The sequence below is a fragment of the Bos taurus genome, chromosome 18, assembly GCF_002263795.3.
Source record: "Bos taurus isolate L1 Dominette 01449 registration number 42190680 breed Hereford chromosome 18, ARS-UCD2.0, whole genome shotgun sequence".
Lineage (NCBI taxonomy): Eukaryota > Metazoa > Chordata > Mammalia > Artiodactyla > Bovidae > Bos > Bos taurus.
The window spans coordinates 45,499,458-45,567,275 of record NC_037345.1 but is presented as its reverse complement, the minus strand read 5'-3'; the positions used below and the strand labels follow the sequence as shown (position 1 = coordinate 45,567,275).

Below are 67,818 nucleotides of genomic sequence, written 5' to 3'. Positions count from 1 at the left end.
TGCTCTCTGAATGCCATGTGCAGAGTGACTTGTGGGGAGTCTATGGAGAAGGCTAGGGTATGGGCCAGGAGTTGGGTAGCAGTGGTGTTGGGGGTTCATGGGGGTTCTAGAGTTGTGAGAGAAGTGTAGTCTTAAGAGTGATATCCATGTGGGGAGGAAGTGTTAACTGGTGACTCCAGGGCCCTAGTGTTGGGGATCAAGGAAGAAGACTGAGTTATGTTCTCAGTGACACCAGGAGATGGGGTTGTACTCATCATGTTTTTTTATTTTCTGTATTCATGAGGCTTTGATGTCTTAGAGGCCTTGCTGATTCTGGAGAGACTACCCCTCCTAGAGCTAGCTAGTTCCTAGAGGCAGTAAACAAGTTACCTGTGAGCAACTCCTTGATATGCACACCAACAGTCTAAGTCCATACCCCCACCTCCTTTTATCAGGCTCCTGCAGCCTGAGACACTATCCCCCTGTCCTCAGTGGCCCCAGGGCCAAGTGCTGGACAACTAGACACCACTTAGCCCACTCCCTCCTGCAAAAACCACAGTGGTCTCTGGTCTGTTTTCTCCTCACTCTTTCTGCCTCTTGACCAACCCTGGTGCCTCCCCATGTGGCCCTGCATGGCTTGCCATGCTCCTTCCTCTTGGGAACTGTAAGTCATAAACTTCTCTCTCAAAGAAAGTTTTCTCCATGTCTGTCATTTTACCACACCTGATTAAAACAAACCCCAGGTAACATCTTAAAATACCCTGCCTATCAGGCCCAGAGCTTTGTTGCTGTCTGTCTGCCTGCCTGTCTGTCTCTACTGTGGGTTAACAGTCACTGGTATATGAGTTGAGAGTGAGCACGAGTGTCTGGTAGCTCCTCTGAATTGGGAAGTTGGGAAAGAGGTTGAGCATGGGATGGATGTGTGGGAGGATGGACTGTGACCTGCTGCTCATGGAATCAATTGCTCCCACACAAAGGGCTGTGTGACCTTTGAGGATAGTGCCGTTTCATTTTCCCTGGGGGCAGTGGGGATAGCTTGATAAGGCTGAGAATCCTGTACTGTGAAGTGGTGCTGGACAACTCTGCACTTAACAGCTTCACTGTGTGAAACCTTCACATCTACCCTGGTGACCTGAGCTGGTTTCTGCCTGTCCCCTTCTCCCACAGCTGGAGCATGGGCACCTCCTCCTTTTCTGGCATATGTGCCAGTATTCCAGGGGTGAGCCTATGTACTACTTTAAGCAGTCCAATCCTCTGTCAGCCCCAAAACTGCCATCCTGAAGTCCTGCAGATAAGGGGCCAAGAGTCATTAGTCTTGAGATCAACCCAATGGATCCCATTCCCTCCTCAGATGGTTGTTCAGTTCTGGAACAGTTATGTAATTTGGGTTCTGCCCCCCTTTTCAGTGGATATTTCCTGGGTTCTGACTGTGACAGTAATTATAGGCATTGACATAGATACTGCTTGGCTGGGACCACTAGATTGTTCCCACAAGACATTCCTCATAGAGATTTGTTTGTTTTGTTTTGTTTCATTTAGATTTTCTTTCCTGTAGTCTGTGGTAGAGTAGTTCACAGGGGCAATTTCACCTCCCATGTCTTTCCCTTAGAACTCGCCACATCTTCTAGGTCCCCAACTGCAGTCAAGGGAAGAGCTCTGTGTGCCTGAGCAGAGCAGACATTACTACCACTGTGAGAAGAGGTTCTCAGAGGGGGTTCAGCCTTGCTAAGTGGGACCTGGGGGACAGCATAACATCAGGACTAAGTTCACATCACTCCAGAACTCTGTCCCCTGTTCACCATTGTTTGTGCTCCAACGCTGATGGCCATACCTCTTCTATATCATTCCTTCTCCATTCTTGAAACTTGGCCACTTGTTACTTCTATGCTGGGCTGTGGATGCTTGGTTGCAGTCTCCACGTCTCACTCTCTCCACTACTTACTCCTCAGGACTCTCCAACATCAGCCTACGATTAATGTGTTGTATGTATGATAAACCTAGACAGCTTATTAAAAAGCAGAGATATCACATCACTTTTCCAACAGAGGTCTGTATAGTCAAGGCTATAGTTTTTCCAATAGTCATGTATGGAGGTGACAGTTGGAGCGTAAAGAAGGCTGAGCGCACAAAAAATAATGCTTTTGAACTGTGGTGTTGGAGAAGACTCTTGAGAGTCCCTTGCACTGCAAGGAGATCAAACCAGTAAAGGAAATTAAATATTCATTAGAAGGACTGATGCTAAAGCAGAAGCTCCAATACTTCAGCCACCTGATGGGAAGAAGTGGAAAAGACCTCTTTTGCTGGGAAACACTGAAGACAAAAGGAGAAGAGGGCAGCAGAGGATGAGATGGCTAGATAGCATCACTGACTCAGTGGACATGAATTTGAGCAAACTCCAGGAGATAGTGGAGGACAGAGGAGCCTAGCATGCTTCAGTCCATGGGGGTGCAAAGAGTAGGACATGATTTACCAACTGAAGAATGATGCACATTTCTATTAATAGTCCTTGAATACCAGCAACTCAGCTCTAATCAGATTTTTCTGGGCTTGGACACATTGTTCTGCACAGGGTTTGTGTGTTACCAGCTGCCAAGATCCTGCTAAAAAAACATTCACAGAGAAGTAAGTTAAGACCCTGCCTTTCCATCCACTTCCATGCTCCATCCTCAGATCCTTTACTTTGGTGAGGATGTGGCACTGTTAAAGCTGAACTCTAGATTCTATGACCTCTAGAGGCTGACTAGTGCCCAGCATCCCTTCCTTACTCTGACCTCAATGCCTTCATCTTCCCAACAACCCCATGCAGTCATTCTTGGGTCAGGCATACATTTGTGATGGGCTGTTTCCTCCCATCAAAGTTAACAAGAATTTCTCCAGCCTTTTCTCAGCTTTCAGTGTTTTGGCATGGAGTGGAGAGTGAGGAGTGTCTGAACACAGTAGGAGTGTCGCATGTTAGGAATCCCACTCAGCAGACCTACCTCTGTATATGCATGACCTACTCTTGAAAAACATTTTGCACCTGGCTGGATACAAAAGCACACACCCAGGGCAGAGACCACACACTGGTCTGATAAGTGGAGAGTGTTCTGATTTAGTGCCAACCCTCACCAGCAACAGATGCAGCAGAATGTCAAGAAGTCCATCAGAGGACTTCCCTGGTGGCACGCTGGATAAGAATCTGCCTGCCAATGCAGGGAACATGGGTTTGATCCCTGGTCTGGGAAGATTCCACACGCTGCGGAGCAGCTAAGCCCATGCACTACAACTATTGAGCATGTGCTCTAGAGTCTGCATGCTGCAACTACTGCAGCCCATGTGCCTAGAGCCTGCGCTCTGCAATAAGAGAAGCCACCACAATGAGAAGCCTGGGCACCACAACTAGAGAGTAGCCCCGCTCACTGCAACTAGAGAAAATCCACGCTCAGCAACAAAGACCCAGTACAGCCAAAAACAGTAAGTAAATAAACAAGAATACTTTTAAAAAAGAAGTCCACCAGAAGGGAGAGGGCAAAGCCTCCCTTTTAAAGAACTACACAGACAACACATCAGGGAAGTTGTTCAGATGCAGGAAGGTTGGGAAGGACTGCTTGGTCATGTCAGGCTTTCTCCAGCATCAAGTCATTCACAGGGGAATGACCTGCTGGAGGGGAGGAGAGCAGCCTTACAGCAGCACCAGGTGTGTTGCAGCTTTTCCTGCTGTGCAAAGGCATTACAAGTGAAGTGAATTTGGAAAAGCCTTCAGCTACAATTTTACACTTGGTCAGTACTAGAGAATCTGTATTGGATAAAGGACTTATGAGGGGGATAGTGAGGGGAATTCTTTATACAGACCTCCACTCTTATTGTGCATCAAAAAGTTGACACTGAAGAGTTGAGAAATGAGTGCCGTGAAAGTGGAGAAGCAAACCTTACATTTCAGAAGTAAACTCTTCTTTGTCTTGACGCATAATCCTTTTCATAAATAGCTGGATTCGATTTGCTAAAATCTACTGGGATTTCTGCATGTATGCTCATAAGGGATGTTGATATGCATTTTTCTTGTAATGCCTCAGTCTGGTTGTGGTATCAAATAATGCTAAGTTCTCATAATATATTGAGTAAACATTCCCTACTCTTCCAGTTTTTGGAAAAGTTTCTGTAGTATTGATATTACTTCTTCCTTAAGTGTTTGGTAAAATTCACAGTGAAGCCATTTAAGCCTGCAATTTGCTTTGTAAGAATGTTTCTAAATAGAAACTTAATTTCTATAATAGAAATGGGGCTAAATAGGTTAACTATTATTATTAACTGAGCTTTCATGGTTTGTGTGTGTGTGTGTGTTTTTAATTGTCCATTTCCCTAAAGTTTTTCAATTAATGCCATAAAGGAAAGTTCTCTATATTCCCACATTAACATTTAATATACATACAATCTGTAGTGCTATCTATTATATTGTTCTTGACTTCATAATTTGTGTATTCTCTATTTCTTGATAAAATTTGGCTAGAGCTTAATCATATTTTATTTATCTTAAGGCTTTTGGGTTCAGTGATTTTCCCTACTTTTTTGATTTGTTTCATTGGTTTCCATCTTCATGTTTATTATATCCTTTTCCTGGTTTCTCTGTGTTTCTCTTCTTTTTCTGATTTTGTAATATGAAGACTAAGATCCATGATTTAAGACCTTTCATTTTTTTAAAAAAATGTGTTAATGTTATACATTACTCTTTCAGTTCAGTTCAGTTGCTCAGTCATGTCCGACTCTTTGCGACCCCATGAATCGCAGCACACCAGGCCTCCCTGTCCATCACAAACTCCCGGAGTTCACCCAGACTCATGTCCATCGAGTCAGTGATACCATCCAGCCATCTCATCCTCTGTCGTCCCCTTCCCTCCTGCCCCCAATCTCTCCCAGCATCAGAGTCTTTTCCAATGAGTCAACTCTTTGCATGAGGTGGTCAAAGTACTGGAGCTTCAGCTTTAGCATCATTCCCTCCAAAGAACACCCAGGGCTGATCTCCTTCAGAATGGACTGGTTGGATCTCCTTGCAGTCCAAGGGACTCTCAAGAGTCTTCTCCAACACCACAGTTCAAAAGCATCAATTCTTCAGCGCTCAGCTTTCTTCACAGCCCAACTCTCACATCCATACATGACCACTGGAAAAACCATAGCCTTGACCAGACGGACCTTTGTTGGCAAAGTAATGTCTCTGCTTTTGAATATGTTATCTAGGTTGGTCATAACTTTCCTTCCAAGGAGTAAGCGTCTTTTAATTTCATGGCTGCAGTCACTATCTGCAGTGATTTTGGAGCCCAGGAAAATAAAGTCTGACACTGTTTCCACTGTTTCCCCATCTATTTCCCATGAAGTGATGGACAGATGCCATGATCTTCGTTTTCTGAATGTTGAGCTTTAAGCCAACTTTTTCCCTCTCCTCTTTCACTTTCATCAAGAGGCTTTTTAGTTCCTCTTCACTTTCTGCCATAAGGGTGGTGTCATCTGCATATCTGAGGTTATTGAGATTTCTCCCGGCAATCTTGATTCCAGCTTGTGCTTCTTCCAGCCCAGCATTTCTCATGATGTACTCTGCATATAAGTTAAATAAGCAGGGTGACAATATACAGCCTTGACGTACTCCTTTTCCTATTTGGAACCTGTTGTTCCATGTTCCAGTCTGTTGTTCCATGTCCAGTTCTAACTGTTGCTTCCTGATCTGCATACAAATTTCTCAAGAGTCAGGTCAGGTGGTCTGGTATTCCCATCTCTTTCAGAATTTTCCACAGTTTATTATGATCCACACAGTCAAAGGCTTTGGCATAGTCAATAAAGCAGAAATAGATGTTTTTCTGGAATTCTCTTGCCTTTTCCATGATCCAGCAGATGTTGGCAATTTGGTTTCTGGTTCCTCTGCCTTTTCTAAAACCAGCTTGAACATCTGGAAGTTCACGGTTCACATATTGCTGAAGCCTGGCTTGGAGAAATTTGAGCATTACTTTACTAGCATGTGAGATGAGTGCAATTGTGTGGTAGTTTGAGCATTCTTTGGCACTGCCTTTCTTTGGGATTAGAATGAAAACTGACCTTTTCCAGTCTTGTGGCCACTGCTGAGTTTTCCAAATTTGCTGGCATATTGAGTGCAGCACTTTCACAGCATCATCTTTCAGGATTTGAAATAGCTCAACTGCAATTCCATCATCTCCACTAGCTTTGTTTGTAGTGATGCTTTTAAGGCCCACTTGACTTCACATTCTAGGATATCTGGCTCTAGGTGAGTGATCACACCATTGTGATTATCTGGGTCTTGAAGATCTTTTTTGTACAGGTCTTCTGTGTATTCTTGCCACCTCTTCTTAATATCTTCTGCTTCTGTTAGGTCCTTTCTATCCTTTATCGAGCCCATCTTTACATGAAATGTTCCCTTGGTATCTCTAATTTTCTTGACGAGATCCCTAGTCTTTCCCATTCTGTTGTTTTCCTCTATTTCTTTGCACTCATCACTGAGGAAGGCTTTCTTATCTCTTCTTGCTATTCTTTGGAACTCTGCATTCAGATGCTTATATCTTTCCTTTTCTCCTTTGCTTTTCACTTCTCTTCTTTTCACAGCTATTTGTAAGGCCTCCCCAGACAGCCATTTTGCTTTTTTGCATTTCTTTTCCATGGAGATGGTCTTGATCCCTGTCTCCTATACAATGTCATGAATCCTTTAAATACTGTTTTATCTGCCTCTGACAAATTTTGATATGTTGCGTCTTCATTTCCACTCAGTTCAAAATACTTTCACAGGACAAATGTCTTTAAAATGGATGAAGTCTCAATTTTCAGCCTTTTCCCTCTTGTGCTGTGTGATTATATCTAAGGATGCTTCATCTAGGCTTCACCATTTTCTCTATTTCTTTATAAACCTTTCATAGTTTTCCAAGTTGATCCACATTGTAGAATTCTTTGTATTATTCCTTTTTATAGCTGAATAATATTCCATTGTATGTTTATAGCACAATTTGTTTATCCATCCATTGATAAAAATTTTAATTGTTTCCACCTTTTGTTTATCAAGAATAGTGTTGCTATTAACATTATGTGCAAGTATTTGTTGAAATACTTGTTTTCAATTCTCTAAAGTATCTACACAGCTGTGGAATCATATGCCATGTGATAGTTCTACACCTAACTTTTTGAGGAACCACCAAACTTTTTTCACAGAAGCAGATCCATTTTATATTCCCACCATCAATGTACTGATTTTTGAATGTTGTTATTGTTTCCTGAAACTTTTCTGAGTACATGTAGTTTTTCTGGTAGATTCTATAATACTTTCTGTATTTAGAATTGAAAGGTTGTTGCTGAACCACGAAAGATGCCGGGATTCTTGGCCTCTGGAAAAGAAATTCAATCTGGGGCCAGAGACAAGGCTTGATCGCTCAGAGCTTTTGTGTAATAAAGCTTTATTAAAGTATAAAGGGGATAGAGAAAGCTTCTGACATAGACATCAGAAGGGGGCAGAAAGAATACTCACCTACTAGTCTTTCGCTGGATGTTATATAGTTACTGCTGCTAAGTCGCTTCAGTTGTGTCCGACTCTGTGCAACCCCATAGATGGCAGCCTACCAGGTTCCCCCGTCCCTGGGATTCTCCAGGCAAGAACACTGGAGTGGGTTGCCATTTCCTTCTCCAATGCGTGAAAGTGAAAAGTGAAAGTGAAGTCTCTCAGTCGTGTCTGACTCTTAGAGACCCCATGGACTGCAGCCTACCAGACTCCTCTGTCCATGAGATTTTCCAGGCAAGGGTACTGGAATGGGGTGCCATTGCCTTCTTACTAGCAGTCTGTTAATGAAAGAAAGGAATGTCTTAAAACTCAGAGAATGGCATCAGGCCCCTCACCCACAAGATATATTTTGGGATAATCTTGGCACCAGGCAATAAGTCATCCTGGGCCGTAAAACATTGACTTGAATCTTGTATAAAAGCAGATTACCATATAAATAGTTTCATTTACAGAGATTAGGAGAACAATGTCTGAGTATAACAAACTGGTTTGTCAAGTCAGTTCTGAGCCTAAATCTGAGCTTTTAGGCTGAACGGACTTGAAGACAGAGTCTGAGGTAAATGCATAGTACATTAACATAGCTTAAGACAAACATTTCCATAAGAAAAATATATTGGTTCACTCAAAATTTGAGAAAAGTTAAGTTCAGGTGGAACCAGGTGTCATTATGGCAACACAGTATTTTAAGAGAAACCTCTTTTAAAATTTGTATAGAGAAGGGAAAAAATATATCACTAGTTTGTTTCTTCCTGCTGCTTAAGAGAGAGATTTAAAAAAATGTCTGACACTTGCAGCCTATTTCCTCCGTTTGGAGACCCCTGGCCTTCCTACCTGTTATCGTCTCAGAAGCATGTCATCTGTGAATAGAGGCAGTTTTACTTTTTCCTTTGCAAATGTAATGCTTTTTCTTTCTTCTTCTTTTTGCCTCTGGCTGAAACTTCTAGTACAGTGTGGAATGGTAGTGGTTAGAGCAAGTATTCTTGTTTTGTTCCTGATATTGCAGGGAAAGCTTTCAATCTTTCATTATCAAGTATAATTTTAACAGTGGCTTTTTCAAGAATGCCGTTTATCACACTGAGAAAAATGCTCTCTATTTCTAGTTTTATGAATGTTTTATTACTATTATTGTTATTATAAAAGTGTGTTGGACTTTATCAAATGCATTTTCTTTGTCAACTGAGATTATCATGTCTTTTTTCTCTTAATTTTATTAATGTGTTCTATTACTTGATTTTCTTATATTGAACCATTCTTGCATTCCTGGGATAAATCCACGATTACATATAATCCTTTAAAAAATTGAAATGATGGAGGAATGGTTTCCTAATATTTTGTTGAAGATTTTTCTATCTGTAAGTGTTAGGGATATTGATCTGTTATTTCCTGATAATATCACTTTTCAGTGTCCTTTTTGGTAAAAGTAGGACACTGAGCATTAAGGTATAAGGCCAGGAAGGACAGCAGAGTAAACAGAAGCTGGTATCATGCAGACCCCAGCTGGATGGAATAGTTCCATCAGGTTCAAGGTGTGGAAGCAGCATTTCTGATGAAGGAACTAGATGTGCCGAAAACCCAAGTTGAAAAGAACTTGATCTACTGAAGAAATCAAGTGAAGTCAATGTGACTGAAAATGACAACAAAAGCTCTCAAGTACTTATCATTTTGGGCTTCCCAGGTGGCACTAATGACAAAGAACCCTCCTGCCAATGCAGGTAGATGTAAGAGACACAGGTTCAACCCCTGGGTGGGGAAGATTCCCTGGAGGAGAGCATGGCAACCCACACCAATATTCTTGTTTGGAGAATCCTATGGACAGAGGAGTCTGGCAAGCTATGGGTCCATAAGGGTCTCAAAGAGTTAGACATGACTGAAGCAATTTAGCACACATTTATTATTATGTCCCAGGTCTAGTGCTAAGCACTTTTTAGTTATCTCTTCTGACATAGGTAATTTTGTCTCATTCACTGGAGAGTCCGGTTCTCAACTGTGTTGGAGCATTAAAACCTCTTGCAGGGCTTAGGCACAGGTACGTGGGCCTCACTCAAGAGTATGTGATTCAGTAGCTCTGAAGTGGGGCCTGATGATATGTAACAAATTCCAGGTAATGCTGATGTGGTCTATGAATTGGAAACCACGGATTAGGGGAATCTTCACTTTTCATCATAAATCCTGGCTCAGAGAGGTGAAATGCTGGGCAGGAGTACATTGCATAAGGTCAAGGAATAGGGCATGTATCAGAGCCCTTTAACGGGGGGTGGGCATTGCCTGAAGGGCCAAGGAAATCAGTGTGCCTTGCCTTCAAGAGGAAGCGAGGCTGTGCCCTCCTTTGGAACCTTGTTCAGTGGCTCAGTCATGTCTGACTCTTTGTGACCCCATGGATTGCAGCATGCCAGGCTTCCCTGTCCTTCACCATCTCCCAGAGTTTGCTCAAACTCATGTCCGTGGAGTTGGTGATGACATCCCACCATTTTGTTCTCTGTCAACCCCTTCTCCTCCTGCCTTCAATCTTTCCTAGCATCAGGGTCTTTTCCAATGAGTTGGCTCTCCCCATCAGTGGCCAAAGTCCTGAAGCTTCAGCTTCAGCATCTGTCCTTCCAATGAATATTCAGGGTTGATTTGATCTCTTTGCAGTCCAAAGGACTCTCAAGAGTCTTCGGCAACACCACAGTTCAAAAGCATCAATTCTTTGGTGCTTGGCCTTCTTTATGGTCCAATGCTCACATCCCATACATGACTACTGGAAAAAACATAGCTTTGACTATAGGGACCTTTGTTGGCAAAATGATATCTCTACTTTTTATATACGCTGTCTAGATTTGGAGATGGAGAAGGAAATGGCACCCAACTCCAGTATTCTTGCCTGGAAAATCCCATGGACCGAGGAGCATGGTAGGCTACAGTCCGTGGGGTCGCTAAGAGTCGGACACGACTGAGCGACTTCACTTTCACTCTTCACTTTCATGCAGTGGAGAAGGAAATGGAAACCCACTCCAGTGTTCTTGCCTTGAGAATCCCAGGGACGGGGAAGCCTGGTTGGGCTGCTGTCTATGGGGTCGCACAGAGTCGGACACAACTGAAGCGACTTAGCAGCAGCAGCAGCAGCAGCTTTGGAGAAAGAAATGGCAACCCACTCCAGTGTTCTTGCCTGGAGAATCCCAAGGACTGGGGAGCCTGGCGGATTGCTCTCTGTGGGGTCTCATAGAGTCGGACACGACTGAAGTGACTTAGCAGCAGCAGCAGCAGCAGCAGCAGGTTTGTCTTAATTTTTCTTTCAAGGAGCAAGTGTTATTTAATTTCATGGCTGCAGTTACCACCCGCAGTGATTTTGGAGCCCGAGAAAATAAAGTCTGTCACTGCTTCCTCTCTTTCCCCTTCTATTTGCCATGAAGTGATAGGACCAGATGCCATGGAACCTTAAAACACAGTTTCCATAGAAAACCGGAAGTGAGCTCCTTGGTTCACCAGGATGAAGTCAGAAACTACATTACCCAGAAGGCAGTGTCTCCAATGACGGCCTTGGGCGCTGAGCCAATGACGTAAAGCGGAGGCGGGCGCTGGTGGCAGCTTGGGCGGGACTTCTTGGTCTAGTATTAGGATGTCGTTTACAAGCGGTCTGTCTAGCTTTATGGGTTTCCTTCCCTGGAACATTAAACATTGACCGCTCCACGGAAAAAGGTCTTCTGTACCGAGCAAAGAGCCGTGAGGAGACAAGAACCCACCACCACACTTTTGTGTGAACAGTGACCCCGCTTGGAACGGGTTGTCAGCCGAGCATTCGAGCTCCGAGCCCTCCGTCCCCACAGCTCCCAGAGGCGGCTCCCTGGGCCTTATACGCATTCCACACCGCGGACATTCAGGTCCCAGATACTTCCGTGCAGGGCTGGCCTCAGGTCGGCTGAGCCCGCTCTACCTGCTTTTGTCACCGCTTCCCGCCGTCCCGCTCTGCCCACGGGTCCCATGGCGGCGCCGGCGCTGGTGAGTGGAGGGTGCCCAAGTGCGCTGGGGTCGCGGTCCGCATAGTGCCACTCTGTGATATTGGGAATCCCGGGCCTCTCCACCTTTCCGTCTTAATACGCTCGGATCTGGAGGTTCGGTGAGAATGGGGTGTGGGAACGACAGTGCTCATCAGTTCCAACCCAGGGTTCTGAATCCAGGCCAAGTGTTGTAAAGAGAGGCACCCATAATTGGCTCTAAGCTTATGGATTCACGGCCCTTGGCCTCTATTCCCTCGGGTCTAAAATTGAAGTGTTAACAACTTTTGTCTCTTGGTCGGAGGAACTGGAGAGGATATGCTTGTGACATGTGTCCTTGAGTGCTCAGCACAACCCAGAGAGCATCACTCTGGATATTGTTTCCGGGGAAGGACTCTCCTGGTCCTGCTGTTACCTCAGGCTTACCCCAGGTGGAGTTTGACCCTCAGACATCCCTGCCTCCGGCCTCAGCGCAGCTGTGAACTGGGAGACAGAGGAGACAGCCTGGAGAGCAGAAGTGGGGTGGGAGCAGTGTTTCTGGAATTGGCTGCTCCTCTAATTGGAGAAGGCAATGGCACCCCACTCCAGTACTTCTGCCTGGAAAATCCCATGGACGGAGGAGCCTGGTAGGCTGCAGTCCCTGGGGTCGCTGAGAGTCAGACAGAACTGAGCGACTTCACTTTCACTTTTCACTTTCATGCATTGGAGAAGGAAATGGCAACCCACTCCAGTGTTCTTGCCTGGAGAATCCCAGGGACGGCGGAGCCTGGTGGGCTGCCGTCTATGGGGTCACACAGAGTCGGACACGACTGAAGTGACTTAGCAGCAGCAGCATCAGCAGCTAATAGGAGTAGAAGTTCCCTGGACAGAGCAGAAGACAAGCCTCTCACCGAATTTCTCTTTGTAGGTACCATCTGGGTACAAGTCCATTGGCTTGCCACTGACGGTATCCATTTCCCCAACACATTTACTTATATTTCAAAAGTGAATCCATTACAATTTTCATTAATGACAGTGCATAGGAATGTTGTGTCTCAAGGGATGTAAACACATGGACAGGCCCTAAGTTATTCTTCGGCACACCACTTTGTTTGCTGTCGACAAAGCTCTGATCACCTTCAGAACTTTGCTTGTTTATCCATTTTTCCTGGCTTGCTCCCTAATTCATTCCAGCCTTATTCCACATCTGCTCGGAGAGGTTTTCCTGATTGCCCCATCTAAAGTCTCCTGTAATCTCTGTAGTCATCTTATTTTTCTTCATTTCGGAGCCCCTAAGGCCATATGACTTTATCTTGCTTATTTATTTAGTTCCTTGTCAGGTATGTGGGAGTTCCTGTCCCCAGGCTTAGAAGAATGCAGGACCTGTACCAAGTGTTCAGTAAGTGGTTGATGAATGAAAGATTCTACCTTCTGGAGCTGCCATGATACCTAGATCAAATCTAAATCCCCTATCATGGCTGGACCACAGGGACCTGGGTTCAAATCTTTTCCTTTCTCATTAGACATGTTACTCTGGGCAGCTTGACTTTGAGCCCCCATTTGCTGATTGTGAAATGGAGACAGTGATGGTGTTTACCTTATGGGCTGTGAGACGAATAATGAAACTCACAAATACACATTAAGCACTGACAAGTGCTGGGCACTGCACTTGTTTGCTTTATGAACATTTTCACTTTAATCTCTGCAAGAACCTGGTGAAGTTGGAACTATTGTTGTATTGATGTGGAAATTGAGGCTCGAAGAAATTAGCATGTTTTGGTTCAAAAGGTTGGATTTAAATCCCAAGAAGTCTAGGTACAGACCTAGATACTTTTAGTTGCTTTAACACAGCATCTGAAGCCCTGAGGTGCAGGCATAGAGGGCAGACCAGTGAGGCTCAGCTGCCACTGCTCTTAACCTTGCTTGGATTACAGCAACGGACTCACAGTCCACACAAGATTACTTTTGTTTTGCATCAGTCTCCAGTGGATTCCCATATAGGTGGCTTTTCTCTCTCACACTATTTGTATTCCGTCTACAGCACTATCTACCTCCCTCTTAAACCCAGCACAGAGCTGGGTTCTCAGGAGATACTCAGGGATTCAGGCCTTGGGTCTCTCTGAGTTTCTGTCACTAACCAAGCAGTAGGCTCTAATTTAATAGCTATACAGTCACCCCACCATCTCTGTTTGACTTTGCAGGCATTGATATCATTTGAAGATGTGGCCATAACCTTCACTGGGGAGGAATGGAGACATCTAGACCTGGCCCAGAGGACCTTGTACCAGGAGGTGATGCTGGAGACTTGTGGCCTCCTGGTCTCACTGGGTAAGGCTTTACCTCACATGTGGTACCGAGCCTCTTTCATTCCACCCTCTCTCTGAGCATGATCAGTTAAGAAGACCTAAGGAACCTGCCTTTGCTTCTCCCTCCAGCCTCAGCCTGTTCTGGTCTGACCGCCTTATGATTATTTTTATCATTTTAGTAGTAACCCTTTCACTTAGCCCCAGTGAACTAATATCTTTAAAGTGTGTAGAATAGAACTGGGAACTTAGAAAGTGTCATATAGGTATTTGTTATGTATAATAAATATACAAAATTATACAAATTACATATAAATATAATCATATACAAATTGTACAATAAAATTATACAAAATAATAAATCCCAAATGTTCTTCCATCTAAAGCTTAGTTGGCCACTTTATCCAGAAATGGTTACCTCTAACTGGGCTTTCCCTGCCTCGTGTCCATATAGTCTCTCCCAGGAGATCAGTCTTGTGAAGTAATTACAGTGTTTTGTGACAATTGTGAATAGTAATTGAAAGGAGGCATCTGGGGAATAGTATTCCAAGTGGAGGGACAAACATAAGCCAACTCCCTGAGTGGGCAGGGAGCTCAGGTCCAGCAGAGACAAAGAAGATCTGGTTCACCTTTTCCCCTGCCTCCTCACTGACCTTGGTGCCAGATATAGAGCAGACCTCAGTGAACATTTGCTAAGTGACAGCTGGGTGCACTCTGGCTTGCAGTACAGGATTTTCTAATCAGAGTTTCTGTGGTCCTGCTGCCTAAGTCATTGACTTCTCTTCAGAATCCTCCTATCTTTAAACCTTCACATTTGGCAAAATATATTTGGCTGTAATGTGCCAGAAAACCATATCATACAAGTTTCACCCTGAAAAAAGTTTATTACTTCACCTAATGAGAAGCCCTGTGGTGGTGCTGGCTCCTGGGTTCGTACCTCCCAATCCAATTCTCTGTTTGTCTGCTTTCTCTCTTTGGTCCAGGTCATCGGGCCAGCATCCCTGAAGTGGCCACAGGATGGTGTAGCAACAAATAGGGTTGCAAGTCCCCACATTCAGCCCTATCTTCCCAAACTGGATTTTTCTTCAGAATGGGTAGCAGTTTTAGGTCATGGCCTTCCTCAGACAACTGACTATCAGTTGATTTAGTCTAGTGTTTTCAGCCATCCTTGGGCACCAGAATCACCTGGTGAGGTTTGAAAACAACCAGTACTGTCTTTATGCCCAGAGATTTGGTTTAATTTGTTCTGTGTTTAGAACCAGGTGTGTCTAAGTAGTTCTGAAGCATGGGAAGGTTGAATCTTGCTAATTTAATTAGGGAAAGACTTCTGGAAGGAGGTGTCCCCTTTGGGGTTTCATAGTGGTATGTTCAAGGTGTTCACTCCTGTATACGTGAGATTTTCCCTTTTGTCTCTACCTGTATACCCATGCCCCATTTATTTCTCCATGTACAGGGCATCCTGTTCCCAAAGCAGAGCTGATTCACCTACTGGAGTATGGGCCAGAACTGTGGACAGTAAAGAGAGGCCTCTCCAGAAACACCTGTACAGGTGAGTGGCATGGCAGCTGGCAGACTGCTGGGGAGTGACTGGCATTCTGCCAGTCAGCCCCATTGAGTGGGCAGTGCTCCTTTCCATGGGCAGTTTCTTTCTGTGGATTTCTGGGGGTCTTGGGTGATCATGGAGTCCTTTTAACTGTGTTTCCTCTGTCTTCCCAATCCCATCACACTCTTTGCCTTTACTGGGGTTGAAATGTGCTATCCTGAGTAAGAGACAGGCTCTATACTTGGCCATTCAGAAGCATCAGGACCCTGGGGAAGTTGCATGATCTTCCTGTGCCTTTGACATACAAGTTAGGCTAAGTGGATGCTGCCTGCTGTAAGAGATAAACTCCAAAATCTTGGTGGCTCAGCAAAACTTGTTTTTCTCATTTGTGCCATGGTATAATGTATTCTTGCCTGGAGAATCGCAGGGACAGGGGAGCCTGGTGGGCTGCTGTCTATGGGATCGCACAGAGTCGGACACGACTGAAGCGACTTAGCAGCAGCAGAGAGTTCTGAACAAGAGTCTGTTTGATGTCTGACTGTTGGCAACTTTCAGCTCCCATGTCCACCTTTCCTTTCTGCCCTACCTGTGGGCAAACTGATTTTTAAAAAAGTCTACACCTTCCTTGGCACCTACATGGCATTCCAAGATGCAATCCCAGGCCCACCCTGTCACCACAGTAAAAACCAGGACCACTCACTCCCATTTTCTCAGACCACACAAGCCACTTTGTCCCTGCCTGGGTTCTACCCTACCTAATAGAAAATAAACTACCACAGAAAATAAAAAGAAAGATGAATAAAAGTAAAAGCTGGACTGTAGAGAAATAAACTTTTGCCAAGACTGAAAAAACAAAGATGCATATAAAAATAAAAAATGATATAAAGGAAAATAACTTAATGAACAGCAGTGCTGTGTTTTAAAAATTAATATAGTATATTTGATAATTTAGCTAGAGTGGATAAATACCTAGAAAAGTAGGAAAATCCCAAATTGGGGCAAGAAAAGTAGACAACTTGAATAAAGAAGTAGCCATCAAAGACATTAAAGCAGTTTTCAAAGATCTCTTCTTCAAAAAAAGCCTCAGGCCCAGATGGTTTTATCTTGCCTTTTGCCAAATATTCAAAGAACAAATAATCCCTACTGTAGGAGAGAATAAAAAGATAAGCTGCTCAACCTCACTGTCAAATGGATAACGATAATACATGGGGAAAAAAGGGCATTTCTATATAAGCACATCCTAATACTAAATCTAACAGTATTAAAAGAAATAGTACATCATGAATACTGTGTGTTTAATCCAAAAATGTAAGGTTATTTTCACACCTGAAGCTCACTGTAGGTGTTATGACATCAGTGGACTGAAAAGATGAGAAATTATCTTCCTTCATCAATGACTTACTGAACGCCTCTCTGTGCTGGTTGCCATTCTGTGAAGTGTGCGGATAGCTTCTTGAATCTGTGAATTAGGCCAACACATCACAGACTGACGGCAGACTGTGTTCTACAGCAGAAAATCTAAATACAAAGAACATGTGACTACATGTTGTACAAAGACTTAAGTTCAATGGGAATGGGAGGGTTGGGGAGGTGAAGGGGGGAAATTGAATTCATAGTAGAAATGCTGTGTCAGAGGATGTACAGGTTTGTAAGGCATCCAATATATACATATTGCCACATCAACCTCAATAAAGGTGTAATTTTAACTTTATCATGTTTTCAAGCTGTAAAACTGTTTTTATAGTGAAATCAGAAATTGTTCCACTGAGAGTCTGTAATATCTCTTGGTTCCCTTTCTGTGTTTAGATGGCAAAGGCATATAAAGTCATGAAAGACTGTGTACAATATGATATATACCTGATGTCTTATTTTAATAGTTATCAATTGAAATTGAAACTCCTACCCAGATATCTTTAGTCGATGAAGCATCAGGTGAGGTACTAAATATTAAATATCATATTTCTAAAAATTATTATGCTTTCACTTTTCACCTTCATGCATTGGAGAAGGAAATGGCAACCCACTCCAGTGTTCTTGCCTGGAGAATCCCAGGGACGGGGGAGCCTGGTGGCTGCCATCTATGGGTCACACAGAGTCGGATACGACTGAAGTGACTTAGCATAGCATAGCATAGCGTAATGTGGTCAGGATTCCCAAGTGACACAGTTGTAAAGAATCTGTGTGCCAATGCAGAAGACACATGAGATGTGGGTTTGATCCCCAGGTTGGGAAGATCCCCTGGAGTAGGAAATGACAGCCTGTTCCAGTATTCTTGCCTGGAAAATTCCATGGGCAGAAGAGCCTGGTGGAGTATAGTTCATAGGGTTGCAAAGAGTCAGACATGATTGAGCGACTGAGCACATACACACATAATGTGAGTCTGTAGGCAAATTCTGTACCACATATCTATTTAGGGACCAGGGGTATTCTGTTGTCAGTATGTGGCTGTAAGATTGCCCTGACATCATCCAACTGGCCAAAAGGAATAGGAGAGAAGGGGAGTAGTCATACCCACTTGCTCACATAGTCACTTCCATTCACCTTCCATTGCCTGACCCAAAGTAAGTGACTTAACAATATTCATGTATTATTACTCATAATGAATAGTGACTAATGGTATCTCAAACTACCTTCTGGATTCAGAAAAGAGTCATTTATTTTTCTGCAGATTACTATCTCCAACTCTAATTTGCATCTCACTCTTTTTCACCTCTATTCAATCATTTATCTGTACTGTACATCCCTGCAGGCATCCATGCTTCCATTTGTAAATGAGATATTCAGAAGCAGTCCCTAGCCTTGTCATCCTCTTGCTCGCCTGTCTTGTAAAATCTTAAGAGGGTGTTTGCCTTTGTCAGCCCCACATCAAATGTGTGGCTAGCACCAATGTAGATTTGTGATCGCTCCCCTCAGGTTGCTCAGCCAGCCAGTGAGTATCTCTGGCCAGCCCCTCCTCAGTCCACTGAGTCTGTCTCAAATCTTCACCCCTTTCTGCAGTTCTACATCTTCACTTGGAGGTTTCAAAGGCACTTCATACTCATCATGCCTAAGAAGGATCTCAAGATCTTGCCCACTCCTCTCATCTCTCCATTTCAGTCAATGGTCTTGCTGTTCAAGAAGTTGAGAAAACCAAAAACAAACTTGAACAACACCTCAATCTTCATCATGCCCATGAGGCAGCCATTCCTGAATCTTGATCATATTTCATCATATGTTTCTCCTGAATCTGTCACCTCCACCAGTTCCATGAGTTCCATCATTATCACCCTAGCCCAGGCTGCAATCATCTTTTGCCTCATGATGCTAACATAGGCCCCCCATGATCAGCTCTATGTCTCACATCCACTCCCCTGTCCACTTTTACCTTATTCCAAACATCACCACCTCCCCAGTCATTGAGATCTCAACATATGACCCAGTTCATTCAGAAAATAAAGGCGGTTCCCTTGTTTTTCTTGCTTTTTAATCCTTACTGACTTATCCCTGCAGCTTCCTTCTCACCTCTACAGAAGAGTTCTCATCCCTGGCCATGGGTAATCCCCCTAGCAGAGTCTAGGTCATACCTTCACCTACCTTCTCAGGTGTCTTAGTTATCTATTGCCAGATCGCAATGAGTGAGTAAAAATCACTCATTTAATATTAAAATATCACTCACTTATTATCTCATCTGTGGATCAGAAATCTAGGCACAGCTTAGCTTGATACCCTGCAAAGCTGTAGTTGTAGACAGTTTACAACACATCAGCTTACTTCTTCCGATCAAGTAATTTTGTAAGAGATTCCAGCAAGAGAGGTTCCACACATATACTTTATCTGTTACATCTTACATTCTACTGCCTTTGTTATATTCTAGTCTTTAGAAGTAAATTTTGCTAGGATTCAGCATGCGTGCGTGCTAAGTTACTTCAGTTGTGTCCAGCTCTTTGTGACCCCATGGATTATAGCCCACCAGGCCCCTCTGTCCATGGGATTTTCCAGGCAAAAATATTGGAGCAGGTTGCCATTTCCTTCTCCAGGGGATCTTCCTGACTCAGGACTGAATCCATGTTTCTTATGTCTTCTGTATTGGTAGGCGGGTTCATTACCACTAGTGCCACCTGGGAAGCCCAGGATTCAGGCAGAGGGTATCAAAACTTCGGGAACACCATGAGGAAGGGATTATGGGAAACCATACAGGAGTCTGCCCACTGCATCAGAGAACATGCTGCTTCATTTATTTCCTCCCTCTTCTATATCTCCATCTTCTCTCTGCTCAATAGAAAAAACATGCTGAAGTTTCTTGCAATTGTGGGAAACATTAAAAAAAAAAAAATGCTCTTGGCTCTCCAACAACATCCAAAAGTTGTTGACTCTATTTCAGCTGAACAACCAAGCTTTTTAGAGGACTTTTCTCATTCTCAGAAGAGACATTTACACAGACCTCTCCTTTACTAGTCAATATTTCCTTGAATTTTTGTACTGAGGTGTAATTTATACATAGTGAATGTATAAATCTTAAAGGTCCATCATTATGAAATTTTACATATATATAAACCAGCGTGTCCACTGCAAGTGTCAAGAACTGCAGTATTTCCAGCACCTCTCAGGCTTTTTGTGCTTCCCTCCTTGTTAATATCCCCTTCTACAAAATTAACCAGTATTTAGACTCTGTCACCATAGATTTAGGTTTTTTTTAAAAAATATTCATTTATTTATTTATTTGGCTGCACCAGGTCTTAGTTGCGGTATGTGGACTCTTTTAGTTATGCCATGCAAACTCTTAGTTGCAGCATAGGGGGTCTAGTCCCCTGACCAGGTGTTGAACCCAGGCCCCGTGCATTGCAAGCTTGGAGTCTTAGCTACAGACCACCAAGGAAGTCCCATAGATTAGTTTTGAAGGTTTATAAATGGAACCCCACAGTGCACAATATGGCCCTGCCTGTCTTCTTTTGATAATCATGGCTCTGGAATTTATCCATGTGGTTGCTTTTATTTGGAGTTAGTTTCTCACTGTGCAATAGCTCAGTGAATTAATAGATTACACATAACCTGTGTTCCTGTTGATGGACATTTGACTTTTCAGAATATTATGGAGAATGCTGCTATGAATATTCTTAGCCATATTTTTTGTTGCCTATAAGCACACATTTCTGTTGGGAGTATACATATGAGTAGACTGGCTGGATCATGGTGTAGTTATATGATTAGCTTTAAAAGAAACTACCAGTCAGTTTCAGAGTGACTGCACCATGTCACATTCCCACCAGCTATATGTAAGATCCCTCATTGCTTCACATTCTTGTGAGCGATTGGTATCTGCCTCTTTACTCTTTGAGGCCCAGTAGTGGTATTTCTCAGCACTGGAGTACTAAAAAAATGTTCTCACAGGTTATTGCTGACATTCTGATTAACCAATGTAGCAACTATAATAATGATAAGAGATAGTGGTCTACAATTTACAGAACATTTGCCATGTGCTTTTTCTCATGTCACCTTGTTATGAACTAAACACCTGTGTCCTCCCAAAATCCGTATGTTGAATCCCTAGTGCCCCAGTGTGATGATCCTGGCCCTTTGGGTGGTGATTGGGTTTAGATGAGGTCATGAGAATGGAGCACTCATGATGGGATTAGTGTTCGTATACGAAGACAGGGACCACAGCCTTTCCTTAGTGTGGTGTGTGATGGTGGGGAAGAGAGGGAGAAGTCTTTGGTGTCTCTTATAAGGATCTGATCCTCTCAGGTCCCTACTTTTTTGACCTCACTTAACCTTAATTATTTCTGTAAAGGCCAGGCCCTACCTCCAAATACATTGGCAGTTAGGGCTTCAATACATGAATTTTGGGGAACACAAAAATTCAGTCCATCACAGAATTTGTCTTTTGAATAAATAAAGAGCTGTTCAGATAGTCTGTTTTTTCTTGTGTCAGTTTTGGTAATTTGAGTCTTTTAAGGAATTTATCTACTTCATCTAATTATTCTATCCATTACTTTTTAAGATTGTTTCATCTCAAAATGGTACATTTTATGTTATGTTTATTTTACCACAATTAAAAATTGCTAAAAAATAAGTTTAAGATACATACATATCATTTTTATAATGCCATGAAAAACTGACATTCTCAAAAAAAATTGTTTCATTGTACTCCTGTGTATATTTTGCTTTTTTATTTGAACATTATAAAAGTATCTGTTTATGTTATCTTATAGGATTTGTACTTTTCTTTCAATAGTACATTACTGAGATTCATGATGCATGTAACTATAGTTCGGTTTCCCTGATGGCTCAGCAGTAAAGAACCTGCTTGCCAGTGCAGGAGACACAGGTTTGGAAGATCCCTTGCCTGGGTCAGGAAGATCCTCTGGAGAAGGAAACGGCAATCCACTCCAGTATTCTTAGCTGGGAAATCCCACGGACAGAAGAGCCGGGCGGGCTACGGTCCATGGTGTTGCAAAGAGGCAAGACACAGCTTAGTAACTGAGCATGCACACAGCTATAGTTCACTCATTTTTTTTCTCCAATAGTCGTTTATATAACACCATGTATTCATCCATTTTCATGGAAATTTTCTTGTTTCTTATTTTTTGTACCCATACACAGTGGAGCCATGAAAATTCACATGTGTGTATTCTCACAAACAAGTGTAGGAATTTCTCTTAGAATATGCCTAGGACTGGAATTTGGGAATTATAAATTAAACAAAAGGAGAACTTTACTAGATGATGCCCTGTTGTGTTCTAACATGATTATTTATACCCACTTACACTTCACTTCCTCTGTATGAACAATTCCATGGATCTCCAACACTTGAAAGGTGTTTTCAATCAGATGAATATAAAATAGTCTCTCGTTGTGGTCTTAATTTGCCCATGAGTACCTCTTCATATGTTGATTAGTCAATACATAGCTTCTGTGAAATGTCAGTTCATAGCATGGTTCAGTTTTCATTTTGGGTGTGAAGTGTTGAAGTCTTCAGCTGTAATTGTAATTTTGGGTATTTCTCCTTTCAGCTCAGTTTTTAGTTTGTATGTTTTGAGGCTCTGATATTTGGTACATACAGATTTAGGGTTATTATGTCTTCCTGGTGGCTTGATCTTTTTGTCATTATATAATGTCCCTTTTGGTCCCATTTTCTTTGTTCTGTCATCTATGTTATCTGGTGTTAATGTAGGTCTGATGTTAACATAGCCATTTTTCTTGGATTGACTTTTAAAACATTAGTCATGTTGATTGGTCTTTTATAGTGAATGCTTCTGTATCTTGTTTTTGAATTCTTCCTTTTCCCCAAGATCTAAAAGATAGTCATTGTCACTATTTACTAAATGTTTTTAATCTTTAGCTTCTGACAATAAGTCTTAATCAATCTGGAATTAATTTTTTGCTTTGTGCAAGGTAGAAATACAACTTCATTTTCCTTCATTGTGGCAAATGATTTTTCTACATCCATTTATTAAATAGTCTTTTCTTATTCCCACTAGCCTCTCTGCTACTTCTGTCATATATCAAAATTGTGTGAATCCTCATGTGTTGAGCAAATTCCAAAAACACATTTCAGAGCTCCTAACTCTGTTTTTACCTTTGACACTTTGACAGCTTATGTTATATCTAGGCTGCATCACACTACTTTGTTATATATGATTTCATTATCATCCTGATTCCTCAAAGAGCAAGTCCTTTTGCTTTATTCTTCTTCAGAGATATCCTGGTCTCTGTTCTTTTATATAAATTCCACAATCAGCTTGCCCGTAACCATGAAAAACCCTATTGGGATTTATCCCAAGTTGTATTAAATTTATAATGAATTTGAGTGAAATTGGAAACTTTATATTATGAATCTCTTTTCAAATAAATCTTTATTGATGTGATATGTTTTCTAGTTATCTAAATGTTATCCATTTCAGTCTGTTCACTGAGTCTTTACTCAGGTATAGTAGACTGAATATGTCCACCCAATTGCTTATCTCTGACTCCCCACAACTTCTGCACAGTCCAGAATCCTAAGATTTTGTTTCTCCTCTGTTTCTGCCTCCCTCTCCACCATCCTGTCATTCTTTTCTTTTTGCCTGGCATTCAGCATTCTCTTAAGGCCCTGACCCTTTGAACTTTCAGTTGTCTAATACAGTTTTTCTCCTAATTCCTCTGTCAGGGAATTCCTACTCACCTTTGGAAATAAACTTATGTAGCACCTTGTCCTTGTAGCCTCCACTGACCTCTTTCTGTCTGCCATCTGGGCCAAGTTAGGTTCACCTTCTCTGTGCTGTTATAGCAGCATGAGATATTGGAACACAGTCATTATCATTATTCTGCCCACCCTTCCCCACTCTGGACAGTGAGGTGGAGTCTCCACTACAGATTTTCTGTTCCCTGCTGCCGCTTTTCTCCTTGGGTTACCTTTTAAAGATGTCAAGAGCCCAAGGATTAGTAAAGAAAGAGATTTTAAACTAGGGTTTAAGAGATGTAAAAATGCTGTAGATGGTAGAAGCTTTATTTTCATCTTCATTCTTCCACTAAAGTGGTCACTTATTTTGTTCTGTGTTGACATCACTAATAGGCACTTTTGTCATATTGGATTTCCTTCAGGTGAAAAAGCAAACCCCAAGACCACAGAGCTTACTGCTTCTCAGCTGGCCCTCACTGAGGAAGCCCCTTTTGAGGAACAAGTGACACATGGCACCTCAAGGGATTCCTGGCTGGGGCAAGCAAGGTATCAGGAAAAACTGTCAGAAATGCAAGAAGGGAACTGGAGGCCAGGAGCAGACCCCTACAAGGAGACATGCCTGAGGAAGTTGAGCCATAAACATGATGACTTTGAGACAGGTGATAGTCTTTGTTTAGGGATTTTACAGGAGCAAGTCAGTATACAAGATGCTCTGCATGAATGTGATTCCCAAGAACCAGGAAGAGACCTGGTTGTTGATGCAAGGAATAACCTCTATAAGTGCAAGGAATGTGGAAAAGATTTTAGCAAGAATTGGGCCCTTACTCGGCATCAACAGATTCACGCTGGAGTGAAGCCTTATGAATGCAGTGAATGTGGGAAAGCCTCTCGTTATATGGCAGACTTCATTCGACATATGAGGTTTCATACTGGGGAAAAGCCGTACAAGTGTATTGAGTGTGGGAAGGCCTTCAAACGCAGGTCTTACCTCACAGAGCACCAGCGTATTCATAGTGGAGATAAACCCTATGAGTGCAAAGAATGTGGTAAAGCTTTCACCCATCGCTCCTCTTTCACCCAGCATAATATGACTCACACTAGAGAAAAGCCCTTTTTGTGCAAGGAATGTGGGAAAGCCTTTTACTACAGCTCCTCCTTTACTCAACACATGAGGATTCACACTGGAAAGAAACTCTATGAGTGCAGCAAATGTGGAAAGGCCTTCACTCGCCAGTCCACTTTTATCCAGCATAATATGACCCACACGGGAGAAAAACCCTTTTTGTGCAAAGAATGTGGAAAAGCTTTCTGCCTCAACTCATCCTTCACTCAACATATGAGGATTCACACTGGAGAGAAACCCTATGAGTGCAGTGAGTGTGGAAAAGCCTTTACTCATAGATCTACTTTCATCCGGCATAAGAGGGCACATACTGGAGAGAAGCCCTTTGAGTGCAAAGAATGTGGGAAAGCATTTTGTGACAGCTCTTCCTTAATTCAACACGTGAGGATTCACACTGGTGAGAGACCCTATGAATGCAGTGAATGTGGAAAGGCCTTTACACACCATTATATTTTTATCAGACACAATAGGACCCATAGTGGGAAAAAACCTTTGGAGTGTAAAGAATGTACAAAAGCCTTTTACTATAGCTCTTCCTTTACTCGACACATGAGGATTCACACCGGGGAAAAGCCTTATGTATGCAGAGAATGTGGAAAGGCCTTCACCCAGTCTGCAAATTTTGTTCGGCATAATAGGATCCACACTGGAGAAAAGCCCTATGAGTGCAAAGAACGCGAGAAGGCCTTTTGTGACAACTTTGCCTTAACTCAACATGTGAGAACTCACACTGGAGAGAAACCCTTTGAATGTGGTGAATGTGGAAAGGCCTTCAGCCACAGTTCATCCTTCACTCACCATCAAAAGATTCACACCAGAGTTTAGAAGATGGAGGAAGGCCTTGTACAAGTTTGCTCACTTCAGGCAATTTAGGTGAACTCATACAGGTGAAGTACCTTTCCTTTTGAATATAACTATTCAGGGGTCTTTTGGCCAGAGAAATATCTTACTCAGTGTCAGAAGAGAAACACTAATTATCATCTCTGTGAAAGCTTTCTATGGCAGGTCATCTGAAGGGTCATACTAGAAATTGACACTGGCTACAGCTTTACACTACATCTGAGAATCCATAAGGGAGACTCAGTGGTTGTCATGCATTTGGGGAAAATGTCAGTAACAGTTCTTCCTATGTTTATTATAAATCCATCTCAAGAGCATTTAACGAGATGTAGAAGAGAGGAAAGAGAAATGCATGTGTGTCTTTTTTTCAATCTCCCTGCCGAGCTTATGACAATTTGTCATTTGTATAGCGGCAGGGGAGGGGCTGAAAGGGGAGAGATCTAAGGCCTCATCCCCTTTATGTATTTTTTTATATTCACAGTCAGGAGAGTTGGACCATTGGGATGTTAGCTCTGCTAACGTTTATTGAAAGTTATTTGTTACAAAACATTGACATGTAACATGTCAATGTCATGTCTACCATTGAGCATAAGGCCTGAGTCTTGAAATACATATACATACATCATATGCAATCAGTTCTTGTTATTCACGGTAGTTATAGTCTATAGTTCAGTTCAGTTCAGTCGGTCAGTCGTGTCCGACTCTGTGCGACCCCATGAATTGCAGCACGCCAGGCCTCCCTGTCCCATCACCAACTCCCGGAGTTCATTCAAACTCACGTCCATCGAGTCCGTGATGCCATCCAGCCATCTCATCCTCTGTCGTCCCCTTCTCCTCCTGCCCCCAATCCCTCCCAGCATCAGAGTCTTTTCCAATGAGTCAACTCTTCACATGAGGTGGCCAAAGTACTGGAGTTTCAGCTTTAGCATCATTCCTTCCAAAGAAATCCCAGGGCTGATCTCCTTCAGAATGGACTTCTTCAACACCACAGTTCAAAAGCATCAATTCTTCGGTGCACAGCTTTCTTCACAGTCCAAATCTCACATCCATACATGACTACTAGAAAAACCATAGCCTTGACTAGACGGACATTTGTTGGCAAAGTAATGTCTCTGCTTTTTAATATGCTATCTAGGTTGGTCATAACTTTCCTTCCAAGGAGTAAGCGTCTTTTAATTTCGTGGCTGCAATCACCATCTGCCGTGATTTTGGAGCCCAGAAAAATAAATTCTGATACTGTTTCCACTGTTTCCCCATCTATTTCCCATGAAGTGATGGGACCAGATGCCATGATCTTCGTTTTCTGAATGTTGAGCTTTAAGCCAACTTTTTCACTCTCCTCTTTCACTTTCATCAAGAGGCTTTTTAGTTCCTCTTCACTTTCTGCCATAAGGGTGGTGTCATCTGCATTTCTGAGGTTATTGATATTTCTCCTCTATAAGTTCACCATAAACACTGAATTAGTGAATACTGAACCATTGCATCTAGTGGCAATACAGATTTAGGTGCCTGTGAGCATCTGTTCACATTTTCGTCAACCGATCAATACATAATCCTCTATGGAATTTTTTTTTTTTCTGTTTTAGAACACCTTATTTAATAAATGTTTCTGAGAAGTTACATCCAATATTTCATTGTATTAAAAATACTTCAATGACATCATTTTTGTATATTCTGTTGTTACTGTACTGCTTTTACTCTTTTCACTCCAACATACACAAACAATACATATATGCAGTACTCTTATACAGTAAACACATAAACACTGTATAGTATACTATGTTGTACAGTAGATCATGCAAATAAAGTTCTAGAAAAAAAGATTTGGAGAAGGCAATGGCACCCTACTCCAGTACTCTTGCCTGGAAAATCCCATGGATGGAGGAGCCTGGAAGGCTGTAGTCCATGGGGTTGCTGACTGAGCGACTTCACTTTCACACATTGGAGAAGGAAATGGCAACCCACTCCAGTGTTCTTGCCTGGAGAATCCCAGGGATGGGGAAGCCTGGTGGGCTGCCATCTATGGGGTTGTACAGAGTCGGACATGACTGAAGTAACTTAGCAGTAGCAGAAAAAAAGATTAAACTTAATTAAATATTAACATTAAGACTCTAATTTTGATAGAACTGCAGGATGTGTGATAGGGCAGTGCACTGAAGTGGGTAAATCTCTTGACCTTGGATTGACCCAGGACAACCAAAGGAGAGGACGATGCTTTGTTTTGCCTTCTCTTCCAGGTCTTAGTTGGTGGTTTCTACTTACTTCTCTGCCAAAGTTTCTTCCACATCTTCCATCATATCATTTGAAGTCTTTTTTACTTATATGCTTTGTGATATGCATTATGTGTTTGACACTGTCCTTTATATTTTCTGTAATACCTTTAAGTCTGAAAAATTTCAGGCAGTCTAGCCAAACATTTTCCCAACAGTTAATGATAGTAGTCTGCTTATTAATTATCCCAGGTTGTGCCAACACAGTGACAGTGCATATACTGACAGACACCCAGTAGTCCATCCTCGTGGTTTCTTTGTTGGTGTTGAGAGTTTTGCTATAAAGCTCCCTTAGGTTGTGCTTTTATTATGCTCTGATTGAATGGTTGGATAACATAGAATTTAGGGGCATGAAAAGAACATCTAGGTTGGAGTGGGCATTTTCAACTTCTTCATGGCAATGGATTGGGGCATTATCCAAAATTAATTAAACCTTGGAGGCAAGGTTTTTGCACTGGAAATAGCATTCAGTTTCTTGGATGAGCAGTTGTGGAACAAGTCCCATAATGTTTCTGCTATCACTCAAACTTTTTTATTCCACCTACAATGGACTGTCATATGGTTCAGATTTTTCTTTTCAAGTCTGGACATGGGGCTCTTGACAACACTAGGGGTTTTGTACTTAGTTGCCCTTGGCATTCACACAATAGCACAATTGTGTGTAATACTTGAATAATTCAAAGTCAGGCTTTGAAAGCCATTTGCATTATATAGCTTCATTTGCCAACAGCCTTGTAAGCAAGCCTGTCTCATTAGCATTTAAATCTGTTCTTCTATATAGCATTTATTATTTGTTGACATTTTAGTGATAGCCACTGTGACAGGTGTGAGATGTTACCACATTGTATTTTTCATTTGCATTTCTCTAATAATTAGCAGTGAAGTGAAGTGAAAGTCACTCAGTCATGTCAGACTCTTTACTACCCCATGGACTATACAGTCCATGGAATTCTCTAGGCCAGAATACTGGAGTGGGTAGACTTTCCCTTTTCCAGTGGATCTTCCCAACCCAGGGATCAAACCCAGGTCTCCCTCATTGCAGATGGATTCTTTACCAGCTGGGCCACAAGGGAAGCCCAATAATTAGCAGTGATGAGCATCTTTTTGTGTTTTGTGCCTGTTTAAAAAAATTTTTTTTATTAGGGTATAATTGCTTCATCTGTGCCTTGTTTTAAGTGATTGATTTTTCTTCTCATTTTAGGTTATATTTTCCTGCTTCTGTGTGTCACTGTTTATTTTTAATTGGATGTCAGACATTGTGATTTGGAAATATTTTTGTATTTCTGTAAGTATTTTAGTAGGGACACTGACATTCTTACCAAAAAAGTTACATAAATTGACAACTCTGGCAATGCCTATGAAAGGTGAAATCCTCAGAAGGGCCATCAAGATCTCTCTTATTTCTCTGCATTTTGGTGCCTGTGGGTCTGTCCTCATACATGTCTCCTAGGTGTTCAAGTGATCACTGTGATCAGCTTTTATGTTTTAATAAAATGAAACTTTATCAAGGTTACCTTATCTGTACAATTACAAATAATAATCTCTATCCTTCCTTCTTCTACTTCTGTTGGTCTGATATGTGGAAGTATAACTGGATTGCCTGTAGCACCAAGCTGTCAGTTCTGTCTTTAACCAGGTACTACCTGGGAGTCTACATCTGGCCTAGGGGTGTGGGTTAAGGCTCCCCAAAGGGTTTTTTATGTTTGTTTGTTTGTTTTAATATGAATCAGTTTCCACCATGGGAAATCTGTGCAGTTTTACACAGATTCTGAAATCTCTGGTTCTGGGCTCCTGTGGAGAAACTGGAAGACCTTGCAGTACAAGCTGGATGCCTGCAACACTAACTCCTGGAGGTGGAATCCACTCTTCAGTGTACCATAGCCATGCCCAGCATTTGTTCCCTTTTTAATGACCCGTCTGTCCCCGGGGCATTGGGAGGGTGCCCGTTTGTTCTTAGGAAATCCAAACCCCTATTATATCCAGAAAGATATCTTAGGCTCCATTTCCTCCCCTCTCTGTTGTGAATGCTCTCCCAGCCATCCTAAACTAGCTCTACCCAACAGACCTTCTTTCCCTCCCTAAAGCCCGGTCTGTCCAGTTATCAGGACTTTGTTCAGATATTCCTCTCTGCCAGGTCCTGAGAATTTTTTTTCTCATAGATTTCCAGGTGATGCTGAAGTTGCTGGTCAAGGGGCCACATATTGTAAACTACTGATCCATTCACTTATTTAAAAATTCAGATATTCTCTGAACATTTCTGGTGTCTATGTCTTGAGTCTTATTTTATTGCCTTAATTCCCATAATATTTACAACCAGGAAATGGGTTGTAATTTTCCATATCAATTACAAAATTTAAACCATTACATAATATAACAAACTAAGGTCAACAAATGATTGTAAACTTAATTATTTTCTCATATAAATACTAATTATTGAGTAATCCCTGTATGAGACTATTATTCTTACAAAGAAAAATTTAAAGGAGAAATAAAATTATAAACAATGAAGCAATTCTTTACAAATTGGAACCTGCCACCCTTCCAGAAAGTTAGATTTTTCTCAATGTAATCTGTGAGCACTTAGAAACTTTGTGTAATTTCCATTAACTTGTCTACTAGTGGGCCCTAATAGAGATAGGTTAGCTCAGTTCCAAAAGTATCTCTTTTGGAGATAAAAGCTAGCAGTTATGGTTTGTGGCAGTCTGAAAATCACCCTGAAATATACATGATCTTACATGGGATTTAGATAATTTGCTTAGGATTCTCCTTGTTGCCATACTTCTGTTAGAATCAAAGACGTAGCATCTAATTTCACAAGAATAAGAAAGGCTAACTATGTATTATATATTGGGGTTTTTTCTTTCATTTTTTATTGCAGGATATAATAAATTTTTATGATTTTTAACCATTTTAAAATATACAATTTAATAGTATTAAGTACATTCACAAGGTTGTACATCCACTAGCACTATCCATTTCCAGAAGCTTTTCATCATCCCAAACAATAACTCTATCAATTAAACAGTAACTCCCACCTTGCCCTAAGTCCTTGGTAACCTATTTCTACTTTATTTCTCTATGAATTTGCCTATTCTAGGTATCTCATATAAATGGAATCATACAATATTTGCCTTTTTTGTGTACGGCTTAATCTCATTTAGCATAATGTTTCCAAGGTGCATCTATTGTAGACTGTTTAGAATTCCATTCCTTTGAAGGTTGAAAAATATTTCATTATATGTACATGCCATATTTTGTTTATTCATTAATCTATTAATGAAAATTTGGGTTGTTTTCTGCCTTTATGGCTATTGCAGATAATACTGGTATAAACATCTGTGAATGATTATCTGAATCCTTAGCAATTGAGTCCTGCTTTCAAGTATTTTGAATATATATTTGGGATTGACAGAAAATATTCTATATATAACTTTTTGAGGAACCACCATAGTTTTTCCCATGATGGTTTTACCATTTTACATTCCCATAAGCAATGCAATGGGTTTCAATTTCTCCACAACCTCACCAACACTTGTTTGCCTCCCGTGCCCTTTTTTCTACTATAGCCATCCTGGTAGTGGTTTTGTATTCAATCTTAGTCAAAAAGCCAAGAAGCAATTTATTATGGGTTTCATTTGCACTTCCCTAATGACTAATTCGGAGAAGGCAATGGCAAACCACTCCAGTACTCTTGCCTGGCAGATCCCATGGATGGAGGAGCCTGGTAGTCTGCAGTCCATGGGGTTGCTAGGAGTAAAAGGACACGACTGAGTGACTTCACTTTGACTTTTCACTTTCATGCACTGGAGAAGGAAATGGCAACCCACTCCAGTGTTCTTGCCTGGAGAATCCCAGGGACAGGGGAGCCTGGTGGGCTGCCATCTATGGGGTTGCACAGAGTTGGACACGACTGAAGCGACTTAGCAGCAGCAGCAGCAATGATTAATTATGCCAACCATTTTTCCATGGTTAGTCGTTTATATATATATTTTGGAGAAGTGTCTGTCACTAGTATTCTGAGTATGTCTGCATCCATATTCACAAGGGATGTTGGTCTATAGTTTTTTGTTTCTGTTTTTTTCCTTGTAGTGTCTTTGTCTGATTTTGGTGTCAGGGCAATTCTGGCACCATAGAATGAAATAGTATTTCCTCTTCTGCAGTTTATTCAAAGATTGTCTTTTCCCCTTGAATGGTCTTATCATCTGTGTTGAAAATTGACTGTATATATGAGGTTTTATTTCTGGGCTGTCTCTTCTATTTCTTTGGTCTGTATGTCTGTCCTTATGTTAGTGCCAGACTTTTTTTTTCATGTGTACTGAGTTATCACTTCTTTTTATTTATTTATTTTTGGTTGCTCTGGGTCTTCATTGCTGTGCATGGGCTTTCTCTAGTTGTGGTGAGTTGGGGCTACTCTACATTACTCTGCACAGGCTTCTCATTGTGGTGATTCCTCTTGTTGTGAAGCACAGGCTCTAGGGCACGCAGGTCTCAGTAGTTGTGGCTCACGTGAGTTCAGTAGTTGCGGCTTGTGGGCTGTAGAATGTGGACTGTAGAGTGTGGGCTCAGCAGTTGTGGTTGCAGGGGCTTAGTTTCTCTGTGTCATGTGGAATCTTCCCAGACCAGGGATCCAACCAGTGTCCCTGCATTGACAGGCAGATTTCCTATCCACTGTATCACCAGGGAATTCTGTTAAGTTTTGAAGGTTTTTTTTTTTTTAATATAAATTTATTTATTTTAATTGGAGGCTAATTACTTTACAATATTGTATTGGTTTTGCCATACATCAACATGAATTCGCCACGGGTATACATGTTTTTAAAGGATTGTTTTTAATTATTTGGGGCCCTTTGAAATTCCATATGAATTTGGGAATTCTTTCCCATTTCTGCAAAAATGGGCTTTTGATAAAAATTGCATTAAATCTGTGTTATCTTTTGGGTAATATTGATATCTTAACAATGTTAAGACTTCCTATTTTATTTTGAACATGAGACATCTTTCCATTTATGTAGGTCTTTATTTTCATTCAACTATTTTTTTTTTTCCCAGCATTCAAATCTTTTACCTTCTTGGTTAGAGTTATTACTAAGTATCTTATTCTTGTAGGTATGGTTGTAAAATACAAGGAGCTTCCTAATTTTCTTTTGGGGTTGTTCATTGCTGTTCTATAAATACACTAATGATTCTGGGGTGTTAGTTTTCCCTGCAACTTTGTTGAATTCATTTATTAGCTTTATTAGTCATTGTGAATTCTTTGGGATTTTTAATGTATAGGATCATGTCATCTGCAAAAAGAAAAAAAAGAGAGAGAGAGATCATTTTACAACTTCCTTTCCACTTTAGATGACTTTTTTTCCCCCTTGTCTTATAGCTCTGGGTAGAACTTCAAGTACAATGCTTAATAGTAACTGTGAAAGCAGGTATCCTTCCTTGTGTTTTTCTGGTCTTAGGGGGAAAGCTTTCAGTCTTTCACCTTTGAGTATGATTTTAGCTGTAGGTTTTTCACAAATAACTTTATCATGTTGAGGAAATTTTCCTCTATTTTGAGTTTTCTGAGCATTTTCATCATGAAAAGTTATTGGGTTTTCCAGATGTCTTCTCTACATAAATCATGATGAGTAAGTGGTTTTTTCCCATTCATTTTATTAATGGGAAGGATTACATTGATTAATTTTCTTATGTTGAACCACCCTTGCATTGCTGAGGTAAATTCCATTTGCTTATGGTGAGTAAACCTTTTAATATGCTGTTGGATTTAATTTGCTAATATTTTGTTGAGGATTTTTGCATCTGTATTCATAAAGGACATTCATCTGTAATTATCTTTCCCTGTGATGTCTTTATCTGTCTTTGGTATCAGAATAATACTGGCCTCATAGAACAAGTTAAGGAGGGTTTCCCTTCTTCAGTTCTTTTGTTTTGTTTTGTTTTTGTTTTTTGAAGTTTAAGAAGGACTGGTGTTAATTCTTCATTTAAATCTTGGTAGAATTCACTGGTGTAGCAGTCTGGTTCAAAGCTTTCTTTGTCAGGATGTTTTTGATTATGATTCAATCTCTTTACTTCTTATAGGTCTGTGGAAATCTTGTATTTCTTCTTGAGTCAGTTTAATTTCTTTTGCAAGGAATTTTTCCATTTTTTCATATTTATCTAATATGTTGGTATATAATTGTTCATATTTTGTCCTATAATTCTTTTTTATCTCTGTAAGGTTGGTGGTAATATCTCCATTTTCATTTCTGATTTTAGTTATTTGTATTTTCTGTCAGTTTTGGTAAAGGTTTATCAATTTTGTTGAACTTTTCAAAGAGCCAGTATTTGGTTTTGTTGATTTTCTCTTTTGTTTTTCTACTTTCTATTTGGTTTATCTCCACCCTATTTTTTGTTATTTTCTTCCTTCTGTAGCTTTTGGTTTCAGTTCAGTTCAGTCGCTCAGTCGTGTCCGACTCTTTGTGACCCCATGAATTGCAGCATGCCAGGCCTCCCTGTCCATCACCAACTCCCGGAGTTCACCCAGACTTACGTCCATCGAGTAGGTGATGCCATCCAGCCATCTCATCCTCTGTCATCCCCTTCTCCTCCTGCCCCCAATCCTTCCCAGAATCAGAGTCTTTTCCAATGAGTCAACTCTTCGCATGAGGTGGCCAAAGTTTGTCTTTTTTATAGTTCCTGAAGGCAGAAGTTAGGTTATTGATTTTTGATTGCTTTTTTATGTAGGCGATTACTGCTACAAATTTCCCTCCTAGCACTGTTTTTGCTCTGTACCTTAAATGTTGGTATGTTGTGTTTTCATTTTCATTAGTCTTTAAGTATTTTCTGATTTAATTTCTGCTTTCTTCTTTGACCCATGGATTGTTGTCTTAGTGCACTCAAACTGCTGTACAAAATACAAAAGATTGGGTAGCTTATAAGCAAATTTATTTTTCACAGTTCTTGATGCTGAAAGCCTGAGATCAGGGTGCCCGGATTGTCAGCCTCTCTTTCTGGTTGCAGACTTCTCAATGAGTCCTTTAGTGGCAAAATGGGCTAGACAGTTGTTGTTCCATCGCTGCATTGTTGCAGCACGCCAAGCTTCCCTGTCTTTCACTAACTCCTGGAGTTTGCTCAAATTCATGTCCATTAAGTTGGTGATGCCATCCAATCATCTCATCTGCTGCCCCCTTCTCCTCCTGGCTTCAATCTTTTGCAGCATCTGGGTCTTTTCTAGTGAGTCAGCTCTATGCATCAGGTGGCCAAAGAATTGGAACTTCAGCTTCAGCATCAGTCCTTCCAATGAATATTCAAGGTTGATTTCCTTTAGGACTGACTGATTTGATATCCTTGCTGTCCAAGGGACTCTAAAGAGTCTTTTCCAGCACCCCAGTTTGAAAGTATCAATTCTTTAGTGCTCAGCCTTCTGTACGGTCCAACTCTCATATCCATACATGACTACTGGAAAAACCATAGCTTTGATTATACAGACTTTTGTTGGCAAAGTAACATCTTTGCTTTTTAATACACTATGTTTGTCATAGCTTATCTTCCAAGGAGCAAACATTTTTTAATTTCATGGCTGCAGTCACCATCTGCAGTGATTTTGGAGTCTAAGAAAATAAAGTCTGTCACTGTTTCCATTGTTTCCCCATCTATTTGTCATGGAGTAATGGGACTGGATACCATGATCTTAGTTTTTTTAATGTTGAGTTTTAAGCCAGCTTTTTCTCTCTCTCATTTTCATTGGGCTTCTGTGGTGGCTCAGACAGTAAAGAATTTGTCTGCAATGCAGGAGGCCCAGGTTTGATCCCTGGGTTGGGAAGATCCCCTGGAGAAGGAAACGGCAACCCAATCCAGTATTCTTGCCTGGAAAATTCCATGGACAGAGGATTCTGGTGGAGTACAGTCCATGGGGTTGCAAAGAGTTGGACACGACTGGGTGACTAACACACTTCACTTTCATCAAGAGGCTCTTTAGTTCCTCTTCACTTTCTGCCATTAGGGTGGTGTTGTCTGCATATCTGAGGTTATTGATATTTCTCCCAGGAATCTTGATTCTAGCTTGTGCTTCATCCAGCCCAGCATTTCACATGATGTACTCTGTATATAAGTTAAATAAGTAGAGTGACAATATGCAGCCTTGACATACACTTTTCCCAATTTTGAATGAGTTTATTGTTGCTTCTAATTGTGCTTCTTGACCTGCTTACAGATTTCTCAGGAGGCAGGTAAGGTGGTCTGGTATTCCTGTCTCTTAAAGAATTTTCTTCAGTCTGTTGTGATCTACATAGTCACAACAAACTGAATGAAGCAGAAGTAGATGTTTTTCTGGAATTTTCTTGCTTTTTCTATGATGCAACAGATGTTGGCAATTTGATCTCTGGTTCCTCTGCCTTTTCTAAATCCAGCTTGTACATCTGGAAGTTCTCGGTTCACATACCATTGAAGCGTAGCTTGAAGGATTTTGAGCATTGCCTTGCTAGCATGTGAAATGAGTGCAACTGTGTGGTAAGTGTGAACATTCTTTGGCATTGCCCTTCTTTGGATTGGAATTAAGAAACCTTTTCCAGTCCTGTGGCCACTGATGACTTTTCCAAATTTGCTGGCATATTGAGTGCAGCACTTTAACAGCATCATCTTTTAGGATTTGAAATAGCTCAGCTGGAATTCCATCACCTCCACTAGCTTTGTTCTTAGTGATGCTTCCTAAGGCCCACTTGACTTCACATTCCAGGATGTCTGCCTCTAGGTGAGTGATCACATCATCATGGTTATCTGGGTCATTAAGACCCTTTTTTGTACAGTTCTTCAGTGTACTCTTGCCACCTCTTCTTAATATCTTCTGTAAGATCTCATTTATAAGAGAACTAATCTGATTCATGAGGGTTCCACCCCTCTGACCTAAGCACCTCCCCAAAGCCCCACCTCCTAACACCATCCAATTGGCTAGTAGGATTTCATCATATGAATTTTCAGGACATAGCAGTTGTTTAAGAGTGTGCACTTTAATTTCCATTTGTGATTTTTCCAGTTTTCCTTATTCATTTCTAATTTCATCCTGTTGCAGTCACTTAAGTTACTTTGTGTGATGATACAATAATTTAGGGAGAATGTTTCATGTTCATTTGAGAAGAATGTATATTTTGCAGTTTTCAGGTAGAGTGTCACTTCTCTGTTAGATTTTTAAAATTGATTTGTTCAAGTCCTCTGTTTCTTTACTTATCTTCTGTGTGGTTGATCGATCCATTACTGAAAGTAGGGTATTGAAATCTCCCACTCTCTGTCTTTTGACTGGTGAGTTTAATCCATTTACATTTAATTACTGGATCGGAGGAACTTCTGTCAATTTGTTCATCATTTTCAAATGCCTTATAACTTCTTTACCCCTCATTTTCTTCATTATTGTCTGAGGAATTGTTGTCAGACACTACAATGAACTTTGTAAGGTAGACATTAGTCTCTCTGGCTGGAATATATTGGAGACATTCTAGGCTGAATGAATCAAAGGGAATACTTGGTTAAGGGAATATTTTTTTGTTCAAGGAGGCATGAGAAGATCTGTGTGATTGCCAGAAGAATTTTGGTCTTCTGAGACACAATACTGCCAAGGAGGTAACTGCATGCCTTTCACTAGATCTACAAATTCAGCCTATGTTCCTGAGATGTGTGACTCTGGGATATTTGCTAATACTGCCTGAGTCTCAGGTTGCTGACTGTGTCATAAAAATGATTATAATATTTATATAATAGTCTGTGGGAGGATTAATAAAAGTAAGAAAAACACACTGAATGACTTACATGTGCCAGGCACTCCATTGTTTGCTTTATGCGTAAATTCTCAAAACCATCTGATAAAATGGAAACTATTTCTGTTTGGGTGCAGAAGTCAAAACTTGAGAAGTAAATTTCCTTAGATTAATGGAAAGCAAGTGCCAGTATCAATAGGCTGATTCAAACTTGGAAATTTGGGTCTAGAACTGGGAAATTTAATTGCTTGAATGCTGCAAAGTCCTTAGCATACAGTGCAGGTATACAGTGCACCATACATAGCCATGAAACTAACCACTGCTGATAACAATGTTGTTTGTTGCCATTATATTTTTTCCTGGTTAATCTCTAATGCCAGAGCTTACTTTCTGTGTCTCTCAAGCCACACAACTTTGTCATTGTCTTTCATCAGTGAAATCATAGACATTTCTTTTCTCTGACATAATTGCATCCTGTTTAAAAGACAGTGTGTGACTCTTCTTTGGTGTCAAACACAAAGCTAGCCTCCCACAAAGTGCTGTGATATGTGCCTTAGTTCTTTCAGGATCTTTATGAATGACTGCACAAGTGTCTCTAGCAACATCTGACAAGCCCAAGGTTATTGAAGCTACTCTCACTTTCCAGGCATCAATGATCTTCAATAACATGAAGGTCCATCTAGTCAAAGCTATGGTTTTTCCACTAGTCGTGTATGGATGTGACAAGTGGACCATAAAGTTGAGCACCAAAGAATTGATGCTTTTGAACTGTAGTGTTGGAGAAGACTCTCGAGAGTCCCTTGGACTACAAGATCAAACCTGCCCATCCTAAGGGAAATCAGTCCAAAATATCCACTGGAAGGACTGATGCTGAAGCTGAATCTCCAATACTGTGGCCACCTGATGCAAAGAATTGACTCATTGGAAAAGACCCTGGTGCTGGGAAAGACTGAAGGCAGGAGAAGGGGATGACAGAGGATGAGATGGTTGGATGGCATCACTGACTCGATGGACATGAGTTTGAGCAAGCTCTGGGAGTTGGTGATGGACAAGAAAGCCTAGTGTGCTGCAGTCCATGGGGTCACAGTCAGACATGACTGAGCTGAACTGAACTGAACCTCCATTCAGGAACAGTGAGGGCAGTTGCACTCAACCCAGAGGACCTTGTACTGAGAGGTCATGCTCAAGTCCTTTAGGCTTCTGATACTGGGTAAAGCCTTACTCTACTCCATACAGGGATCTGAAGACTCTTTCATTCTGCTCTTTCTCCAAAACACATGTGTAGTATACCCTCCCAACTACCTGTAGCCATGCTGTGTTCTTGTCTCCTCAGGGTATTTTGGATAATAAATATATTCTCCTGCAAGATGGTTCAGTTACCAAAGGAAGATTTGTTGGAAGGAAATGGGAGTGTCTTGTAAAAGCTACCAAAAGGTGAATCAATAAGTAAGTTGTGACAAGTGATTATGAAAACCCACTAGAAGATGTGACATTTGAGACCAGAATAATGCAGTCATGTGAAGAAAATGATGAAATCAATAGCTAATATTTAAATGCTTTTGAGGTACAAAGCATTTTATACCAATTAACCTACTTAATCTTCATCATAATCCTGAGATATCATTTTACAGACAAAATAATTTTACAGATGGCACAGCAAGGTAAATTGTCCAAGGCTGTACAAAGTCAATATACACACAACTTGGATTTATACCCAGGTAACATGACTCCAGAGCCTATGCTGTTCATACACACACACTTTTGAGCTCTTAAATTGTATGGAACATGTCTTATTTACCTTGACTGCAGTAGATGCTCAAGAAATGGTTGAGTAAGACTGAGCATGATTCTCCACTAGTGATATTATAACATCAGGACGATCTCGGCTCAAATCTTATTGTAACAAGGTATATACTCTTATTGCTTCCTTAAAACCTTCGCTATCTTTAAGTCTCTGGCTTTCTTTTCCTTGTTCAGTATCACTGTGAAGGCACTTTAAGAATTGCAAAATATTATGATATGTATGCTCATGCTTTTTAAATGAAAAAGTATGAGTATCTGGATGAATCTTATAACAAAGTAAGATGGCATGAACCTGTATGTAGTGAAAGCAAATAAAATCTGGGAGATTAAAGGACTGGTTCATCTTTTTGGCATCAGTGCTTGGGAGAATAGAGGGCAGAGCATGGGAGAAACAAAAAGCTACTGCCACTATCTTACAACTAAATATACATGTAGGGGCCAGTCCATCCATAATCATAAATGTTCTTATCCTTGTTTGATACCATCCTGTGCTCCTTTAATTATAAACCTCTCAAAGATCCTTCAACATTCCATAGAATGTCAAAATCGTATTAACTAATCAGAGGAAATATAAATCTCTGCTTAATATTAAAAATCCCATTCCAAACCCACTATATCTGCTGAGAATTGATATGGAATGTGCCTTCACCTATTGGCTTTCCATTAAAGTAGCACATACCAGAGTAGGTGAGTATTTTATTTAAAGTTGAAAACCCTATCATTCATCCCAAACCAGACTTGTATCAATGATATAATATCCTTTCTTAAAATTTGTTACTTACAACTATCAAATGCCATAGAGAATAAAACCAGAAACATAAATTGCATTTAAATGCCGTTTACTTCCAACAGTGTCTGTAAAATCCATCACTGATCTCTATAACCTCTCCAGTCACAAGAAATTGTGAAGCCAGTAAGTCTATTCCATTTAGAATATTTGAAGCCACCCTGCTTAGAAACTATATTTATCTGTCAAGCTTCAGTGTAAAAAACAAAAATGCTCTTAAATATTTCCAGAAGCTATGATGCAGGATACTAGTGCTATCAAAATTGGTGAGCAGGCTGCAGAAGTTGTGGGAATGGCTCTGGATTATTCAATTCCAACCCTCCATAACAATGATCAAGGGATGGGGAAACAACTGATGCTTTATTAGTATTGCTGCCAGCAGTAATACCTAAGCCACAAAACTAGAAACTAGACACTACATAATGCATTTCAGCTGCATCAAACATGATAGAACTTGCTGGTCTGCTTTGCCTAGAATGATCCTTGAGAGCACATGTGCCTTACCTACAGTTGTCCTTTATCGGCAAGGAACTGGCTCCAGGACCAACATACTCCCTCACCTCCACAGATACCAAAACCTGTAGGTGCTCCAGGTCCCTTAAATAAAATGGCATAGTTGCTATAACCTAGGCACATCTTCCTGTATACTTTTAAATCATCACCTAATATGATGTATTCCCTGAGCCACTACAAAAGCCAATACAATGTCAATAGTTGTAAACGTAATGTGAATGATATGTAAATAATTGCCTACAGCTGGTAAGTCCCAAGTTTTCTTTTTAGATGAAACCTTTTCAAAAAACACTTCCAACTGTGAGTGGTTGAATCTACAGATGCAGAATCTGCAGTTATGGATGGTCACTGTAATTAGGACTCATCCTTTAGGATTTGGACTAAAAAGCACATCCACTCTGCTCTAATCCCTCACTGTATGTAATTTCTTGGTTGGGTTCTCACAGCACACGTAAAAATTAAAATGCATCATTTAAGTCAACAGGAAATGCACTGTATATTAACCTCACCAAAATAGTCGCATTCTTAGTACAGAGATCAGGCCACTTTTTTCTAGGTTTGCTGGTCTTCCACCGAAGGCTATACAGGAAAGCTGATCCTCATTTGTCAAGAGAAAAATAGTGGAAAACTCTTAAGAAATATCAGTGTGTCAAAGGAGTTCAACATACACAAAACCACTTTATTAGAGATGAAAAATTTTATTCATACCACTTTTTACTTCTATTGCAATGTTCATTTATTACATTTACTGGATTCACTGAGTGACTATATATCTTCACATGCCCATTAGCTATTTTTTATGTAGGACCTGGAGTAAAATGCATGCTGCTACTTTATGATATGCATGTTGATTTATGCTTGTTTGCTCTCCTGTAGAACTGTTTACAAATTAGCATCATTGCAAAGAAAGACTTACACATACTTCCTACATCCTTCAGGTGGTTCTAGCATTAATCTTCTGATGCCTGCAAGCTTAGTGAACTAACACTTTGCTACATTCCTTACATAAACTTTCTCTTCAGTGTGAGTTCTCTGATGTAGAGAATGAAGGATGTATTTTAACTGAAGGACTTCCCAAAATTTCTATATTCGTACTGCTTTTCTTCTGTATGTGTGTAATGTTTCTTAAGAGATTCATGTTTGCCTAATGTCTTTCCCAACTTGTTACATGTAAAGGGTTTTTCTCCAGTGTGGATTTACTTATGTCAACTAAGGGATTAATGCTGGCTAGTCTTTCCCACACTTATTGCCATCATAGTCTCTCTACAGTGTGAATTGTGATAAACAATAAGGCTTATATCATTGCTAGAGACTTTCCCATATTCATTACATTTTCTCCAGTATAGATTTTCTGATTTTGAATCCAAGAAGATCTACAGCTACAGTATAGTATGATGAACACTGCCTTTATGCAGTTTCTCTATTATGTGATCTTTCATACACACAGTGACTCATATGGCCTAAAGACTTTTCCACACTTATTGTACTACTGGGTTTCTCTCCATTATGTACTCGCTGATGGGCAGTAAGATTTGAGCCTTTGCTAAATGCCTTCCCACATTCATTACATTTATATGGCTTTTCTCCAGTATGAATTCTCTGATGTACAGTAAGGTTTGAACTACAGCTGAAGGTCTTCCCACATTTAATGCATTCATAGGGTTTCTCTCCAGTATGAATTCTGTGATGTTGAAACAGAGATGACCTGTGACTGAAGGCTTTCCCACATATACTGCATTCATATGGTTTCAATCTAGTGTGGTTTCTCAAATGCATATTCAATGATTCAGGTTGGTTAAAGGATTTCCCACATTTTTGACATTCAAAGGGCTTTTCTTCAGTATGAATACTCTGATGCTGAATAAGAAATGAGAGGCTGCTAAAGACTTTCAGACATTTGTTACATTCAAATTGTTTCTCAATAGCATGAATTCTTTGATGTCGAGTAAGGTGTGAGCTACAGCAAAAGGCTTTTCCACATTCTCTACATTCATAAGGTTTCTCTCCAGTATGAATTTTCTGATGGTGAATGAGAGATGACCTGTGAATGAATGCCTTCCCACATATTCGACATTCATAGAGTTTTTCTTGAGTATGAATTCTCAGATGTTCAATGAGATGTGAAACGCGACTAAACGCCTTTCCACAGTTCATACATTCATATGGTTTCTCTCCAGTGTGAGTGCTTTGATGATTAGTAAGTGATGAGACATGGCTAAAGGCTTTTCCACATTCAATACATTTGTAAGGTTTCTCTCCACTGTGACTTATTTGATGTCGAGTAAGGGATGAGCCATGGCTAAAAGTCTTCCCACATTCATGACATTCATAGGGTTTCTCTCCTGTATGAATTCTCCAGTGCCGATTAAGGATTGATTGTTTGCCAAAGGCTTTCCCACATTCATTGCATGTATAGATTTTCTCTTTATTCAAAGTCTGGTGAAGGGTAAGAGATTTGCTTTGGCTGAAGGCTGCTACACTTTCATTAGAATTCAGAAGTTTCTTTCCATCATTGATATTCTCATTTTTTATAACTGAATTTGTTGGTAAACTCTTCTTAAGTATATCACATTTATGTGACTTCCCTTCAGCAGAAATTCTCTGTGGTTCAGAAAAAACAGACTTTAAATGGAAAATGCTTTTAAATGCATTACATTTGTAAACACTTTCCCCAATGGGACTTTCTCTAAAGGTGAGGGTCACTGGTCTGAAATGCTCTACTTGATTTTCATACTTCCCCTTGAACTTTTTGATATAATACAAGTCCTTGTTAAAATTTGAAAATTCATGATTTTGTTGTATAGTTTTTTCCTTTAATACCATTTGGGGTAAATCTTCATCATAAATATCCTCCTTCATTGATAATTCTTTGTTTTCCCATCTTGTTTTACAATCTGTAATATATCAAAAGAGCAAAACACTGCTTTATCTGAACTTCTTGAAAGGAAACTTCTATGTTAGAAACAGGAGAATTGGATAAAAAATAAAGTCATTCTCCCCAGTGCCAAGAAAACACATAGCTCTGACAACTCTCATATATTCAATGATTTCTGAACAAAGTTAAAATGGAGCACAGAGAATATAAACAGCTCATAGAGGCAGGAACTGAGTGTAATAAGGGAAATGAATTAATACATAGACAGTCTGTGGGGAAAAAAAATGAAACTATCAAAGAAAATGCAAAAGGCATTCTGGATCCCAAGCCAACATTTTGTGTCTATACTTATATGAATGACTACATTTTATCTTAGCCTTGGTTCTCCAAACTTTGATTAATCTCAATTGCTGTCAGATTAGTATGCTTAATATGGAGAATGTACAGCACTGCACTAAATAGCTACAATGACGACAAAATAATGTAAATACTCTTTATGGCTCAGAAAGATTTAACCTTTGTGAGTTTAGGTAGGATCTGTGTGAACTCATAATATTTATTGACAGAAAATACTGTTAGAAACCTTCTTATATATCCCTTACTTCCTTTAGCATTTATGTTCACTCTTGATCTCTGAAGTTCTGCCTCAGGGGTAAAGTGATTTTCCATTTAGTTGACAGCTTTTTTAGCCCAAAACCATTTGTATATTTTTCCTTACATGGACATATAAAAGAATAATTTGCCTTATTTCACTTCAAATAAATAACAATTTGGATTACAATGATGGCAAAACCCTCCATTTTTGATCAGATGAGTAATACAGAAAGATAATAATTTAGGGTAGAGGAATTGTCATTTAGAAATCTAAGCATCCCTCAAAACGTAAGATTTTGTTACGTCTGGAATCTCTGATAACAGTATCCCTAAAATACACTAAAATGCCTCTATACTTTACACAAGCATCTTTAACCAAAGATCTCTGTTTCCTGATTCACCACGACTTACCTGGAAATGTATCTTTTGACAGCTTTTCCTCCACCATACAAGGTTCTTTGCCATCCTCCAATAAAGCAATCACATATGGCTTAGGTATGGAAAGACCTGCTTGCAGGAAAAATATTAGAAAAAAACACTGTTTAAATTGTGGTCTACATGGAGAGACCATCACCATAAAAGGGACCAAAGAAAGATCTGAAGGATGTTCACTGAAATGGGATGATAAGCTTCAGGCAGGACACAACAAACTATACATGTCCTTAGGACTGTGAAACAAAAATTCAGCCATTTACTAAAGAGGATCTCTAGCAATTCACAGTGGCAGATGGAAGATCTCCATTGAGGGGGAGGAAAAGATATGCTTACCTAGGGATACCAGGTTCTCATAATTCTGGACCATCACATCCTTGTATAAATTCCTCTGAGTAGAATTGAGCCATCTCCACTCTTCATGTGAGAAGTCTATGGCCACATCACTAAATGTCACCTGAAACAGCAAACACGTTTAGGCTCAACCATAGCCCAGGCCTCTTCTGTCACTGATTAAAGGGTAAAATTACCCTGGTGTGGAAGAAAGGGAAAAAGATTCCAGCAGTTGTCACAATGATCAAGAATCTGATCTAAGTAATAATTGGATAACTATGTGCTTGGCACTGTTATACAATAAGGGTAAGAGACAAATATAAGAACTCTGCTTCAGAAAAGTAGGGAACAGAATTATAAAATTTTTAAAATTCAGCATTCAACATTTGACAGCATTTAGTCAAGTGCTTAGTTTTGTTTTTCATAGCTTATGTGCCAAGTAATAAAACATGAATTAAGTTTAAAAAAAAGAATCCAATACGCTCAAAAAAAGACATCTTTATATTAAAGATAAACACATAATCATATATATAACCACTTTATAAACAAAAAGCAAAAACATTTATGGTATATAATTAACCCTTATAATCTATAATTAAAATAATTTGAGACTCCTGAGCAAAAGGACTGAAGGATGGTTTCATGCCTTGTGGTAGTCCTTGAACAGAACCTTAAAGGAAGAGCAAAGAAAAAATAAGACACATCCTAAGGAAAATATCCTATGAAGAAAACACATTTCTTGCCAACAGTACTCATTCATGGTATTATTTAAAGTGGAAAAATTTTAGAAAAAGTTTAAATGTTCAATCATAACTTATTGGCTAGTCAAATTAAAATATGTGAAAAAACATATATACATTTGTTGTTGTTTAGCTCCTAAGTTGTGTCCAACCCTTTTGTGACTCCCATGGACTGCAGCCCCCCAGGCTTCTCGGTCCAAGGGCTTTCCTTTTTTTTTTTTTCCTGTCCATGGCAAGAATATGGAGCTGGTTGAATTTCCTTCAGTGCATTTAAAATGTCATTATTACTACCTTTCATTGGTGAAACAGACATTGTTTGGCTACTGTAAATTTTTCATTCCAACTATAGATTCAATACTATATTACTTCATTTGGATGTTTGGTTTTAAAGAGAGAATTTACCTTTGTCTGGTGTTGGGGAAATTAAAAACCAATCAAATCTACTGAGCTGAAAAATCCTCTCTATCGTGTAAAAAGAGAACAGTTTTATTACTGAGAAAGCATTAAACCAGACTGTAATGTACTTCATAATAATAATAGCTAATAATTAATGAGACTGCAAGGACAGAAAGACATCTCACCCTTTTATAAAGTCAGTCAGATACAATCCATTACAGGGTCGTACAGAGTCGGACATGACTAAAGAGACTTAGCATGCATGCACAAGGGCCTTGGAGATATCACTTTGCAATTACATGTGAATTTAGGATGAACTATTGCAACACATAATTCATCCTAAATTCACCTGGTAATTGGGGTAGCCCTCTGTGTTAAGTGCCTTTACTCCAAAGAAAAAATTTAAAACTCATTATCTTTATGACAAGCAGGTAGTTAGAACCTGGAGCCAGAAGTCTAGGCTAAACTCCCATACAGATAGGGAGACAGAAGTGCATCTTCCTTCATGTTTTCATTTCTTTTTTTTTTTTTTTTTAATTTTATTTTATTTTTAAACTTTACATAATTGTATTAGTTTTGCCAAATATCAAAATGAATCCGCCACAGGTATACATGTGTTCCCCATCCTGAACCCTCCTCCCTCCTCCCTCCCCATACCATCCCTCTGGGTCGTCCCAGTGCACCAGCCCCAAGCATCCAGTGTCATGCATCGAACCTGGACTGGCAACTCGTTTCTTACATGATATTTTACATGTTTCAATGTCATTCTCCCAAATCTTCCCACCCTCTCCCTCTCCCACAGAGTCCATAAGACTGTTCTATACATCAGTGTCTCTTTTGCTGTCTCGTACACAGGGTTATTGTTACCATCTTTCTAAATTCCATATATATGCGTTAGTGTACTGTATTTATGTTTTTCCTTCTGGCTTACTTCACTCTGTATAATAGGCTCCAGTTTCAACCACCTCATTAGAACTGATTCAAATGTATTCTTTTTAATGGCTGAGTAATACTCCATTGTGTATATGTACCACAGCTTTCTTATCCATTCCTCTGCTGATGGATTTCAAAGGGATGTCTCCAAGGCCCTTGCACAGGCATGCTAAGTCGCTTCAGTCATGTCCAACTCTGTGCAACCCTATGGACCATAGCCTGCCAGGTTTCTCTGTCCATGGGATTCTCCAAGCAAGAATACTTGAGTGGGTTGCCATGCCCTCCTCCCAGGGGATTTTCCCAACTCAGGAATCGAACCCACATCTCTTATGTCTCCTGCATTGGCAGGCAGGTTGTTTACCACTAGTGCCACCAATGCCCTTAAGAAGACTTTAATGCTCTGTAAAATTGGCAGAGGCTTATTTAGTTTTGAAAAGATTTATAAACATCTCAAAGGGACAGGGGAAAGGATACAGAGTTACATATTTTTCTCAAGGAAACACTCTTAAGAAAAGGAAAGGGGAGAAGGTCTCCCTTTGGCACCAGGGGAAATTATTTTTCCCATCTGTATTTGCTCTTAGCTAGGTATGAGGGTTATACTAGCCTTATCACATGAACTGAGAAAATGTCCATCTTTTCCTGTTTTCCACAGTGATCTTTAAAATGATCAGCTTTTACAAATCTTACCTGATAAGCCAAACTGAAAAGTCAACACTATATTAAATGAATAAAACACCATGTTTTTGGAAGCAACCTAGATGTCCATCAGCAGATGAATGGATAAGAAAGCTGTGGTACATATACACAATGGAATATTACTCAGCCATTAAAAAGAATAGATTTGAATCAGTTCTAATGAGGTGGATGAAACTGGAGCCTATTATACAGAGTGAAGTAAGCCAGAAAGAAAAACACCAATACAGTATACTAATGCATATATATGGAATTTAGAAAGATGGTAACAATAACCCTGTATACGAGACAGCAAAAGAGACACTGATGTATAGAACAGTCTTTTGGACTCTGTGGGAGAGGGAGAGGGTGGGATGATTTGGGAGAATGGCACTGAAACATGTATAATATCATATATGAAACGAGTTGCCAGTCCAGGTTCGATGCACAATACTGGATGCTTGGGGCTGGTGCACTGGGACAACCCAGAGGGATGGTACGGGGAGGGAGGAGGGAGGAGGGTTCAGGATGGGGAACCCATGTATACCTGTGGCGGATTCATGTTGATATATGGCAAAACCAATACAATATTGTAAAGTTAAAAAAGAAAAAAAAAAAAAACACCATGTTTTATTCTACCAATGCAAAGACATTTCATATTTTAAGTTTTGATATTAATCAATATCATAATATTAATAGTCCAAAGAAGAAACCCCACATACTCTAGCATATTCTTTGATCTTTATTTAAATCAAAGTTTCTCAGTCTTGGCACTACTGACATTTTAAGCTGAACAACTCTTTGCTGTGGGGGCTGTCCTGAGAATTTTAGCATGTTGAATAGCATCCCTAGCCTCGACCCTTCAGATACTAGTAGCAACTCCCCTTAACCACTCCCTACCCCCATTTTAACAGCTGAAAATGTCTCTGCTGCTGCTGCTGCTGCTGCTAAGTCGCTTCAGTCGTGTCCGAGTCTGTGCGACCCCATAGACGGCAGCCCACCAGGCTCCCCTGTCCTTGGGATTTTCCAGGCAAGAGTACTGGAGTGGGGTGCCATTGCCTTCTCCGGAAAATGTGTCTTATGAATGGGATTAAGGGGAACAAAGTCAACCCTGTTTGTAAACCATTGCTGCACAAAATTTTTGCATTTTCTTGAAAGGCTCTCTTAGGCCTCTCTACCTATACTCAAGGTGTTCTCTCAGTTTGGTATAACTCCACTTCCACCTCTGCCTCCCTGGTATTATGGGCCACCTAGACAACTCCAGGAAGGGATGCTTCAACTCTCTCTTCCCCTTCAGTGTCCCAGCAACCTGGGATGCTAATTCACCTCTGTCCCTAGAACTTAGATATTAAATAAATACCTTAATTTTTATGATTTACTTTTATACCAGTCCTGTATTGTTCAATATAGTAGCCACTGTATTTGGCTATAAAATTTAATTAAAATTAAATTTAAATAAAAATTCAGTTCCTTGGTCACTCCAGTTATGATTCAAGTGCTTAACAGTCATAAGGGGCTGGTGGCTGCCACAATGGACAGGACACAAATAGGATACTTCCCCCACTATAGAAAGTTCTCTTTGACAGTACTGCATGAGATCATGAAATCTTGTGTACCAATGACAGAAACCTATGTAAGAATCTCCTAACAGTTATTTGTTAAGTGTTTAGAAAATAAGTCAATGAATGATTTTGGCAATTAGTTCACTTCAGCTTTTACCTAAAAAAAAAAAAGACTTATTTCAATTTCAATTGTCTAACATTCCCAACATGCATATCTGCCACTCATACCTTTTCCTATACAGGTTTCATTTCCACTCCATGATTCTTTCCCATCATTTTCTCATCACTCCTTCATTCAACAACTGTTTACCAAGTATCTGGCTATACCAGATACCACTCTGGCTACTAAAGATAAAACAGTCAACAAAAAATATCCTTTCCAGTAGGAAGAGATAAACAATGAGCATATGCATATAGCAAACACAGAGTGTATCAGCTAGGAGTGATGTGTGTGCATGCATGCTCAGTCATGTCTGATTCTTTGAGACCCTATAGACTATAGCCCACCAGGCTCCTCTGTCCATGGGATTTCCCAGGCAGAAACACTGGAGTGGGTTGCCATTTCCTCCAGGGAATCTTCCCAACCCAGGGGTCAAACTATGACTCCTGTGTCTCCTGCATTGGCAGGTGGGTTCTTTACTGCTGAGCCATCAGGAGAGTGCTATGAAAAACAACACAATGATGGAGGAGTAGAAGTGATAGTCGAGAGAAGGTGACTACAATTAGTCGAGAGAAGGTGACTACAATTTTACATAGGTGTTCAGGGAAGTTTTACTGAGAAAGTAACTACAAAGCAAAGATACAAAGGAGGTCAGAATGCAAGCTTGTATATATCTAGGTAAAGAATATTCCATGCAGATGGTACAGCAACTTCCAAGGCCTGGAAGCAGGTAGCCAGTGTGGCTGGAGCTCCCAGAAAACAAAGAAACAGATGGAAGATGAAATCAGGGAAGTAATAAGACAGCCTAACTGTGCAAAGTTTTTTGTCACTACACAATTCTGACTTCTGAGTTAGGGTCACCAAAGAGTTTTAAGCTGAGGAATGACAGGATTTTATATAACAAGAGGATCACTGTGACAGCTGTATTGTGAAGACTGAAGAGGGTCAAGGGCAGAAGCAGGAATTCCAGCAAGGTGACAATTGCAATAACCTAAGTGGCTTGGACCAGGGAGGCAGTGGTAGTGGTAGTGATGTGGTAACCAATGGTCAGATTGTGTAGATATACTATGTATATTTTAGATCTAACTACAGTGTCTGAATGTGAATTTTAAGAGAAAGGGAGGTCTCAAGGATGACTCCAAACATCTCTTGACTTGAATAACTGAAAATACTGACATATACCATTAATAGACACCACATGATACAACTTAAACAACCATAAAGTAAATACCTAAAATTCCAAACTTGAATTCTGAATCATAATTTTAAAAAAGTTTTGCTCAAGACTCTTCAGAGGCTTCTAGCAGAAAGCTGATAGAAAAGAAGAGCACTGAGAGAAAATACTTTGGAGTTTTGCAGGCTCCATGCTTTGTTTTAATGAAAGGAATCAAAGATCCAATCCCTAAGTGAACTTTGTGAGGTGGGAACTGGTAGGAGAGGCAAAGCAAACACTCAAGAGTCCTGGTAAGTAGGTGTTTTAGGAAGATTTGGGGACAAATCAACTTACCTGAAACATGACTTTGCAATTTCCAATAGTCAACACAGTCCTCTTTCCAGGTTCTCTTCTTATAGAAGGGCAGTGCCTGAAAAGGCAGATCAAAACAGGAAAAAGCAGTCATGACAAATCAGGTGTATCTCGCAATCTTGCAGCTCAGGACACACCTGCATGGAGGATCCCACTGGGAATCACTTTCTAGGGTTCCAACCTTTCCCTGAATTAACAATGTGTTCCTTGGCAAGAGGTAACCAGGTGGCATCTACGTGTACATCAACTATCATATATACATGAGAGTGTGAGTGTGTGTGTGTATGTGCGCGCTCAGTCGTGTCCAACTCTGGGACCCCATGGACTGTAGCCCGCCAGGCTCTTCTGTCTATGTAAATTTTCAGGCAAGAATACTGGAGCAGGTTGCCATTTCCTTCTCTAGGGGATCTTCCCTATCCAGGGATCGAAGTTAGGCGGGGGGTGTCTCCTGCGTTTCCTGCATTGGCAGGTGGATTCTTTACCGCTGAGCCACCTGGGCAGCCCGTATATAAATGACCGACTCATAAAACAACAGTAATAATAATGTTAAATACGAGCTCTTTCGATCTTTACCACTATGCATGGTGGGCATTCACATTATTCCAGATTTCTTTTTTAGATAAACGATGAGAAAAACTGAAACTCGGCAACACTGAAGCAATTTAGGGTTTACACAATTTTTTTTTTCTTTCAGTGCGTATAACGCACACTCACTCTCCCATTTCCTTTTTTACAACAGCTCTTAGAGGTAAGCGCCATCCTTACTCCCCTTTTACAAAGCAGGACAGAGGCCCAGAGGAGCCAAGGGCCTGCCTGGGCTCACACCGCGGGGTAGACTCTGGGACCTGAGAAGTTATGGCGGTCGTACCCAGCGCCCGCCACCCTCTCCGCACCCACACTTGCCTGACCCCTCAGCAGACCCTCACCAGCACCGAAGCCGTCCACTGCGGGCACCTCCGCGTACCTGACGCGCCGCGTAGCTGTAGCGAACAAAGGCCGCTTGCCTCGCCGGAACGGTGCTGCCCAGAGTCCTGCGCGATTCCAGGACCTTGAATACTGCTGCTGGGTCGGAGACAAACGCCGGGCAGCCCCAGGCGTAGCACTGGTCCGGGCGGCACTTCTCAGACTCCTCCGCTTCAAGGAGAAAAGTTGCCGGTGAGTCGCACGGTTGCCTTCCGGAAAACTACACTTCCCAGGAGGCTCAGCGGTCGCGCGATCTCGGAGCACCGCGAGACCACGGGCTGGGCTTTGTGAGAAATTACACCGCCTAAAGACTCCACTGGGATCGACCCCCTCGGAAGGATGCAGACAACAGTCGTCTGTGGCGAACTCCGCTTCCCGAAACCAACGGCAGCGTCTACAAGCGCTGTGAAGATAATGAGAGCCCAAACCGGGAACCTATGTTTCCCAGAAGATTACGAGGCCGTGAAACGTCTTTTGGGTCATTTCTGTGCTCGTACAGACGTTTTCCTCCTTGAACAAGGGCAGACTTGCTGGTGCGGGACAAGAAGTGGCCTCTGCCAGCCGAAGATCTGTCATTCAAAACTTTGCTGCCACTCTGCTCGGCTTGTACTGCTCTTGAGTATTTAGCTTCCACTTGTCCAGGACTGTATTTCCTAAAATACCCTGTATCCGAGCTGTCACAACATGAGCTGAACGGGGACCAATTGCACTTCCCGGAAGTTCGTGGGGTCACGTCGTCGCTCGGACACTGACTACCGCGGTGATGTGCATTACATGTCCTCGAAGGACTCAGGATTATCGGATTCAAGTGAGGGTTTTGAGGATAAACACCCTCAATCGTGGGAAAAACCACTCCTCTGACCCTCCTTTGTCTTTGAGACTTTGCCCAGCCCACCCACACGGGCTCTGGACAGATGTATCAAGGCCAGAGCATTCTACTCTTGGTATTAACTTGGGTTGTTGCCTTTATTTTCTTTTTTAATTAAATTCATTTTACCTGTTTTCTTTTAATTATAAATAGCACGAGAGAATTTTCTCATGCTTTTTATGAAATTCTTTGCCTTTTCTCCTGCTTGGGATTGTTGAGCAGATTGAATCTGTTAAGTGGCATCTTCCCGTCCTCAGAAAAATTTCCTTCTCCATATATTGGGCTCTTCTCCATTCTTTCTCCTCTTCTTGTGAATTCCAGTTAGTTGTTAGGTAGATTTTTCCACTCTATTTTCCTCTAATTTCCATTTTTCTGTCTCTGTATTGCAGTCTGAATGATTTATTATTTATCTAACATAATTCCCTTTCCAGTGGATTTTTTGTTCTCAATTTTCCAAAAATTTTTGTAACACAGTAGGCACAGTTGATTCATAATATGATAATACCAATATTGAAGATATGTGTTTTAAGTCACTTCGGTCGTGTCTGACTCTTTGCAACCTTATGGACTGTAGCTCACCAGGCTCCTCTGTCCATGGGATTCTCTAGGCAAGAATACTGGAGTGGGTTGCCATGCCTTCCTCCAGGGGATCTTTCTGACCCAGGGATCAAACTTGCATCTCTATGTCTCCTGGCAGGTGCATTCGTTACCACTAGAACCATCTAGGAAATCTGAAGATCTTAGGAATCTTTGTAAAAATTTTAAATTTATGTACTCAGTTCATGCTGTTTCCTTTTTTGGTTGGTTAGTTTTGTGTGCCACTTAGTCCCTGAAAAGAGATTTTACTGGTCTCCCCAGTATCCTTGAATGAAAGTGACTCTCTTTTCTACAGATTATATAGTTTGATTTTCAGACAAGATCTGGGATTACTACCACTCTGGAAACACTTTAAAACATAAAGTCTCTACTCCGTCCTTTCAGAAAATCTTACATAGGAATTCATTGTTGCTGCTTTTCCTTACAAGTTTTTTGGAAGAATTGTGAAGACTTCTCATTATGGGTCCTCAGATATTTGAGACATAAGTTCATGGGGAAGCAGGGTTAACATTAAAGGACTAGATGTGATTAGGGAGCAGAGGTGAGAAGAACTTTATATGTAGGGCTAGTCCTTCTGATTCAATAGCAATTTATGACCAGTACTTAAAAGAACAAATTACTTCAAAGCTAAACTGCTAAAGTGTGAATGCTACATGGTTTGAATTTTTGATAGGAAGGATAGAGGCACTCTGATGAGTAGAGACTAAGGAGGAGAAATTCAGGGGCAGATGGAGTGGGGACTTAGGCATAGGTAAACCAGTTTAAAACAAATATGCCAGTCACTTGAGAAAGAAAATGGGGCTGAGAGAGATCAATAAGGAAACAGGAAAACACTTCACATGTCATACTGAACCCATTCCCTTCTACTAACCCTAAGTTGCCTTTATTCCCTTTTATATTAGGCAATATTTACAATAAATTATTTTGCTATTAGAATTTATCTATTTAAGGGCACATTTTAGAATATGAACTGGGAGAAGAAAAAGTTCTGCTCCCTTCCATTTTTCTTGCTCACAAAGATACACATGTTAATTCAGTGCTCACATTTATGCAACATTAAGCCTTTAAACGGTGGCTCAGCTGGTAAAGAATCCGCCTGCAGTGTGAAGACGTGGGTCCCATCCCTGGGTTGGGAAAATCCTTTAGAAAAGGGAACGGCTACCCACTCCAGTATTCTGGCCTGGAGAATTCCATGGACTGTATATTCATGGGGTCACAAAGAATCGGACATGACTGAGCGACTTTCACTTTCAAGCCTTTAAACAGGCTTCCCAGATGGCACTCAGTGGTTAAAGAACCCTCCTGCCAATGCAGGAGACACAAGAGTTGTGGTTTTGATTACTGAGTCAGGAAGATCCCCAGGTGGACAGAATGGCAACGCACTCCAACGCTCTTGCCTGCCTGGAGAATCCCATGGACAGAGGAGTTTGGAGGGGTACAGTCCATGGAGTCACAAAGAGTTGGACACAACTGAAACGATTTAGCACATGCATACCAGCCTTTAAATAAAGACTTTTGCCTAGAGGTTCCTCCTCATACCTCACTGCTGTTCTATCTTGTCTTCTAGATTCTTGCTGTATTTTCACTTTCTCAAATGGGTCATTTCTCCCAGTCTTTCTACAGGTGCCATCTAGTCCCTGTATATACCATCCTGTTTTAATTATTCACCCAACACTCACCAGTTTTTGTTTCTCATGGTAATTCACCAGTTTGTTTATTATTTGACAGCAGCACTTGACTGAAACTTACTGAAACAAAGTATAGGTCTCTTTTCAACACTGCATTTCCAACATGAAGATCCATGCTGGAGTACTGAAGGTACTTGATAAGGAAGGAAGGAAGGGAAACAAAGAAAGACAAAGATAGGAAAACATCTTATATGCTTTATCACTTTCCACTCTACCCAGTCTTCCCATCCTCCCTACTCTAAACTGCTTTTACACTTCTGTAGGTTTGTCTATTCTGGGAACTTAATGTAACTGCAATCATTTATTTTCCATTTGTTCCCATACGTTGATCCCTTTTACCAGTTTTATCCTCCCTCCCCACTGTGCCTTCTCCTCTGGTACTACTACTATGTTCTCTAAGTATCTATGTATTTGTTTTTGGTTTTTATTAGTTTTTTTTAATTCCACATATGAGTGAAGTCATAGAATATTTGTCTTTTCTCTGTCTGACACTTTTCACTTAGCATAATACTCCCAGGGTCCATCCATGTTGTTCCAAATGAGAAGATCTCATCTTTATTATAGCTGAGTAGTATTAGTATACCATTATGTGTGTGTGTGTGTGTATCTTACATCTTCTTTATCCATTCATCCTTTTATAGGTACTTAGACTGTTTCCACAGTCTTGGCTATTGTAAGTAATGCTGCAATGAACATGGGGGTTCATATATTTCTCTGAATAGTGTTCTCACATTCTTTGGATAAATATACATAAGTGAGATAGATGAATCATACAGTAGTACTCTAGTTAACAAAAGAGTTTAAAATGCAGTACTTGTGTGCAATCTCAAAAATGACAACATGCTCTCAGTTCGTTTCCAAGGCAAATCATTCAACATCATGTAATCCAAGTCTATGCCCCAACCACTCATGCCAAACAAGCTGAAGTTGAACAGTTCTAAGAAGACCTACAAGACCTTCTAGAACTAACACCAAAAAAAAAAACCAAAAAACAACAAAAAAAAAACACGATGTCCTTTTCATCACAGGGGACTGGAATGTGAAAGTCAGAAGAAAAACAGGCAAGTTTGGCCTTGGAGTTCAAAATGAAGCAGATTAAAGGCTAACATAGTTTTGCCAAGAGAATGCACTGGTGGCAGAAAACACCCACTTCCAACAACACAAGAGATGACTCTACACATGGACATCACTGGATGGTCAATACTGAAATCAGATTGATTATATTCTTTGCAGCAGAAGATGGAGAAGCTCTATACAATCAGCAAAAACAAGACAGGGCCTGAGTGTGACTCCGATCATGAACTCCTTATTACTAAGTTCAGACTTAAATTGAAGAAAGTGGAGAAAACCACTAGGCCATTCAGGTATGACTTAAATCAAATCCTTACAATTATGCGGTAGAAGTGATAAATAGATTCAAGGGTAAACAGAGTGCCTGAAGAGCTATGGAAAGAGGTTTGTAACACTGTATGAAAGCAGTGATCAAAACCATCCCCAATAAAAAGAAATGCAAAAAGATAAGATGGTTGTCTGAGGAGACCTTACAAATAGCTGAGAAAAGAAGAGAAGCAAAAGGCAAATGAGAAAACGGAAGATATACCCATGTGAATCAGTCAGTTCAGGCCCTCAGTTGTGTCTGACTCTTTGTAACTCCATAGACTGAAGCATGCCAGGCTTCTCTGTTCTTCAGAACTCCCAGAGCTTGCTCAGACTCATGTCCATCAAGTCAGTGATGCCATCCAACCATCTCATCTTCTGTCGTCCTGTTCTCCTCCTGCCTTCAATCCTTCCCAGCATCAGGGTCTTTTCCAATGAGTTAGTTCTTCACATCAGGTGGCCAAAGTGTTGGAGCTTCAGCTTCAGCATCAGTCCTTCCAATGAATATTAAGGACTGATTTCCTTTAGGATTGACTGGTTTGATCTTCGTGTAGTGCAAGGGACTCTCAAGAGTCCTCTCCAACACCACAGTTCAAAAGCATCAATTCTTCGGTGCTCAGCTTTCTTTATAGTTTATCTCTCACATCTGTCATGACTACCGGAAAAAACCAAAGCTTTGACTAGATGGACCTTTGTCAGCAAAGTAATGTCTCTGCATTTTAATATGCCATCTAGGTCGGCCATAGCTTTTCTTCCAAGGAGTAAGCATCTTTTAATTTCATAGCTGCTGCAGTCATCATCTGCAGTGATTTTGGAGCCCAATAAAATAAAGTCTGTCACTGTTTCCATTTCCCCATCTATTCCCATGAAGTGATGGGACCAGATCCATAATCTTAGTTTTTTGAATGTTGAGTTTTAAACCAGTTTTTTCACTCTCCTCTTTCACTTTCATCAAGAGGTTCTTTAGTTCCTCTTCACTTTCTACCATAAGTGTGATGTCATCTGCATATCTGAGGTTATTGATATTCTCCCAGCAACCTTGATTCCAGCTTGTACTTCATCCAGCCCGGCATTTCCCATAATGTACTCTGCACATAAGTTAAATAAACAGGGTCACAATATACAGCCTTGATGTACTCCTTAACCAATTTTGAACCAGTCCATTGTTCCATGTCCAGTTCTGTTTCTTCTTGACCTGCATATAGTTTTCTCAGGAGACAGGTAAGGAGGTCTGGTATTCCCATTTCTTTAAGATTTTTCCACAGTTTGTTGTGATCCACACAGTCAAAGGCTTTAGCATAATCAATGAAGCATAAATGTCTAACTCTTTGTGACTCCATGAACTGTAGTCCACCAGGCTCTTCTGTCCATGGAATTCTCTATACAAGGATGTTAGAGTGGGTGGCCATTTCCTTCTCCAGGGGATCTTCCTAACCCAGGGATCAAACCCAGGCCTCCTGCATTGCAGGCAGATTCTTTACCATCTTAGTCACCAGAGGAGCCCACCCATCTGAATGCAGAGTTCCAAAGAATAGTAAGGAGAGATAAGAAAGGCTTCCTAAGTGAACAATGCAAAGAAGTAGAGGAAAACAATAGAATGGGAAAGACTAGAGATCTCTTCAAGAAAATTAGAGATACAAGGGAACATTTCATGCAAAGATGGGCACAATAAAGGACAGAAACAGCATGGACCTACCAGAAGCAGAAGATATTAAGAAGATGTGGCAAGAATACACAGAAGAACTATACAAAAAAGATCTTCATGACCTGGATAACCACAATGGTGTGATCACTCACCTAGAGGCAGACATCCTGGAGTGTGAAGTCAAGTGGGCCTTAGGAAGCATCACTACGAACAAAGCTAGTGGAAGTGATGGAATTCCAGCTGAGCTATTTCAAATCCTAAAAGATGATGCTGTTAAGTGCTGCACTCAGTGTGCTTAGTCACTCAGTTGTGTCTGACTCTTTGCGACCCCATGGACTGTAGCCCATGAGGCTCCTCTGTCCATGGTGGTTCTCCAGGCAAAATACTTGAGTGGGTTGCCATGACTTCCTCCAGGGGATCTTCCCAGCCCAGGGATCAAACCCAGGTATCTCACATTGCAGGCAAATTCTTTACTGGCTGAGCCACGAGGGAAGCCCAAGAAAACTGGAGTGAGTAGCCTATCCCTTCTCCAGGGGATCTTCCTGACCCAAGAATCGAACTGGTGTCTCTTACATTGCAGGTGGGTTCTTTACAAGCTGAGATACCAGGAAAGGCCCTGATCATGCATAACTCATTCATTTTTCATACCTTCTTTTTTTCAATATGCTAGCAAAGTTGGAAAAGTCAGCAGTGATTACTGCTTCCCAGGTGGCTTTCCAGGTGATGCTAGTGGTAAAGAACCCACCTGGCAATGCAGGAGACGTAAGAGTCACAGGTTTGATCCCCCATTCAGAAAGATACCCTTGAGAAAGAAATAGCAACCCACTCCAGTGTTCTTCACTAGAGAATCCAGTTAACAGAGGTGCCTGGTGGGCTACGGTCCATGGGGTTGCAATGGTTGGACACGACTGAAGCGACTTAACACGCACCCATGCAGTGATCACAGGACTGAAAAAGGTCAGCTTTCATTCCAATCCCAAAGAAGGGCAATGCCAAAGAATGTTCAAAGTATTGTTCAGTTGTACTCATTTTACATGCTAGCAAGGTAATGCGCAAAATCCTTCAAGCTAGGCTTCAACAGTATGTTAAGTGAGAATTTCCAGATCTACAAGCTGGATTTAGAAAAGGCAGAGTAACCAGAGATCAAATTGCCAACATCCATTGCATCATAGAAAAGCAAGGGAATTTCATAAAAACATCTACTTCTGCTTCATTGCCTACACTAAGGCCTTTGAGTGTGTAGATCACAGCAAACTATGGAAAATTCTAAAAAATTTCTTAAAACCAGACCACTTTACCTTGCTCCCGAGAAACCTGTATGCAGGTCAAGAGGCAACAGTTAGAACCAGACATGGGACAATGGATGGGTTCAAAATTGGGAAAGGAGAACGTCAAGGCTGCATATTGTCACCCTGCTTATTTAATTTATATGCAGAGTACATCATGTGAAATACCGGGCTGGATGAAGCACAAGCAGGAATTGAGATTGCCAGGAGAAATATCAATTACCTCAGAAATGCAGATGACATCACCTTAATGGCAGAAAGTGAAAAGGAACTAAAGAGCCTCTTGATAAAAGTGAAAGAGGAGAGTGAAAAAGCTGGCCTTAAAACTCAACATTCAAAAAACTAAGATCATGGCATCTGGTCCCACCATTTCAGATGCAAATAGATGGGGAAATGGAAACAGTGACAGACTTTATTTTCTTGGGCTCCAAAACCACTGTGGATTGTGACGGTAGCCATGAAATTTGGAAGAAAAGCTATGACAAACCTAGACAGTGTATTAAAAAGCAGGGCATTACTTTGCCTACAAAGGTGCATATAGTCAAAGCTATGTTTTTTTCTGAAAGTCATCTATAGATGTGAGAGTTGGACCATAGAGAAAGCTGAGCACGAAAGTATTGATGATTTTGACCTGCAGTGTTGGGGACAACTCTTGAGAGTCCCTTGGACTGCAAGGAAATCAAACAAGTTAATCCTAAAGGAAATCAACCCTGAATATTCATTGGAAGGACTGATGCTGAAGCTGAAGTTCCTATACGTTGGCCACCTGATGCAAATAACTGACTCATTGGAAAGACCCTGATGCTGGGAAAGATTGAGGTCAAGGAGAAAGGCACGACAGAGGATGAGATGGTTGGATGGCATCACTGATTCAATGGACATGAGTTTGAATAAACTGGGAGATGGTGAAGGACAGGGAAGACTGGCGTGCTGCAGTCCATGGGGTTGCAAAGACTCAAGACAGGACTAAGTGACTGAACAACAGCAGCAATTTATTCTGAGGAATGTCTGTGCTGTTTTCTATAGTTGCTGGAGCAATTTAAATTCCTACAAAATGTGCTAAAGTGTGCCCTGTTTTCCACATCCTCACCAATACTTGTCATTTCTTGTGTTTCTGGTAATAGTCATTCTGACAGATACGAGGTGATATCTCATTGTGGTTTTGACTTGCATTTTCCTAGTGATTACTGATGCTGAACATCTTTTTATGTGCCTGTTGGCCATCTGTATGTCATCTTTGGAAAAATGTCTAATCAACTCCTCTGCCCAATTTTTGAGTTGTCTTGGGGATTTTATTGCTTTTGAGTTTTATGAGTTATTTATGTATTTTGGATATTAGCCTCTTTTGGGATATATCATTTGCAAATATCTTCTACCATTCAGTAGATTGTCTTATAGTTTTATTTATGGTTTCTTTTCTGTGAGAAAGCTTTTTAGTTTGATGTAGCCCCAGTTGTTTACCCTTTTGCTTTTATTTTCCTTGCCTGAGGAAACATAGAAAAAATATTGCTAAGACCAACTGTAAAAAAAGCATACTGCCTATGTTTCATTTTAGAAGTTTTATGGTTTCAGTCTTTAATCCATTTTGAATTTATTTTTCATATGGTGTAAGAAAGTAGACCAGTTTGATTCTTTCACATGGTAGCTGTCCAGTTTTCCTAACACCACTTGTTGAAGAGTCTATCTTTTCCCTATAGTATATTCCTGCTTCTATCATTCATTAATTGCCCTTATAAGTGTGGGTTCATTTCCAGGCTCTTTATCATGTTTCACTGATCTATGTGTCTGTTTTTGTGCCAGGATCATACTGCTTAGATTACTGCAGTATTGTAGTATAGTTGGATATCAGGAAGTTTGGTACCTTCAGCTTCTGTCTTCGTAAGATTGTTTTGGCTATTTGAGTTCTTTTGTGTTTCCATACAAATTTTAGAATATTTTCTAGTTCTGTGAAAAATACCATTGGTATTTTGATAGGGTTGCATTATATCTGTATATTGCCTTGGGTAGTATGGAAATTTTAACAATCTCATATCTTCCAATCCATTCAGTTCAGTTCAGTCGCTCAGTCGTGTCCAACTCTTTGCGACCCCATGAATTGCAGCACGCCAGGCCTCCCTATCCATCACCAACTCCCGGAGTTCACTCAGACTCATGTCCATCGAGTCGGTGATGCCATCCAGCCATCTCATCCTGTCGTCCCCTTCTCCTCCTGCTCCCAATCCCTCCCAGCATCAGAGTCTTTTCCAATGAGTCAACTCTTCACATGAGGTGGCCAAAGTACTGGAGTTTCAGCTTTAGCATTGTTCCTTCCAAAGAACACCCAGGGCTGATCTCCTTCAGAATGGACTGGTTGGATCTCCTTGCAGTCCAAGGGACTCTCAAGAGTCTTCTCCAACACCACAGTTCAAAAGCATCAATTCTTCTGTGCTCAGCTTTCTTCACAGTCCAAATCTCACATCCATACATGACCACTGGAAAAACCATAGCCTTGACTAGACGGACCTTTGTTGGCAAAGTAATGTCTCCATCTGCATTTCTGAATTTCAACAGTGTCTTACTGTTTTCTGAGTACATGTATTTTACCTCCTTAGCTATATTTATTCCCAGGTAGTTTATTCTTTTTCATGCGATTGTGAATGGCATTGTTTTTTAAATTTCTCTTTTTGATAGTTCATTATTAGTATATACAAGCACAACATTTATATATATATTAATTTTGTATCCTACAAGCTTACCAAATTAATTGAGAAGTCCTAGTAGTATTTTGGTGGACTATTTAGGATTTTCTACGTATAGTATTGTGTCTACAGTTACAATTTTACTTCTTTGTTTTCAATTTGGAGGCCTTTTATCTATTTTTCTTGTCTGATTGTTATGGCTAGAACTTCCAATACTGTGTTGAATAAAAGTAGTGAGAGTGAGTATCCTTGTCTTGTTTCAGGTTTTAGAGGACGTACTTTCAGATTTTCCACCATTGAATATGATGTTAGCTGTGGATTTTTCATATGTGGCCTATATTATGTTGAGGTGTGTGTACTCCAGTGTTCTTACCTGGAGAATCCCAGGGACGGGGGAGCCTGGTGGGCTGGCTTCTATGGGGTTGCACAGAGTCGGACATGACTGAAGCGACTTAGCAGCAGCAGCAGCATGTTTACTCTATATCCACTTTGTTGAGAGCTTTTATCAGAAATTTATGTTGAATTTTGTCAAAAATTTTTTCTGCATCTATTGAAATGATTGTGTGGCTTTTATTCTTCAGTTTGCTAATATGTTGTATCATATTGATTGATCTGTGGATATTGAATCATCCTTGCATTCCTAGGATAAATCCCAGTGATCATGGTGTATGATCCTTTAATATATTATTGGATTCCATTTGCTAATATTTTGTTGAGGATTTTGCTTGTGTGTTCATCAGTGATACTTGCCTGTAATTTTCTCTTTTTTTGGTGATATCTTCATCTAGTTTTGGTATCAGGATGATGCTGGTGTAACAGAATGAATTTGGGGGTGTTCCTCCCTCTGAATTTTTTTGGAATAGTTTAAGAAGGATAGGTGTTAACTATCTTCTAAATGTTTGGTAGAATTCAACTGTGATCTAAACTTCTGTTTGTTGAGAGCTGTTTTATTACTGATTCAGTCTCATTACTGGTAATTGGTTTCGTTGAGAGCTGTTTTATTACTGATTCAGTCTCATTACTGGTAATTGGTTTCTTTCTGATTCAATCTTGGGAAATTGTAGATTTGTAAGAATTTGTCCATTTCTTCTGGGTTGCCCACTTTATTGGCATATAATTTAAATTTTAGTATCTAAATATAGACATGTATATACCTGTAGTAAACTCTTATGACCCTTTGTATTTCTGTGGTATCATTTGTAATTTCTCATGTTCACTTCTGGTTTTATTTATTTGTGCCCTCTGTTATTTTTTTTATGAGACTGGCTAACAGTTTACCATTTTTTGCTACCTTTTCAAAGGATCAACTCTTAGTTACAATGATCTGTTCTATTGTGGGTTTTTAAAAGTCTCTATTTCATTTATTTCTGCTCTGAGATGTATGATTTCTTTCCTTCTTTAACTCTGTGTTTTGTTTGTTTTTCTTTTTCTAATTCCACCAGATGTAAGTTTAGGCTGTTTATTTGAGATCCTCTTGTTTCCTGATATGTTTGTATCATTATAAACTTCCCTCTTGGAACTCCATTTGTTGTGTCTCAAAGATTTTGGATTATTGTGTTTTCATTTTCCTTCTTTCCGGTATTATTTTAATTTCTTCTTTGATTCTTCAGTGACCTATTGGTATTTAGTAGCATACTTTTTAGTGTTCATTTGTGTTTTTTTGCAGTTTTTTTTTTTTTTTTTTTTAGTTACAGTTGATTTCTTTGGGTTGATCCTGTTTGGACCCTCTGTGCTACCTGGACCTGGATGTCTGTTTCTTTTCCCATGGTAGGGAAGTTTTTGGCTATGATATCTTTACATATGTGCTCTGCCACTTTCTCTCTTTCTTTTCCTTCTGGGACTCCTCTAATGAGAATGTCTCTTAAACTGTCCTCATTTCTTTTTATTCTCGTTTCATTTTCTGTTCAGCATCACTGATTTACACTTTTCTGTTTTCCAGCTCATTGATCTATTTCTTTATATATTTAGTCTACTGTTTACTCCTTCTGGTGTATTTTTAAAAATATTTATTTGGTCATTCTAGGTCTTAGTTGTGGCATGTAGAATCTAGTCCCCTGACCAGGGATTGAACTTGGACCCCCTTCACTGGGACCACAGAGTCTTAGCCCTTGGACACCAGGGAATTTCCAATTCCTTCTAGTGTATTTTTAATATTAGTTGTATTTTTCATCTCTGCTTGGTTCTTCTTTATATTTAACTTTGTTGGTGATTTAGTCACTAAGTTGTGTCTAATTCTTGTGACCCCAAGGGCTGTAGCCTCCCAGGTTTCTCTGTTCATGGGATTCCCCAGGCAAGAATACTGGAGTGAGTTGCCATTTCCTTCTCAAGGGGATCTTCCTGACCCAGGGATTGAACCCAGGTCTCCTGTATTTCAGGCAGACTCTTTACCAACTGAGTTACAAGGGAAGCCCCTAACTTTGTTAAAGCCTCCTAACTTCTCACTCTGTTCATCCAACCTTCCCCCCAGTTCTTTAAACATGTTTACCACCATTACTTTGAACTCTCTATCAAGTAGATTACCTAGATCTACTTCAGTAATTTCTTCTAGGGTTTCATCTTCTACCTTCTGTCATTTTGCTGTTTGTTTTCCACATAACTTAAAGAAAACAAAGATGTAATTATCCCTAATTTCCTGCATTACTGTATTCCTTTGTATTTTGTCAATTTTTTTTTTTTTTATAGTGAATCATCTACATTCTTGGGATTCCCTGGTGGCTCAAATGGCAAAGAATCTGCCCACAATACAGGAGACCTGGGTTTGATCTTTGGGTTGGGAAGATGTCCTGGAGGAAGGCATAGCAACCCACTCTAGTATTCTTGCCTGGACTCATTTTTGTTATATATATTTTCTAGCTGTTTTGTTGTGGGTATTATGGGATTACATTTAACATATTAAAGTCATTAAATTCTAATTTGAATTTATCCAGCTTAACCAATAACATACAAGACTCTTCTCCTTTAAAACTTCATCCCACATCTGGTATTTGGTATCACAAGATTACATCTTTATACATTGTGTGACTAAAAATATGAACTAATAACTCTTTAAAGTACACTAGTATCTTAAGATATGTAGAATACAAAAGGCAGTGTTATAAACCAAAGTTATAATAGTACTAGTTTTAGTCAAAAAATTTAAAAAGTGATGTAGAAAACAAAAAGTGGAGTTAGACATTGCTATTATAGTAATACTAGACTTTATAATTTCCCATGTATTTACCTTTATTGTGATCTTTATTTTTTCAAGTGGCTTCAAGTTACTGTCTAATTTCCCTTTATTTCACATGTGGGATTGCCTTGAACATTTCTCACAGGACAGGTCTAGTAACAGGCTCCCACAGTTTTGACTTATGTAGGAAGATCTTATTTCCTTGCTCACTTTCGAAGGAACATTTTGCTGAATAGAGGATTCTTGGTTGATGGTGTGGGAGTATTGTTAGTTTGTTTTGTTTTGGTACTTCAGTGTGTTGGTTCACTGTCTTCTGGCGCTCAAAATTTCTAAAGAGAAATAGGCTGATGATACTATTGTTGATCCCTCGCATGTGATAAGTTAAAATTCCCTCTTTTGTCTTTGACTTTCACAAGTTTTCTTATATACTGTATCTTGTAATGGGTCTCCTTCCTTTATCTTACTTGAAGTTTGTTGAACTCCTGGGATATTTATATTTATGTCTTTCATCAAATAAGGGAATATTTCAGCCACTGTTTCTTCAGATATTCTCTGCACCCCTTTCTCTCTCTCTTTTTCAGGGAATCCCACAATGTGTGTTAGTGTTCTTAGTGGTAACTGACAGTTCTCTTTGACTCTTTTTTTCCCCTCATAGTTTTGTTGTTGTTGTTGAACCCTGGACATTTAAAATCTCATAATCTGGTAATGCTGGAATCATACTCTCCCCTTTTGTCAGAGCTTGTTGTTTTTGTTTATTTTATTTTGATTCTTTAGGCTATCTCTGTGGATAGGATCACCTGAGGTTTTAAACTTTCAGTCTTCTCAGGTCTTTACTGGACCTGTACTTTTCCCCCATCACATACAATCACTTACTAATTTTTCCCAAACATGAAAGCTGGTTTTCACTGTCCTAATCCTTGATTTCTAGCTCCCAAAATGAGAAAGTAAGAAACATAAGGAGAATGAGACCGGGAGCTGACTGTGGCTCAGATCACGAACTCCTTATTGTCAAATTCAGACTTAAATTGAAAAACGTAGGAAAACCACTAGACTATTCAGGTATGACGTAAATCAACTCCTTTATGATTATACAGTGGAAGTGAGAAATAGACTTAAGGGACTAGATCTGGTAGACAGAATGCCAGATGAACTATGGATGGAGATTCATGACATTCTACAGGAGGCAGGGATCAAGACCATCCCCAAGAAAAAGAAATGCAAAAAAGCAAAACGGCTGTCGGAGGAAGGCTTACAAATAGCTGTGAAAAGAAGAGAAATGAAAAGCAAAGGAAAGATATACCCATTTGAATGCATAGTTCCAAAGAATAGCAAGGAGAGATAAGAAAGCCTTTTTCAGTGATCAGTGCAAAGAAATAGAGGAAAACAATAGAATGGGAAAGACTAGAGATCTCTTCAAGAAAATTAGAGATACCAAGGGAACATTTCATACAAAGATGGGCTCAATAAAGGACAGAAATGGTATGGACCTAACAGAAGCAGAAGATATTAAGAAGAGTTGGCAAGAATACACAGAAGAACTATACAAAAAAGATCTTCATGACCCAGATAATCACGATGGTGTGATCACTCACCTAGGGCCACACATCCTGGAATATGAAGTCAAATGGGCCTCAAGAAGCATCCCTACGAACAAAGCTAGTGGAGGTTGTGGAATTCCAGTTGAGCTATTTCAAATCCTAAAAGATGATGCTATGAAATTGCTGCACTCAATATGCCAGCAAATTTGGAAAACTCAGCAGTGGCCACAGGACTGGAAAAGGTCAGTTTTCTTTCCAATCCCAAAGAAAGGTAATTATAAAGGATGCTCAACCTACCACACAATTGCACTCATCTCACATGCTAGTAAAGTAAAGCTCAAAATTCTCCAAGCCAGGCTTCAACAGTACTTGAACCATGAACTTCCAGATGTTCAAACTGGTTTTAGAAAAGGCGGAGGAACCAGATATCAAATTGCCAACGTCTGTCGGATCATCGAAAAAGTAAGAGAGTTTCAGAAAAACATCTATTTCTGCTTTATTGACTATGCCGAAGCCTTTGACTGTGTGGATCACAATAAACTGTGGAAAATTCTGAAAGAGATGGGAATACCAGACCCCCTGACCTGCCTCTTGAGAAATCTATATGCATGTCAGGAAGCAACAGTTAGAACTGGACATGGAACAACAGACTGGCTTCAAATAGGGAAAGGAGTACATCAAGGCTGTATATTGTCACCCTGCTTATTTAACTTATATGCAGAGCACATCATGAGAAATGCTGGGCTGGATGAAGCACATGCTGGAATCAAGATTGCTGGGAGAAGTATCGATAATCTCAGACATGCAGATGACACCACTCTTATGGCAGAAAGTGAAGAAGAACTAAAGAGCCTCTTGATGAAAGTGAAAGAGGAGAGTGAAAAAGTTGGTTAAAGCTCAACATTCAGAAAACAATATCATGGCATCTGGTCCCGTCACTTTATGGCAAATAGATGAGGAAACAGTGGAAACAGTGGCTGACTTTATTTTTTGGGCTCCAAAATCACTGCACGTAGTGACTGCAGCCATGAAATTAAAAGATGCTTACTCCTTGGAAGGAAAGTTATGACCAACCTAGACAGGATGTTAGAAAGCAGAGACATTACTTTGCCAACAAAGGTCCATCTAGTCAAGGCTATGGTTTTTCCAGTAATCATGTATGAATGTGAGAGTTGGACTATAAAGAAAGCTGAGTGCCGAAGAACTGATGCTTTTGTACTGTGGTGTTGGAGAAGACTCTTGAGTCTCAAGACTCTTGGACTGCAAGGAGGTCCAACCAGTCCATCCTAAAGAAAATCAGT

At 40.3% G+C, this 67,818-nt stretch overlaps 2 protein-coding genes across 4 annotated transcripts; one reads left to right on the top strand and one right to left on the bottom strand.

Moving 5' to 3' along the window:
- The first annotated feature begins 11,089 nt into the window (after nucleotides 1-11,089).
- ZNF599 (zinc finger protein 599) lies at nucleotides 11,090-39,520 on the top strand. 3 transcript variants are annotated; one of them, XR_009491153.1, is made up of 5 exons: nucleotides 11,090-11,476; nucleotides 13,653-13,779; nucleotides 15,208-15,303; nucleotides 23,857-25,444; nucleotides 37,184-39,520. XR_009491153.1 is itself a non-coding variant. In NM_001192360.1 (4 exons), the coding sequence occupies exons 1-4, from the start codon at nucleotides 11,459-11,461 to the stop codon at nucleotides 25,380-25,382; spliced, it is 1,767 nt and encodes a 588-aa protein (NP_001179289.1). In that variant the 5' UTR covers nucleotides 11,101-11,458. The 3 variants fall into 3 exon arrangements, 1 of the variants encoding a protein (NP_001179289.1); XR_009491152.1 differs by having other exon boundaries at nucleotides 28,869-39,520; NM_001192360.1 differs by lacking the exon at nucleotides 37,184-39,520 and having other exon boundaries at nucleotides 11,101-11,476; nucleotides 23,857-25,382.
- A 1,648-nt stretch (nucleotides 39,521-41,168) lies between these two features.
- ZNF181 (zinc finger protein 181) lies at nucleotides 41,169-51,884 on the bottom strand. The gene is given in 5 exon segments (NM_001076549.1): nucleotides 41,169-43,380; nucleotides 44,367-44,462; nucleotides 44,724-44,844; nucleotides 50,691-50,766; nucleotides 51,673-51,884. Coding segments are annotated over 4 exon segments (1,713 nt in total). The 5' UTR covers nucleotides 50,700-50,766; nucleotides 51,673-51,884; the 3' UTR covers nucleotides 41,169-41,893.
- Nucleotides 51,885-67,818: the final 15,934 nt, after the last annotated feature.

Bases quoted from the DNA above. Each gene is read 5' to 3' on its own strand.
- ZNF599 (NM_001192360.1), top strand. The intron at 13,780-15,207 runs GTAAGGCTTTAC...CTCCATGTACAG, and splicing joins TGGCCTCCTGGTCTCACTGG to GGCATCCTGTTCCCAAAGCA. The intron at 15,304-23,856 runs GTGAGTGGCATG...GATTTCCTTCAG, and splicing joins CTCCAGAAACACCTGTACAG to GTGAAAAAGCAAACCCCAAG.